The sequence below is a fragment of the Oncorhynchus nerka genome, linkage group LG21, assembly GCF_034236695.1.
Source record: "Oncorhynchus nerka isolate Pitt River linkage group LG21, Oner_Uvic_2.0, whole genome shotgun sequence".
Lineage (NCBI taxonomy): Eukaryota > Metazoa > Chordata > Actinopteri > Salmoniformes > Salmonidae > Oncorhynchus > Oncorhynchus nerka.
This window is the reverse complement of record NC_088416.1, coordinates 26221457-26293545: the sequence shown is the minus strand read 5'-3', so window position 1 is coordinate 26293545 and position 72089 is coordinate 26221457. Positions and strand designations below refer to the sequence as shown.

At 43.6% G+C, this 72089-nt stretch overlaps 1 protein-coding gene across 1 annotated transcript; it reads left to right on the top strand.

The window, feature by feature from the left end:
- Window positions 1–14317: 14317 nt before the first annotated feature.
- Window positions 14318–69577, top strand: LOC115103622 (heparan sulfate glucosamine 3-O-sulfotransferase 4-like). The gene is made up of 2 exons (XM_065006732.1): window positions 14318–15475; window positions 69403–69577. Exons 1-2 carry the CDS (start codon window positions 14856–14858, stop codon window positions 69575–69577), a joined length of 795 nt encoding a protein of 264 aa, XP_064862804.1. The 5' UTR covers window positions 14318–14855.
- The last annotated feature ends 2512 nt before the right edge of the window (window positions 69578–72089 follow it).

Sequence of the window (72089 nt, the reverse complement as noted above, 5' to 3'; positions counted from 1 at the left end):
GCTTCTCCCTTTGTTCCTCAGTCTTCCCGCTCTTTCACTCAAACCCAACCCCCTTTTCTTTGTGTAACCAGCTGTCATATCTGTTCCGTCACCTAGGGCCGTTTTCCTCTATGACATAATTTGTAATCAAGGTATGATTCATTCTGTGTATATGTAATTATGTGTGATTAGTTAGGTATTTAGTAAATAAATAATTTAAGCAATTTTGTATTGCTGATTCAACTTGTTAGCCAGGGTTCGTGAAGAACCAAGAATTCCACAATGTTCAGATGAGACTGAAATAAGGTGACGATTAATATTGACTGCTATTGATGTAAAATATTACTAGGTCGGAAGATAACAGCTCTATAAACACTCTTTCGTGGTGCCCCGACTTTCTAGTTAATTACATTTGCATGATTAGCTCAATCAGGTAATATTAATTACAGAGAAAGGATTTTATAGAATAGCATGTCATATCACTTAATCCGGCAACCAAAGACACGACAGTACTCTATCTCTGTATGCTTAGTGTTTGATGAAAAGCCCCCTGTACATCACATGTCTTATCCATACTAAATACTTAAACAGGGACCACAATGTTCTGTTTCCCTGGAAGTCAAAGAGAATTACGCTCATGGAATTCTGTAGCATATGATACGTAAATGCACTAAATCTGCGCCTGAACGCATCTGCTCTACTGAAGAAATAAAGCGCTCCGTGTCTCGTTGTCATCAGGACCCTGCTGATCCCTTTAAGGTCACAGAGATCATTCGCCTGTAAAAAAAAATGGCTAACACCGACTGCAAATGATCACTGCTAGAGAATGATAAAGCTGATGATCTCTGGTGTCGATTCTCTGGGTGGTTCAGGACGATAAATCTTCCTCACCAAGAACAACTTTTTCACCTTGTAGTTCTAAGATAACATGAGAAATGATAAAAAGACCAGGTGGAACTCACCATTTTATAGGACTCCTAGCCTGGGGTCCTGAAAGGGCCACAGATGCCCAATGAATCATACAGCTCCATACATTCTGCAGCCCACTACTCCCCCTCTAAAATAATGCTGTGGCCTACTGAGGCTGTGTAAATGACGTAGACTGGAGAACCACAGTGGACATGGCTCAGTGCTCCCTATCTGAGGGGAGAAACGAGACTGGCATCGTGTTTCTGATGAATAAGACACATTCAGGGAGGATGGTAGTTGTCAGAGGCCATGCTCTGGAAGTTCAAAGTGAAGCGCTTCATGGAGTTCTGCAAAGGGTCTGTTGGGAATATCGCCCGCAAAAAAAGATATATCTCAGTGCCCTTATACCACACATATTGTGATGCGTCGATATAAAGCATAGCCTCCAGACACTGGTGAATCTTTCAACTTCACACATACAAGCAGTACAAGTTCTGTAACATATGTAAATATGAAATTCTAGACACATGCTGCTCAGTTGCTATTGTTCCTCCTGCTACAAACAGTCTTTGTAATAACATCACATGCATGAGATGTATACTACAGGCATTTGATGGAAGATCATCTTTTTGGTGTATAGCTAATTGTAACAGCCAATCATCCCATGTTGTCATTATACTGGCTCGACAATTTGAGGGTCATATTCCGATTTTCCTGCTGCGTATGGAGAGAGCAAACAAGCTGTGATTTTTTGTTGTTGTTGTGCAGTAGCATGCCAGGTTTTTGATGTGCGTATTTGTTTATGTCTTGGGGAAATATTGTGAGTATGTATATTTTTAATTGGTAGTGGGGGTGGTGGGAGGCAGGCAGCAGGCAGGCAGGGGAAGCTGGTTTTATTCCGCTTTTTCTGCTGTATGCTTGTTGTGCGTGGCTGCTGCTTTTCACTCCAGCTTGCTGTATGTTCACCCTGATATGCACCCTCAGGCAGTGTGCCTTTCATTATTTCTTTTGAAACTTTCATCTGAATTCTCAGAGGGATTAGCTCTCTTGATTCCTGACACAGTCAATGAAAAACAAGCCTCGTACACTGGGAGGCTTACAGCCGGCAAAGCCGTGCTCAACCCTCCCTCCTTGCCTTCCCTGTGCTGTGTGTGTTGGTGCTGGGATGATTCACACAACGAGTTGATGCTCTTCTTCTCCGCTGTTTTGTTTCACGTCAAAACTGGGGTCATCGTCAGATTTCACTGAAATTCGTCAAAGCTTCAGAGCTAGAGGTCAATTCAGTGGAAAATATGAGCCATTTTCCATTTCATATGAAATAAGAATAATTTGTACAAGTCAGGATCTGTTGCATAGCAGGTCCAACCCTCACCCTAGGTTGTTGGTATATGAGTCAACTCTCCAATATGAAAATAATGAGGGGTGTTTGAAAGGATGGAATTGATGACGTTGAAGAAATAGATTTGTGACTAAATTAATGTAAGCCGATTGAATTGATCTTGAGTGAGAATTGAATGCAAGCAATTATCTGGGGATTTGAATGTGAGTTGTCGGCATCGACCCTTACTTATCCCTCGTGATTAGTATTCAATTCGCATGTAGCTCTGAGCAACACTGTGCAATTGGTCTTTTGAGCACTGCCATGTCCCATTCTTCTTTAATGAGGGGTACCCATACAGGCTGCAGAGCACCTTGGAGATCTGCATGTGAGATACAATGTTCACTTCATGTCTGAGAATAATAATTAGCCTGTGTTACCTCCGGTCCTCCCAAACCAAGCATGTTCATTACGAATAGACAGGGCGCTATGATCACCTTCTGCGCCTGCAAGAATAATGTTAAGCCTGTTTATGTGATATTCCTGGGAAAATGTTGCGCAGTCCAGATTCCTACTGCTGTACGGAGAGTCGTGGATTATTAAATAGTGTCTCTGAATCCTTTGGGGTTTTAAATGTCGTGTGTTGTTGACACCCTCCCTCCTCCCAGTTCTCTTTTGTAACTTATCTTTGTCAGCAGTTTTATTACTTTGCAATGCGCTACTAAGCAGGTGGAGTTAATCTATCTCGTTTGCCCTTCAGTTATGGTTTACTGTCCGGGGGACTGGACACAAGTGTCTCCAATAATCCCTTAATTAGGCGATGATGGACTGTTCATTTAATATGCAAAGCTGAAGATCTGCCTCTCCACTGATCGGGGAGTGCCTCTGCAGTGGTACGGCAGGCCAGCGCTAATGACCTCAGCAAGTGGCAGCAATCCATTGCAGCGCTGCAGCGAGGACACATTAATCTTGCAGGTGATCTGGTTGATGAATGACCCCGGCCCAGAAGCCCTGGCAGATCCCACCTTAATTATGCTGAGGGAGCCACATCTGGGAGGCACCGGGTCGCACCGCACCGTGGGGACGTCATGCAGATTCAGGGATGGCTGACTGGCTGGGACTCAGGAGGAGTGGAGCCATCGCAGCACCTTACAGGTTGTTCTCGTCTCACCACAGCATAATGCTGGACGAAGAAGTAGAAGCTCCAAAGCGCCCTGGAAGAGAAGAGTGTTTCCTGATGCCACCACTCCAGGGAGGAGATGATGTGTGGGACATGATCCCCAGGTGGAACTTAGCGGAAAGGGCAAATAGAAAGTCATCAATCCCAGACGTCACAATGATAGGTCATTAGAAGCAAAGTGATTTCATGGGGTCTTCTCTCTGAATGTGAGACTCTTTGAAGGAGCTTTTTTTTCTTGTGATGTGGTTTCGAACGGTGTGGTGAGTTTTCATCTGAAGATTTCCAGATGAACCTTATTTCTCTGAAAATAACTATAACCATTCCAAAAAAAGTCCATGTTAACTGGCCCATTGTCTTTTTCAACATTCTTCTTGATCCTCTCCTGCTGTTTTACCGATGTGCCAGACCCTTAATACTGTAAAGGTCTGCTTGTGTTTAGGGATGGTATTATGCTTCTGTCTCTCAAAGACAGATTGACCATACAGAATGTATTGCAAATTGCCATGAAGTCTGTCAGGCAGAAACAATATGATAAAGTACAACCCATAGCATAGTCCTTAATGAAGCAAGAGCTGGGATAAAAAAGGACCTGCTGATGTTGGCCCTATGGTGATCCAGTGGGAGAGGCCTAATACAGGTAACTGCTAAAATAAAGGAAACACTTGAGGGATACAAAGTATATTAAAAGCAAATGCTTCACACAGGCGTGGTGGTTCCTGAGTTAATTAAGCAATTCAAATCCCATCATGCTTAGGGTCATGTATAAAAATGCTGGACATTATTTTGGCTACCATTGCTATGCCCCCATAGGATGACATGTATAAAATTACCCAGTTGCCCATTAGTTTGGCTACCACGGCTAGAAGAAGTATTAGGCGGAGCGAAACAGGGGAACCCAAGAGTAGAATCAGATGAAACTGGGATGAATGAACCAAAATATTTCTTGTTACACAGGGAGATATGGAGTGCAGATCTGGGGAAGCTCGGATGAGTTGCAGAAAAACCAAATGTGGAGACTGAGGTTGGAGTTAGCTGAGTAGAACAGGGGAAACAGGTCCTGAGGGGAAACCAAGGTAGTGGTGGTGAGTAAAATCTAGAGCAAGGTAGTTGGGTGGTGAGATGTGGAACAGGAGCCAGAGACAGAGTGGTAACTGCAATGAGAGGATAAACGGTGTCAGGCAGAGTAACAGGATCTTGAATAATAATAAATGGCTAGAATCATGAACTGACTGAGCAGAGATTACGATCTGGCATAGTGGAAGTGGCAGGACTGAGTATTTGTAGAGGTCTTGATTATGGAACGAGTTGCAGCTGGTAGGGATCTGCTCTGACTCCAGCACACCTGTCTCCAACCACACAATCACACAGAGATGGAGAGAGAGAGAGTGTACAGGGGGAGTAACAGCAGGTCAGGAAGACACCAGATGAACACCAGAGGGCGTAGCAGGAGCAGATGTGACAAGAAGAGATCTCAATTACTTTGAAAGAGGGTTCTCAAAGTGTGTGTGTGTGTGTGTGTGTGTGTGTGTCTCAGTCACCAGATCTCAACCCAATTTAACACTTATGAGAGATTCTGGACACTTGTAGAATCTATACCAAGGTGCATTGAAGCTAGTTCTGGCTCTATTAAGACACTTTATGTTGGTGTTTCCTTTATTTTGGCAGTTACATGTACATCTCAACTCTGGTGCTTCGTGAGTATCAGACCGCCTCTGTCCTCCCTCTAGGTTTGGTCTCTTGGTCTTCACTGGTTGCCATATCGAACATACAGTATGACCCATTCTGAGGTTATTGGATTATTTCGCCCAACAAACCCCACTGTGGATAATTTGTCCCTTTTCTTGCAGTCCTTGACGGAGACTTTTTTATCAGGGCAAATTTGTGAAACCTCATTATCTTGTGCGTTTGAAATGAGGATCAATAGAGATTTATCCTTTGTTGTATTTATTACAATGGAATAGTGGAAAATACCCATTGTCCATTTTCCAACTGCTTTCCATGTAGGACGTTGCCTTATATTTACCCATTTAATTGTTCTGCTGTCTTCCGTGAGCTTTTCAAGCACAGAGAGGCCACTCTTATCTGGCCACAACCTTGGAGCCAACTGCTGCATTGCAAACATCCAACAAATTGATTTAATTGCATTCACATACAATAAAGTGGGGATTTAAAAGGTCAGCAAGAAATGATGATCCAAAACCCAAAGGAGGTTGTTTTAATGGGCCAGCTGAATTTAATTCACATCCATCACTTTTTATCATCTAATTAGTTCACAGAATGGCAGGCTGGTCAACATTATTGATCACATAAAGGCCTGATATCTATCACTTCACCTTCGCATTGACAGACTCCAGCCATTTTCTAACCATGGGAGTCTTATGTGGCTTCAGCAAAGTGTTCTGAGCATCTCACTGAAGTGACGCTTAGCCAGACAGCATGTCTCTACAGCCCGGTGCGGACATCCTCTTGTGATAGTTTACAATAAATACTGTGTTTACTGACATTAGCTAATTATTTATATCATCGATTGATTTCAATCAAAGAATGACCTTTGGTCTTGGACATGGCTGCTGCCATTGCATTTCTTTTGCATACTGCATCTGTGACTGTGTGACTATGTGGTGCTTTTGTGGTGCAACACATCAGCTCATTATGTCAGTGTGAGGCTAAAACATGCAGGGAGTTAATTAATGTAAACCACCTGTATCGATGGGAAATGATGTAAATTCCAGTAATGACTTCATAATGACTTCAAATAAGGATTTGATGAGTTGAGGTTACGACCCTGTACAGCAAGTATTTTTCTCGAATGAATGCATAGATATCATTTGGTAAGACGGGAACTAAAAATGAACTGTTCATTTTGAAATATGGACTCCATTTTATGTCAAGTTTGAAGAATGCAATCCAAATTGATTTACTGTAAAAAATCTCTCCCTAATCTTAAAACACAGACATTCTGAGACAGACTGTCTTCCTCCAGAAAAAGAAAAAACACCCAGGAGACAATGAGTCCTGGATATGGTGATCCCCTTAGGCCGGCTCCAACTACCTCCACATTCCACAACCCACACTGTAACCAAAGAATTTTGGAACTTTTCATACACATCTCCTGTTGATGCCAATACATGCATTATGCAAAATTGATTATTTCAAGTTAGGTGTTATCAACCAGTTGTTATATATAATGTTGACTTACATTACCAATCAATAATTATTATATCAACAGTTATTAGAACTTCTAGACAACCAAATGTCTCGTATATGTGGACTGCAGGATCCCTGATACAGTACTTTAATGGCAGTGGATATACAGATGACTGACAAAATAAAGGAAACACCATCATAAAGCGTCTCAATAGGGTGTTGGGACACCACAAACCAGAACCCCTCCTGTCTCAGCCTCCAGTATTTATGCTGCAATAGTTTGTGTCGGGGGGCTAGGGTCAGTCTGTTATATCTGGAGTATTCCTCCTGTCTTATCCGGTTTCCTGTGTGAATTTAAGTATTCTCTCTCTCTCTCTCTCTCTCTCTCTCTCTCTCTCTCTCTCTCTCTCTCTCTGAGGACCTGAGCCATAGGACCATGCTTCAGAACTATCTGGCCTGATGACTCCCTGCTGTCCACCTGTTTGTGCTGCTGCACCAGTTTCAACTGTTCTGCTTGTGGCTATGGAACCCTGACCTGTTCACCGGACGTGCTACCTAGTTGCAGACCTGCTGTTCTCAACTCTCTAGAGACAGTAGGTGCGGTAGAGATACTCTGAATGATCAGCTATGAAAAGCCAACTAACATTTACTCCTGAGGTGCTGACCTGTTGTACCCTCTACAACCACTGTGATTATTACAGTTTTTCTCAATTGCTAAAACACTAAAACCCATTGGCTGAACAAATTTCTCAGTTGCCTGGACTCATTTAGCTAATTATGCAGTCTATTGTCAATACCTTAAACCATTTCACATGGTAAAACACAATTTGCAGATCTCACTTAGACTTTTCAGCAAAACTCTAAACGTTTCGAAGAGAGAACAGGTATGTCCACCAATGTACAGTGCACTGTTACTGTATATAAGCAGTATACTGTATACTTCCTACAATGCTTCATATTACAGTAGTCCACTTGTATTTCACAGCATACAGAAATATACTCTATACACATACATACTGCACCTTACATGCCCCCACCTGTATGTTTTACAGTAAAATGTGTGTTCGCATAGTTTTTGTCTTTGTCTTTGAAAACATCCATACGGTTAGCATCTCAACCATCGACAGGGTGCTGCATAGAAACCAGATGAGTATGAAACAGCTGTACCGTGTACCATTCCATAGGAATGAGGACAGAGTTAAGGAGCTACGGTACCCATATGTACAGGTAAAACATATATCTATGTAACTACTTTACAGCAACATTTTATAGTGATACATAGTACAGTAAGCATAAACTGCATACATTTCCATTGCTGTGGAAGGAACATGCAATATATGTACATTTTATGTCACTCTTCCTTACCAAAACAAATTAAACTGTGTGTTCTGGGATATAGCGTATAATGGAGTTGGAATCAAGTGAACCCTCTCACAACATTGTATACGTGGATGAGGCTGGCTTCAACCTGACCAAATGCAAAATGCGGGGTCGGAATATCATCGTTCACAGCTACTGTGGATTTGCCAGGCCAACGGGGAGGAAATATCACCATGTGTGCTGCTATTTCAGAGCATGGTGTCCTAACCCATATCCCCCTTATAGGGCCATACAACACGCAGCATCTACTCAACTTTTTAGAGACTCTCTACAGGGCTCTCATCCCTGATGATGAGAGGGGTCTGTTTAGAGATCATTTGCCAAAGTATGTGGTCATTTGTGATAATGTGAGTTTCCATCGATTAAACATCAGGCAATGGTTTGTGACCCACCTGAGGATGCTCATAGAATTCCTCCCACCTTATTCACCATTCCTTAACCCAATTAAGGAGTTCTTTTCAGCATGGAGGTGGAAGGTGTACGATCGTCAGCCACACACACAGATGACCCTGCTGGCTGCAATGGATGCAGCATGTGAGGACATCACAGTAGACACCTGCAGAGGATGGATAAGGCATTCCAAAAGATTCTTTCCACGTTGCATTGGAAGGGAAAATATTCAGTGTGATGATGTGGATGAGAATATGTGGGCCGACAGAGAGGAACGTCTGAATGTGTAGAGACAGCACAACAGTGCTGCGGGCAACGTTGTGCCTTAGGGGTGGTTTCCTGTGTTTCTTTCTAATTTAGTTTTTTTTCCTTTGTGCCCCTTGGGTTGTCCAGTCTCTTTCAATCAATAACCCACATACAGTAATATGTAAATTGTACTGTTGAAATTGATATATGCCATAGAAGTGCAGCCTTGTGCATTTTCAATACAGTAACTGTCATCCAAACTGTAGCCTAAGTTTACATCAGGTAATACTGTCAAAGTACACAGTTACATTGACAACATGCCTAAACATTTTGAAGACCTTGTTTGTGAACAATGACTCAATGACTTATCATTCTGATGACACTGACATGATCATTGGCATGAATATTAACTTTTGAGAGATGTACTAAGGATTTTTAGTGACTGACTAGCTTTAGAAACATATCTATTGTATATTGCAGTTTGTACAAATTGTTCTGAGAAATGCACTTATTATTTTGCACATATTAGGGATGATGTGAAAAATGCACCAAAGCGACTGAGAAAAACTGTAACAGTGCTGACTGCTCAATAGATTTTGACTGGTTGCAGGTTTATATCAACAAAGAACAAGAATTACAGCATCACTGAGACAAAGGACAAGTTTGTGAGATGCAGGGTACAGTACTGTAAAAATAGGGGTACAAGGAGGAGGAAGAACAAAACACAAAATTGCAAAGAGCAAAGCAGAGTAGTAATTTCTGATCAATTTTGAGCTACTATGATAGAACATGTTTTCGTTCATCAAGGACAATTACGGAAGAATATTAATATTTTTTTAGATAAAAAATGTACTTCTCCCTGAGAATTGTATGTTTTGAATAATGTGTTTTCTATTTTTCGGTGTATTGTTTACTGACTGCTTGAGAGTGTATATCATTTCTATCACTTTGTTTATGATTTGATGATTTCCGCTCTCTCCACTGGCTTCCAGTTGAAGCTCGCATTCGCTACAAGACCATGGTGCTTGCCTACGGAGCTGTGAGGGGAACGGCACCTCAGTACCTCCAGGCTCTGATCAGGCCCTACACCCAAACAAGGGCACTGCGTTCATCCACCTCTGGCCTGCTCGCCTCCCTACCACTGAGGAAGTACAGTTCCCGCTCAGCCCAGTCAAAACTGTTCGCTGCTCTGGCCCCCAATGGTGGAACAAACTCCCTCACGACGCCAGGACAGCGGAGTCAATCACCACCTTCCGGAGACACCTGAAACCCCACCTCTTTAAGGAATACCTAGGATAGGATAAAGTAATCCTTCTCACCCCCCCCCCCCCCTTAAAAGATTTAGATGCACTATTGTAAATCAAATCAAATTAAATCAAATCAAATCAAATTTTATTTGTCACATACACATGGTTAGCAGATGTTAATGCGAGTGTAGCGAAATGCTTGTGCTTCTAGTTCCGACAATGCAGTGATAACCAACAAGTAATCTAACTAACAATTCCAAAACTACTGTCTTGTACACAGTGTAAGGGGATAAGGAATATGTACATAAGGATATATGAATGAGTGATGGTACAGAGCAGCATACAGTAGATGGTATCGAGTACAGTATATACATATGAGATGAGTATGTAGACAAAGTAAACAAAGTGGCATAGTTAAAGTGGCTAGTGACATAAGAATGCAGTCGATGATCTAGAGTACAGTATATACATATGCATATGAGATGAATAATGTAGGTTAAGTAACATTATATAAGGTAGCATTGTTTAAAGTGGCTAGTGATATATTTACATCATTTCCCATCAATTCCCATTATTAAAGTGGCTGGAGTTGGGTCAGTGTCAATGACAGTGTGTTGGCAGCAGCCACTCAATGTTAGTGGTGGCTGTTTAACAGTCTGATGGCCTTGAGATAGAAACTGTTTTTCAGTCTCTCGGTCCCAGCTTTGATGCACCTGTACTGACCTCGCCTTCTGGATGATAGCGGGGTGAACAGACAGTGGTTCGGGTGGTTGATGTCCTTGATGATCTTTATGGCCTTCCTGTAACATCGGGTGGTGTAGGTGTCCTGGAGGGCAGGTAGTTTGCCCCCGGTGATGCGTTGTGCAGACCTCACTACCCTCTGGAGAGCCTTACGGTTGAGGGCGGAGCAGTTGCCGTACCAGGCGGTGATACAGCCCGCCAGGATGCTCTCGATTGTGCATCTGTAGAAGTTTGTGAGTGCTTTTGGTGACAAGCCAAATTTCTTCAGCCTCCTGAGGTTGAAGAGGCGCTGCTGCGCCTTCTTCACGACGCTGTCAGTGTGAGTGGACCAATTCAGTTATCTGTGATGTGTATGCCGAGGAACTTAAAACTTGCTACCCTCTCCACTACTGATCCATCGATGTGGATAGGGGGGTGTTCCCTCTGCTGTTTCCTGAAGTCCACAATCATCTCCTTAGTTTTGTTGACGTTGAGTGTGAGGTTATTTTCCTGACACCACACTCCGAGGGCCCTCACCTCCTCCCTGTAGGCCGTCTTGTCGTTGTTGGTAATCAAGCCTACCACTGTTGTGTCGTCCGCAAACTTGATGATTGAGTTGGAGGCGTGCGTGGCCACGCAGTCGTGGGTGAACAGGGAGTACAGGAGAGGGCTCAGAACGCACCCTTGTGGGGCCCCGTGTTGAGGATCAGCGGGAGGAGATGTTGTTGCCTACCCTCACCACCTGGGGGCGGCCCGTCAGGAAGTCCAGTACCCAGTTGCACAGGGCGGGGTCGAGACCCAGGGTCTCGAGTTTGATGACGAGCTTGGAGGGTACTATGGTATTGAATGCCGAGCTGTAGTCGATGAACAGCATTCTCACATAGGTATTCCTCTTGTCCAGGTGGGTTAGGGCAGTGTGCAGTGTGGTTGAGATTGCATCGTCTGTGGACCTATTTGGGCGGTAAGCAAATTGGAGTGGGTCTAGGGTGTCAGGTAGGGTGGAGGTGATATGGTCCTTGACTAGTCTCTCAAAGCACTTCATGATGACGGAAGTGAGTGCTACGGGGCGGTAGTCGTTTAGCTCAGTTACCTTAGCTTTCTTGGGAACAGGAACAATGGTGGCCCTCTTGAAGCATGTGGGAACAGCAGACTGGTATAGGGATTGATTGAATATGTCCGTAAACACACCAGCCAGCTGGTCTGCGCATGCTCTGAGGGCGCGGCTGGGGATGCCGTCTGGGCCTGCAGCCTTGCGAGGGTTAACACGTTTAAATGTCTTACTCACCTCGGCTGCAGTGAAGGAGAGACCGCATGTTTTCGTTGCAGGCCGTGTCAGTGGCACTGTATTGTGGCTGTTCCACTGGATGTCATAAGGTGAATGCACCAATTTGTAAGTCGCTCTGGATAAGAGCGTCTGCTAAATGACTTAAATGTAAATGTAAATGTAGAGCAGTGTTTGACTTTCAACACAGGTAAAACTGTTTTGAGGTGAATGTTTCATTTTGCAAGAGGAGTCAGAGGTTATGTAAATAGTGCTTAAAGATGAGTTGAATGTTTTCAGGAAATGGAGCAATTTTCAGAAATTGTGTTTTAGCAATTGAGAAAAACTGTATTATCTGACCCTGCTGGTCATCTATGAACATTTGAACATCTTGGTCATGTTCTGTTATAATCTCCACCCGGCACAGCCAGAAGAGGACTGGCCACCCCTCATAGCCTGGTTCCTCTCTAGGTTTCCTCCTAGGTTTTGACCTTTCTAGGGAGTTTTTCCTAGCCACCGTGCTTCTACACCTGCATTGCTTGCTGTTTGGGGTTTATGCTGGATTTCTGTACAGCACTTTGTGACATCAGCTGATGTAAGAAGGGCTTTATAAATGAATTTAATTGATTGAATGATAACAGTTTTAATGCTGCACCTTGGCATAGATTATACACATTTCTGGAACTTTATTGGAGGGACACCATTCTCTCACAATAAATTCCATAATTTGGTGTTTTGTTGAAGACAGTCGAAAACGCTGTCCAAGGTGCTGCTCATACTCATCAAACCATTCAGTGGCCACTCGTACCCTGTGGATGGGGGCATTGTCATCCTACGGGGGCATAGCAATGGTAGCCAAAATAATGGCCAGTCCAGCATTTTTATACATGACCCTAAGCATGATGGGATGTTAATTGCTTAATTAACTCAGGAACCACACCTGTGTGGAAGCACCTGCTTTCAATAGACTTTGTATCCCTCGTTTACTCAAGTGTTTCCATTATTTTTGGCAGTTACCTTTACATAACTTTACTATAACAAAGCATACTGTATGCTGAAGTGGCTGTACAGTATGTACCACAGCTGCTAAGAAAAAAAAGAAAGGGTGTGATTTATCTGCCTTTCTCTGTGTAAGAGATGTCCTATTGGATTGTTCAGCATTTCCTGTCCTGTGGGAGGCCATGGGTCTAACACAAAAGAGCCGTACTTTGATTTTTTTGTTCACTACTCCAGGATTATTGCGTTTTGGCAATAAAATATCTTTAGTCTAACCTTTTTTCCTCCTTGCTCAGTAATTTCAGCCACTGTTTGATTTGCCAAACTGCTGGTTACACGATCTTAGAGATGTGATGGGAAGAGAAATTTGGCCAAATAAGCATACTCTCTCATACTTCCAGATGCTGTAAAATGACCCCTGTCATTCTGCTTTGAGAGCAATGAGCCCTCCATTTATTGTTGTCCAGACATTGCTGTGGCACAGATATTTCTGGTGTGTTTGAGGAGTATGATGAATGAGACTCTCTAATAAAAGGAGACATATCTCAGTGGCTCACAATCTAGAATCTCTTACTTTACCTCCCAAAAGGGCATAAGTCAAATTTGTCAACATTTTTCAATTCAGAGAACAATACTGACTGTCACCTTGTGTAATAAATGTGGTACAGATATGTTCTCCCTACATAAGTATCTTCAATGCAAAATACCTCAGTAAGGCTACACAGCCTAGTGTCGATTCCAGCTCACTTACATTGCACTCTCTTGCACTGTCACGTAACCCTCCTTTGTATCAGGCCAGCATGCATGAGAAGCAACAACCTCATTGATATGAATTGGTGGAGTGAAAGGACGATTTTTATCACACATAATTTCCATCGAAAAAAATATTGATCTATTCTTCAACCACCCCTCCTACCTTCTTGTGTAAAATCTCACAAGATCACGGTTACAATTATTGCAATGTTCCAGAGAACACCAGTAGGGAGCAGCCATGAGCTGCTTGATGAATACTTATTTAGTAGTAGTTGTAGTAGTAGTAGTCGTAGAATAATAATAATAATTATTATTATTATTATTATGACGCATTTTATTCAGTAAATAATTTGAGGCAAGTCAGATGTAGCCTACATTAGTTGGGCAAATTATATTTAAGATTTCTTCTTAAGTGCATACAGGACACTACTTTTCCCTACTCACCCTTACATTCATCCAGCAACATCTTTGCTAATCATAAGGCATAGAAAAAGGAGGAGGAGGAATAGTCATCCCGCCTTCCCAATGCCATCTCAGTGCTATCTGGCTGTCGTATCTGACGTCTCATTGGGTTTCCTACACTCTGGCACCGATTGCGGAAAGTGGGTGTTCACTTACTGAGCTTGTGGTGCTCCTACTAATATAATAGTGCTTCCGTGCGGGAGAGCTCACACAGTTGATGCGCACATCGTATCTACCAATCAACAGAAGGCATTAGGACAGCAAGCAACATTCCTGGCCACTGAGAGAGCGGAGTCAATTAATATTTATGCAAAGGTTGTTCACTTTCTACTTCACAAAGTTAGCAGTGAGAGGTCCAATGTGTGGCAGTTTTTTCACCCTTGTTGGGAAGATCCACCGGATTTGTAATTGGCCGTCAGTGTGTCGGGATGAAGACGTGCTTTGCACACTACTTCAAACACTTTGGCGTTCCCTTTTTTCTTACCAAGACTTCTTCCATCACACTCTGCCCATTTCAAACCAGGCTGCTGGTTTCAAACCAGGCTGCTCATTTGGAAGGACGCCAGACCGCAGGCTTTCTAATCTGCAAATTCAGTCCAATAAACGGTGACATTGGCTGTCAGCGTTGGAATAAGAAATCGATAGGCTACTCAAAAAAGGGACGCGATATTCTTTCGGAATTTTAACGATCTATTTCCTGTATCCTTATAACCATGCAAATTGGGGGTATGCTGGAGTGGTTCAACTACTCACATTTTCAAATGGAGCAATGCTGATAGTGACAGATTATTGTTGTTGAGTGTCCATGCAAGTATTGGGGTGGAAACATGTCTGGCCACTTCTTTGAGAGGATCACTGCTATCAGAGATGGCATTTTGGTCCAGCACTTCGGTTTTTACCTCTAAAGTGCCCAGGAAAATTTTATTCATGTTCACCCTCTCCCTTTCTGTCACCTACTTGTTCTATAGCTTGATGAGCTGTTACAACTCGTTACAGTTCCCCTTGCAAGAGAACTACGTGTACCAAGGGAGGCTGGTGACGGAGGAGACAACTTTCGTAACATTAAGGGAGAAACTTTATTCCACTTCACCCCAGGGCTATTTGGACGAGGAGCTGATAGAGGTTACTGCCGCCGCCGCCGAGCAAACGGTTGCAATTTCCACTGTCAAAGATAATGTGGAGACCGAGCAAAGAACATTGGATTGGGTTAGGAATCAGGCGGCTCCGACTAAAACTGCCGCGGTGTATCAATCTCCCGCTCTGGAGAGGGAGCACCAGGAATTCAGCACCACGGACAACGAACTCAGGGTGAACTGCACCTCGGATTATGGGGTGAAAAAATTACCCCAAGCTATTATAATTGGGGTGAAGAAAGGAGGCACCAGGGCTCTGCTCGAAGCTTTGAGGGTCCATCCCGATATCAGAGCCGTTGGGAATGAGCCGCATTTCTTCGACAGGAACTACGAGAAAGGGCTGGATTGGTACAGGTGCGCGCAACCACTCTCACTTAATAACCCTATCTGGTTCAGAGGTCTCATTACCCCACATAACATAAACCATGTGTTGGTAGATAGTCTAGATTTGTTCATATTTCAAATCCATTAGATTACCACTAATAATACGTCGGCCTATACCACTATCAATGTCATTATTCATTATAATCATAATCATAATAAAAAATAACAACTGCTTAAAAAATAGCCTACCTATTAGACTGGATATCTGCCAAGTAATTCGGCTTAAAAATGTTTCTAGTCTAGTAAAATATCCCCCACTTGTTTTGCATCCAACAATACAAAACAGTTGATCAGTGCTTCTGAAGTACGGTGAACCTAGTTTTACAATAATATACCGTGTTTTATCACAGTATGCATGTATATGAACATAGCATGCAGCAATAGCCAAACTATTCAGTCGAACAGGTGTTCATGCGAGTGCATTCATTGGAACAATACTCAGATCCCACCTACAGTTGTGGTATTACCTTTCTATAGTGTTCAGAACTGCCCCTGTGCAACAGGCCTGGTACTTTAGCAGTGTCCTCTGGGTTTGGGATGTAATGTCGAGTTAGTATTCATACTGTACCACATGTTCTGATAGTGTCACAAATATAGACAATCTTGTCTCATTTAGACAAAATGTATTTCCAAGTGTATTTCCATCTGATAATAGCTCGTTTCCAACTATGGAATATTGAGTTTATTTAGCAAATGCGTTGTAATATCCACAAAAAAAAAATCCACCATTGCAGAAAAAAAGTCCCGTAGCTTGATAACAAAATGAAAACATTCTGCGCTCACCAAGATCCATATCTGATTCAGAATATATTGGAGGAATTGTGAAAAAGTGGTCATTTTAAAGCTATTTAATCTGACACAGAGCTGAAACCAAATGCATGTAGCTAAAGGCCTATTTAAGTCCATCTATCTGAAAGCCATATTACCAGGCTTTTGCTGTATGACTGCATGGGGGGTAGAGAGATCATCATTTTGATCAACTAATCCAGATGTTTTTCTACTGATCCTGAGTGTTGTACCATCCGTGTCTTCTCACATGCAATACATTCAAGGTAAAGATTCCCCCAGTCAGGTTCATCACCCAGTCAGGTTCATCACCCAGTCAGGTTCATCACCCAGTCAGGTTCATCACCCAGTCAGGTTTTTTACATTTGTTTTCCAACACTGCACATCTCACTGCCTCCTTTGTGATTGTTTTCTTCCTGTTTATTAAAAGATAAACAATCATGGCATTAAACCACAGTCTGTTTGAGGGTTCGTCCGTCCCTCCGTTTGACAGTGGCACTCGCTCAATAAAGTGCCAGCATCTAGCAAGATGATGGTCTGACCAACCAGGGGAATGCTGGATTTCAAATGGACTCGGTGAGCAGATAATGAAAATGAAGCCAGCCAATAGTACACAGAGTCCCTGACTCCATGCTTGTGCCCAGAGGGATGAGGTGCTGTGCCTGTGAACCCAGTCTAGTACAGTGGCTCGGGGCTTTGGGTATACAGGGAACCATCTGCCTCAACTCATTGCAGTGTGGATGGGAGCTATGCTCTCCTCTGTCCTCGGCTGTTGGCTGTTCATTTAGCCCGTGTTAATGTGAGACGTTTCATTACGCTTTCGGTGTCAGGCTCGTTAGACGACAAGATGACAGGCTTACATAAATAACACCAAAGTGTGCTTGTGTGTTTTAGTGCCCCTGAGCCAACCAAATCCCTTAAGCGCTCTTAACATTTATTTCCGCGTTTCGTCCTCTGAGTAATGTTAACCTCAGGATGACGTATGCAGAAATGTAAGTATCGGGTAGCGGTGTTTTTTACACCCATGGGGACGATATAGCAATGTGTCTATTCTGTCTGCCAAATTTGAACAGTGTTGTAGTGTGACAAGGGAAAGAAAAGTTACACTCAGAGCTATGTGATCTGCCCACGTCCTGATGCTACAGACAAAGCATGTCATTTTTGTGGATTTTTTCTGTTTAAAAAAATATATACTACATCACGTCTGTGTGCAGGCCTACTGTGTAGGCTGTGTGCCTAATCCTATGACTGAAATCATGATCACAACCATTTAACGTTGGCTTCCGAGGTTGAGTCTGATAATGTCATCACATGCGCTGAATCAATTTGGTTGTGCAGCGGTGGCCAGTTTCATACTTTGTGATGGCTTGGAGAGTTAGCCACTGGCAGAGGATGAATGTGGTACCGTTGTAAAAGATTTAAAAGAATCCCGTACAAATGCACAGCCTGAAGAGGTGTGCACTGAGAGAGCTATTCTGTGCTTGCCACAGTTATACAGTGCTCCAGAATCCCGGTATGCATACAGAATTCATCTGGTAGAAAATATCAAGTGAAAACATATTTTTATACCCCATCCGCTGGGCATATAGTTCACAGGGAGTAAGTTCATCTTCTTGTTCATGAAATATGATGCAGCACCTCGGTGACATCTGTTTTTACCTGGGTTACACATCTGGTTACACAATGTTTAAAAGGCTTGCCGTGGAGGACCTTATGCCTTGTTAAACTCCTTACCGCTTGTGAAGGGAAGCTATAGTCTTTAACCAGCAGGTCATTCTTTCTGTGTGTCGGGTCATAATAGCTATACCATCATTAGAAGAATCCCGCCGTTGCCTGGAAGCCTATCTCGGGTTTAAATAGGTGCTGCAAAACAGCAGACGATTCATTGAGCTGGTATTTAGGAAGAACTCTATTGCTTGTGATGCAATTGATTTCCCCAGGAAGATTATCTGGGTTGTACTATTATGCTGATCATATTGTGTGAGTTGTCAATGAGACGCGTAGCTCTGAAGCGGCTCTGAGGTCTCCGAGCACTTTATCATTGTGTTGGGAGACTGACACTTGGACCTTGTAAGCGATAAAAGCTGAGGCAATGGGACTGTAAATCTTTTCAGCTGTTTTGTACCTTTGCAAGGCTATGGCCCTGTGTTGCACAAGATGACAAACAATAATGTGAAATTACAGGGGTGCTTATTACGTGCAGAATGGTGTTTTGAATGTGCTCTCCTTCCCCAAGCTATTTCACCTCAGGCGGAGGTCTTGGTTGCTGCCTGCTGGCTTTTATATGAGGTGGCCTTTAAAAAAGATGCCAAAGAATCAGCCTTGCCATCACCAAGGACTTTCTCTCTTTGTGTGAGTTGTAATGCATTCTGATCAATAGGGACCTACACAGCTCAGAAGCCCACACAGTGCAGGCTCTACGCTCTGCCAAGGCCTTGCAATGAAGTGCTCTCATTCTTTTATCTACTTCTTCATCGAGGCTCTGTTTCCCACTGAATGGTGGAAAAAGCTTAACGAAACAATTTCCAGTTTGCTGCTTCTTCTTTTTCAGTAAATACGAAATGCTAGTAGTGTAGAGACCATGTCAGAGCACCATGTCTTTGCACTGCTGCAGGCCCGGGGGGACTCTGAGGAGAATAGCATGAATTCCAGCCCCAGCTTTATCCGCACCCTTCAGTGTAGTAAGACAGGACCCTCTGACAGGAAGTGTGTGTCGGAGACAGCGATCTACTGCTGAGAGTAGCATCAGAGAGTCTAAATCCTGTGTTTATCCCTTGTTTACCCCTGCGCTCCCACCTCAGCATGCAGCTCCACGGCTCAGCTCCCTGAGTCTTGCCACCAGACTAGGGGCCCGTGACTCCAGTCAGCGGGGAGATGGGATGGAGGGAGGTGGGCCAGATCCCTGAGCAGCAGGCTGGATGCCATCCCCTCCATCTTCCAGCTGGGCCTGTGTTGCTGCTCCTGCAGCGCCTCCACGTCCTCCGCTCCTCCCCGGCAAGCCGGAATCTGTCTATGCCGGATAAGATGGCGCCAAGGCTCGCAAGGACGCACCTCTGGGTACTTGGATGCCAACGCGGCAGTCGTGGAATTAAACTTTTTAATTAGTAGCATGCCCCAGTGCCTGTCAAGAGAGTGGACCGCTGCAGTCAGGTTGGTCTCAACATCCCCCCTCCCCTTTTCCACTTGATTAAACTCCCAAGCACCACAGAGCGCAGAGATTCCACCAGTGTCCTCAACAGAAACATATTTATTTCCCATTCCAATAACTTTGACTGGATGCAGACATGGCACAGCGCTATGACACAGACGGTACCTTCCCGCCAGAAAGCCTTTGTGTCATCTCTGTCTGGCTGTTAAACATGAGTTTATGAAGGAGAATAATCAGAACCTTCAGATTGCTGCACCACCAATTACTGTCAGTCTGTATAAATATGGATACTGGATCACACTTAAAAAGCCAAATGTAACTCACTCTGTAGCAAGTTCCTACAACTGTGAATGGCAGGTTTGTGTAGCCATTTACTGGTGTATAATCACATGCACGATACAGTTGAAGTCGGGAAGTTTACATACACTCATTAAAAGTACATTTTCAACCACGCCAAAACTATAGTTTGTTAACAAGAAATTTGTGGAAAGTTGGTTAGGACATCTACTTTGTGCATGACACAAGTCATTTTTCTAAAAATGGTTTACAGACAGATTATTTCACTTATAACTAATTCACTGTATCACAATTCCAATGGGCCAGAAGTTTACATACACTAATTTGATTGTGCCTTTAAACATCTTGGAAAATTCCAGAAAATGATGTCATGGCTTTAGAAGCTTCTAATAGGCTTATTGACATAATTTGAGTCAAATGGAGGTGTACCTGTGGATGTATTTCAAGGCCTACCTTCAAACTCAGTGGCTCTTTGCTTGACATCATGGGAAAATCAAAAGAAATCAGCCAAGATCTCAGAAAAAAATTGTAGACTTCCACAAGTCTGGTTCATCCTTGTGGAACAATTTCCAAACGACTGAAGGTACCACATCTGTACAAACAATAGTACGCAAGTATAAACACCATGGGACCACGCAGCCGTCATACCGCTCAGGAAGGAGACGCGTTCTGTCTCCTAGAGATTAACGTACTTTGGTGCAAAAAGTGCTAAATCAATCCCAGAACAATAGCAAAGGACCTTGTGAAGATGCTGGAGGAAACAAGTACAAAAGTATCTATATCCACAGTAAAACAAGTCCTATATCGGCATAACCTGAAAGGCTGCTCAGCAAGGAAGAAGCCACTGCTCCAAAACCACCATGAAAAAGCCAGACTAGAGTTTGTAACTGCACATGGGGACAAAGATTGTACTTTTTGGAGAAATATCCTCTGGTCTGATGAAACAAAAATAGAACTGTTCGGTCATAATGACCATCGTTATGTTTGGAGGAGAATGGGGGATGCTTGTAAGCCGAAGAACACCATCCCAACCATGAAGCACGGGGGTGGCAGAATCATGTTGTGGGGGTGCTTTGCCGCAGGAGGGACTGGTGCACTTCATGAGGAGGAAAATTATGTGGATAAATTGAAGCAACATCTCAAGACATCAGTCAGGAAGTTAAAGCTTGGTCACAAAGGGGTCTTCCAAATAGACAATGACCCAAAGCATACTTCCAAAGTTGTGGCAAAAGGGCTTAAGGACAGCAAAGACCTCAATCCTATTGAAAATGTGTGGGCAGAACTGAAAAGGCCTGTGTGAGCAAGGAGGCCTACAAACCTGACTCAGTTACACAAGCTCTGTCAGGAGGAATGGGCCAAAATTCACCCAGCTTATTGTGGGAAGCTTGTGGAAGGCTACCTGAAATGTTTGACCCAAGTTAAACAATTTAAAGGCAATGCTACCAAGTACTATTTGAATGTATGCAAACTTCTGACCCACTGGGAATGTGATGAAAGAAATAAAAGCTGAAATAAATCATTCTCTCAACTATTATTCTGACATTTCACATTCTTAAAATAAAGTGGTGATCCTAACTGACCTAAGACAGGGCATTTTTACTAGGATTAAATGTCAGGAATTGTGGAAAAACTGAGTTTAAATGTATTTGGCTAAGGTGTATGTAAACCTCCGACTTCAACTGTACCTGAGGTGTGAGCTAGGTAGCTAGCTAGCTAAATGTCTACTAGCTAGATATTTAGGTGTGTATAGCTATCTTATGTGTATGTCTTTACAGCGGAACTGTGGGAACAATTCACAACACTTTATCTCTCCAGTTAAACAATATCAGCAGGTATTATCAAAATAAGTTTAGTCATGAACACCATCCACACAGTATTGCACTGCCTGGGATTTTTTTTCTGCAATGGAATCAGTGTTTTCTGTTGGGAGAATGTGGATTCAATTTGTTTTGTGTTCCTCTAGGGTCAGCCTTGGGGGTTATCTGGGTCTATTTCTATTGTGACACTAGAATTATGAAAGAAGTAACACTGCTGCATCCTTTGTGGCTTAGAGAGAGGACAAATCACTCTGGCAGTGGGTTAGTGCAGACATTTCCATTCTACCCCAGCTTCTTCTTGCTATTCACATGCAATACCTTACCCTCTCTATTTGACATTCATTTCCTATTCCGTGTCATGGACAAAGCTACACCCAAACACCTAAAGTGATCATTCTCCAATTCCAGTAAAGTTGACTTTACTTGAGCTTAGAATTTAATTTGCTGATTCAATTTGCCAACACGATCAATTGGCATTGGGGCATCGTTGCCATCAAGACTCGGCCTCCCTTTAGGTTTGTGTCTGTCAAAATAGAACTGGATGGAGTTCTGCCTTGCATTCTTCTCCATTCCACCGCCAATGGGAAAACAGGGAATTCTTAGACCCCTATTTCAGTTCCATGTCATAGACGGATTGCCTGAAAATGACAGCCCCAGTCTCGCCTGTTAAATGATTTATTTTGGACCAAAAATAAAGTATAAGCACAAGTGATTTTAAGCTTGAAAGGATTCCTATCTCCCAGGGATTATTTACTTGCCGCAGAATTGCAGTGATGTGCTTCTAGTCAGAAGGAACAATGATTCCATTCGGCAAGAATGCTGCTTTACAGCCATCTTTAAATCTCCCTGAATAAGACTTCCTTTTGGGACAAATAAGCATGTCAATCATACTGGTCAAGATTCCAATGTTCCTTTCGCCTCTCCTGGAACACTTGGTGCTGTGCATACATGCCCCTTATCGGTTGTGAGTGATGCAGTCTCATGACACAAACCCAAAAGCAAGCTGATGCATTGGTTCAGTCAGAGCAGGGTTCTCTCTGACAGGGCTGGCCATGGAGCCAAGACGTCACGCAAGGGCTGTTGGGAGCATGTTTCAAATATGTGGCCGTGACCTGACATGTACTCCAGGAGTGTGTTAAGCTGAGGGATGTGGGGAGAGTGGAAATCATAACTTCTCCCTCCATGCTCTACCAGTAGCATTATTCCGCCTGCATGCCCATGACATGTTACACACAGAGCTTATTCATAGGAAATATAGCAGCTTGGCCGTATCAAGATGTAGGAATTACCTTGAGATATAGTCTGGGATGACATGGAAAGCAATTGTCATTTATTTTCAAGGACTTGCCAAAGAACAGAGCAGAATGAAAAGGCAGTTCTAGCTAGAGAAATATGCAGGTGTCCTGTGAGCTCACGTGCACCTCGCGCCACTGACGCCATCCACAGCTCACAACAATCTTGACAGGCTTAATTCAATTATGGCAGTGCGATGTGCTGAGACTCCGGAGGTGTGAGCTAATTCCTCTGTTTACACCCCTGAGTCACTGTCACAAACAAAGACAAACACATTCATTGGCTTCCAGGAGCTTGTTTGCTGCGATTGCCCCATTGCCTTTGAAGTTTCTCATCGCTTTATGTTGTTTATTTATTCATGCTCTTTCTTTGCCTGAAATCACCATGGGGTATTCCGCTAGAATATTTGAGCACAGTGTGAAACAATGAAGGAGCTGAGTATTAGACGTGTAAACTACGCACAACACAGTCCTTACATTGAGATGGTACTCTGATTCAGAGGGGATGGGATCAATGGGGAAGACACATTTCAGTTGAATGCATTCAGTTGTACAACTGACTAGGTATCCCCCTTTCCCTTTCCATGTTGATTGGGACTTTCAAGTAGGAGATCTTCATTGGGAGTTGTGTTTATAGAAACCCTTTTATAAGTATTTAGGTTTTCGAGTTTCAATCATCTGTATCAAGAAGACTTTATTAATCAGACCTCCACCATGAGAATGCTGTCCTCTATTCTCTGTATAGGCTGGTGGAAGTGATTTTAATATAGAGGCTGTGGCATTGTGCCAAGCTCCTTTGAGACTTGGTCTAAGCCGATGAAATGCAAAAGGCTGCTTTTAGGGATTATGCTAATTACTAATTGGTGTATAAGAAGGTGATTGTTTTTCCTTGGATAATTTGGATTATTGGGATTAGAGATTTAGTTGCAAGTTAACGCGCTCTTCCTGTTTTAATGGGGCAATTAGCTCCTCCCAACCATGTGAAGCCAACTCTTAGCTAATGTGGCTGAGAGTTTTTCTTTATGCCTGTAACATGCTCAGCCACACACGTGTGCAGGGCAACACACGAGGAAATGTGTTGCAGTGAAATCACATTTAAAGATGCTTGTGTGTTTAAAAGAAAAGTGACATATACCATAATCCTCTATGTATGGGGGCACAAAGGGGTACACAGTCAGACATCACAGGTACAATCACGTTTCTCCATGGTCTTGTTTTTCTGTTGAATGTCAGGATTTAGCTTTGTATTTAGCTTTGTATCGTTCCAAAAAAAGATGCCAAACTGTAGTTACAGTATATATATATATTTATATATTTTTTTCCCCACCTTTATTTAACCAGGTAGGCATGAGGAGGTAGGCGAATAATTACAATTTTGCAGATTAACACTGGAGTGATAAATTATCAGATGGTCATGTACAGGTAGATATATTGGTGTGCAAAAGAGCAGAAAAGTAAATAAATAAAAACAGTATGGGGATGAGGTAGGTAAAATTGGGTGGGCTTATTTACCGATAGACTATGTACAGCTGCAGCGATCGGTTAGCTATTCACAAGATATGTTTCAGAGCAGGAAGAAAAGATAGGAGTGAAAACATGCCAACCCATACCCAGGGCTATAGCAGGATTAGACTCTCTTTTTGTCTGAGGTTTATCTTTGGATATGTGAGCTACACTTGGTTTATTCATCCTGTTCATTTTCAGTATGCCTGGGATGACTCTACTCACGGTCTCCTTCCACTCCCATCGACCTCCAGTTTGTTTCACATCTGCATGACTCGAGGAGGGAGAATGTTAAGTATGAATTGATTTTTAAATAAGCATACGTTTACCTTCAGACACCTGCGAACATATTGGGCTCGTCCTGTATTGCAAAACAGGCTATTGTAATTGATCTTTGTGATGAACATTGAGGACAGACCACCCTGTCTTTGCAGTCAAGGTGACTTTGGCATCACAATCCTATACCGAGTCCCTTGTTTTTTTTCATGATGGGACAACTTACCATGAAAGCGCATCTGGGCAGAGGTGAGAAGGTAACAGTGCTGTAACTAATGGGTTTATTTAATTTAATTTACTGGTTGTGGCCCCCAGGTCATTGGAGGCATGCTGGCCACAGTGAGATTTGAGGTTGCAGTGGGAAAGAAAGAAAGATTAACCCTCTTTTCAAAAGGGCAAATTTCACTCATGTCATGCTGGATTTTCTTGCCGAGATAGCAGGCCAGTATAAATCTGCAGAACTAAATGAATACAGGTTTGCGGTGAAATGGGCCTCTCAAGCTTATTTCGTACAAGCCACCTAATCAACGTCACGCTGGGGCCATGCTCGCTGGGCTGGGGAATCGGTCATAAATGAAAGCTTTGTCAACATGTCCTCAGATGGATGCAAGGGAGCATTTGCAATAACAATTGCTTCTTGATTCGAAACGTTGACGTGCCAACGGAAGGTTAATTGGGCATATCTAACCCGACTGAAGTTTATTTGGGGGGATAGTTGTGAGGGCTAGTATTTTCCTAATGATTAAAGGTATATAATTATGTAGAACAGCATGGTAGGGTTGTTGCTGTCATCAATAACCCCCGGCTTTTAGCTAAATATTATCTTTGATGCCATTGTTGTAGTCACATGTCTCTCCGTATCTGTTTCTGGCCACATTGTCTCCAATTAACAGTCTCACAATTTTCTGATGGAATCAGTGGAATATAAATGAAGCAATCCCAGCAGCCTCTGGCTCTGCGTCGTCTCAGCCTCACGCTGAATCACTCGCTGTTAGATCTGTGCTGTAATAAACCCACTTTTTACAGGGCTAAACACGTACTCACTGCACCTTGGGTAAACTCAACAAACGCTTCAGGGTTTCAAAATTAATGTTGCATAATAATTAGTTAACCAACAGTGCGATGCAAGAGGAAGGAATTTACACCTTGTGTTTAATAACAGATAGTTAAATTTGTCTTGCTACTAATGTTGCATGTGTTTCTTCATGCTATTTAATAGTTGGGACTCACTTAGCTGGCTCCTTCCCTCCACACAGATGGATCTGCACAAACACACCCATTTGATGTTTTTCCTTTCAGTAGATTTTTGGGTTGTGGTGGCAAGACAGTGTAAAACACTGAAAACTGCCTACAAACCACTGACGGTTGCTCATGGCGGAATCCGATCAAAACAAAGACGCCGTGTTTGGTTAGTTCACTCAGCCAGCCATTGGCTGCTTGATGGGTCGATCTGCATTCTAGAGGATGTTATTGAAGTACATTTTTTTTTAGAACTGAGGCATTTTCTCTTATAGGCTACTCCAGGTGTAATATGATCACTCTCCTTCTCGCCTGTCTGATGGGCTAACCCAATTCTAAAGCTGTGAGAGGGGTGTGTGTTGTTGTGTGTTCGAGACGAGTGAATGTCCAAAGTCAAACCAAAAAGGCGATAGACATTCCACGGTACCACCCATAGATGAAGAGACTAACACTCTTAAAAGCCTAGTGCAGTCAAAAGTGTGATTTTACAGTGTTTTATATACACTGCTCAAAAAAATAAAGGGAACACTTAAACAACACAATGTAAGTCCAAGTCAATCACACTTCTGTGAAATCAAACTGTCCACTTAGGAAGCAACACTGATTGACAATAAATTTCACATGCAAATGGAATAGACAACAGGTGGAAATTATATGCAATTAGCAAGACACCCCCAATAAAGGAATGGTTCTGCAGGTGGTAACCACAGGCCACTTCTCAGTTCCTATGCTTCCTGGCTGATGTTTTGGTCACTTTTGAATGCTGGCGGTGCTTTCACTCTAGTGGTAGCATGAGACGGAGTCTACAACCCACACAAGTGGCTCAGGTAGTACAGCTCATCCAGGATGGAACATCAATGCGAGCTGTGGCAAGAAGGTTTGCTGTGTCTGTCAGGGTAGTGTCCAGAGCATGGAGGCGCTACCAGGAGACAGGCCAGTACATCAGGAGACGTGGAGGAGGCCGTAGAAGGGCAACAACCCAGCAGCAGGACCGCTACCTCCGCCTTTGTGCAAGGAGGTGCAGGAGTAGTACTGCCAGAGCCCTGAGAAATGACCTCCAGCAGGCCATAAATGTGTCTGCTCAAACGGTCAGAAACAGACTCCATGAGGGTGGTATGAGGGCCCGACATCCACAGGTGGGGGTTGTGCTTACAGCCCAACACCGTGCAGGACGTTTGGCATTTGCCAGAGATCACCAAGATTGGCAAATTCGCCACTGGCGCCCTGTGCTCTTCACAGATGAAAGCAGGTTCACACTGAGCACATGTGACAGAAGTGACAGAGTCTGGAGACGCCGTGGAGAACGTTCTGCTGCCTGCAACATCCTCCAGCATGACTGGTTTGGCGGTGGGTCAGTCATGGTGTGGGGTGGCATTTCTTTGGGGGGCCGCAACAGCCCTCCATGTGCTCGTCAGAGGTAGCTTGACTGCCATTAGGTACCGAGATGAGATCCTCCGGCCCCTTGTGAGACCATATGCTGGTGCGGTTGGCCCTGGGTTCCTCCTAATGCAAGACGATGCTAGACCTCATGTGGCTGGAGTGTCTCAGAAGTTCCTGCAAGAGGAAGGCATTGATGCTATGGACTGGCCCGCCCGTTCCCCATACCTGAATCCAATTGAGCACATCTGGGACATCATGTCTCGCTCCATCCACCAACAGACTGTCCAGCAATTGGCGGATGCTTTAGTCCAGGTCTGGGGGGAGATCCCTCAGGAGACCATCCACCACCTCATCAGGAGCATGCCCAGGCGTTGTAGGGAGGTCATACAGGCACGTGGAGGCCACACACACTACTGAGCCTCATTTTGACTTGTTTTAAGGACATTACATCAAAGTTGGATCAGCCTGTAGTGTGGTTTTCCACTTTAATTTTGACTGTCACTCCAAATCCAGACCTCCATGGGTTGATAAATTTGATTTCCATTGATAATTTTTGTGTGATTTTGTTGTCAGCACATTCAACTATGTAACAAAAAAGTATTTAATAAGAATATTTCATTCATTCAGATCTAGGATGTGTTATTTTAGTGTTCCCTTTATTTTTTTGAGCAGTGTATATTACCACACTATGAGTGACTTAAAAAAAAAGATTTGTCTTAAAATTATAACTGATTATTTTCCCTTTCATGCGATATAGACAGTGGTTTGCATCATCTCTTGTTTTGTAGCTTTTTTTGTGCACTTTCCTATAAATATTGTGAAGCACAAGCATTTCGCTACACTCGCATTAACATCTGCTAACCATGTGTATGTGACAAATAAAATTTGATTTGATTTGATTTGAAGCGGAAAATTTTTCCATACAGTATGGCATTTGGTTCAACTTGAATCATAACTCTATTTGTTCCCCAATTGTCTTCATTCTACTACATTTTAGTTATCCGTATTCAAGTGTTTCATCATCAGTGCATGATGGGAATTTTTTAGTTTGTAGTTTTAACGTAACTGCTCCGTTGGACTACAGCTCTCACCGGGAGCCTTCACACTCAGATTAGCCGCACCGTGTTTCTAACTTGTTCTGACAGGTGATTTGCCCATAGTCTTTTGATGAGTTGTTCACATTCTGATATAGCAAAGTTTCTGTGCATAAAAATTCCACCGTAAATGCGATTCACAATTGAATCATAGATGTCTTTGCTTGACTGAGTGCACCAGTTTATTTGTAAATGTCTCAACTTTTTGGTATAATCGCCTTAGGTATGGTTGAAATACTGGATGCTGCTTCTTGCTCCCAAACCAGTTCACTCAGGCCACCGCCAGACTGCATCTGAAGTGTAGGTTATTGTAGTGTAAGTCAAAATGATCTGTCCCCCGTATCCTCACGAGTTTGCACAGGAAAAGAGAAGGTAGGTAATGTAACGTTTTATATTGCGACAGCGTCTTTAGAAAGGCAAAGTTCAAAAACTAGCCCTAGTAATACAGGAGTATGGTAATGAATATCAGTGAAAAACAGTATAGTGTTCAGACAAACCTTGACATTGAAAGGGCATGCCCCCCCCCAACTCAAATAAATGGTACCCCACAGAGCCAGACATGGCCCTGGCATTCCCCGATTTTAGTTCCTTTTGTTTCACGAGTCAAGGGCCTTTTTTTATCAGACTTGTCCATTATCTGAGTCTGAAAGACACAGCAAAGTCCACCACATGGTCTGTCAATTTGTGAACCTCACCAGAGCAGTCCTGGTGTGATAATGAATGTAATTTCTTTCCTCCTATGGCACAGACCCAATTATTTAAAATGCAGTCAGGCCTGTGGACCTGTGCATGTGGGGAAGTGTAAGATACACCAAATAGTCATCTTCACCCACTCCTAGATGAAAATAATTGTCAATGATAATGTATTTCTTTATTATAAGGAAAGTAAATGTTTTAATACAGAAACATGTTGTCAGGACCCGGTTACGAACCCGGGTCTCCGGAGTGAGAAACAGTCACTTAACCAACTGAGCCACGAATAGTCGGCAGAACCCAGAAGATGAGGCAGACACAGCAGTACTTGAGACGGTGTATTTAATGTAGTAAAAAAGTGAAGTCCTTCAGGAACACATGTAACTCCACAACCTCAAAAGGAATTCCACAAGAACAAAGGTAATCCTCCAAGACAAAAAAAAGGTAAATCCACAAGGTGGTAGGTATAGCACAAAAAGCCTCAAAAGATACTCAAAAATAAATAAACAAGAACAAAAAACAGAATTCCACAAGAGCGTCCACCGGGATCAACAAGAGTTAACAGAATACTAGGGCTGGGTGCTAACATACAAACACAGAGCAAAGGACTGAGGAAAACAAAGGGTTAAAATACAATCAGGGGAAACGAGGCACAGGTGCAAATAATAATGGGGATCAAGGGAAAACAAAAGGTCAAAAGGCACAATGGGGGCATCTAGTGACCAAAAACCGGAACAACCCTGGCCAAATCCTGACAGAATCCCCCCCCTAGGAACGGCTCCTGACGTTCCTACCAGCTCTCTCAGGGTGGAGAGCCCTGAACTGACGAATGAGGTCAGGGTCCAGTATGTCTTTGGCAGGAACCCAGGAGCGCTCCTCGGGACCGTAGCCTTCCCAGTCCACCAGATACTGCCAGGACCGCTGCACCCGGCGGGAATCCAGTATCCGATGGACGGTATAAGCCGGCTGGCCTCCAATGACACGAGGCGGAGGGGGAGGTCTGTCTGCCGGGACAAGGGGAGAAAAAACAACAGGTTTTAATAAGGAAATGTGAAATGTGGGATTAATCTTAAGGGATCTGGGTAAGTGTAGGCGATAAGAAACTGGGTTAACTCTCCTGGCAACCTTAAAGGGACCGATGTATTTTTGGGACAGCTTGCGAGACTCCACCCGTAGTGGTAAGTCTCTTGTGGAGAGCCAGACTCTCTGGCCGGGACGGCGACGTCTGTTGGCTTGTTGTTGGTACCTCTGTGAGGAACGCATAAGATTAAGACGGGTCTTCCTCCACATAAGCCGACAGCGTCTGACGAACTTCAAGGCTGAAGGCACTCTGACTTCTGCCTCCTGGTCCGGGAACAATGGAGGGGCATAGCCAAACTGACACTCGTGCGGGGACATACCAGTGGAGGAGGAGCGCAAGGTGTTGTGCGCGTATTCGGCCCAAACAATGAAGGACGACCATGTGGACGGGTTGTTACGAGTCATACATCGGAGGGTGGCTTCCAGCTCTTGATTCATCCTCTGTTTGGCCGTTGGACTCCGGATGGTACCCTGAAGATAGACTGGCAGAAGCACCCATGAGTTGGCAGAAGGCCTTCCAAAACCTTGAGGCGAACTGGGGACCTCTGTCAGAAACCATATCTTGAGGAATGCCGAAGACTCGAACACATGATTAATTACCAACTCAGCCGTCTCCTTGGCAGAAGGTAACTTAGTCAGAGGGACGAACCTGGCCGCCTTTGAAAACCTGTCGATTATGACTAGGATAGTAGTATTGCCATGGGATGGAGGAAGGCCAGTAATAAAGTCCAACGAGATATGGGACCAGGGTCTGTGGGGAATAGGTAAAGGGTGAAGGAGTCCTTGAGGGCGGAGGTGAGAAGATTTGCCCTGGCAGCACACGGGGCAGGCATTGACGAAAGAGGCAACGTCTTCTCTTATGGTAGGCCACCAGAACTTACGCTGGATGAACTCCAAGGTGCGACCTACGCCCGGGTGACAGGTGAGGCGAGAGGAGTGCCCCACAGAAGGACCTGAGTCCTCACTGCCTTGGGGACAAACAACCGATTGGCAGGACCCCCTTTCGGGTCCGGTTCGATAGCTTGAGCTCGTCTCACGGTATCCTCAACTTGCCACGAAATCGGAGCCACGATCTTAGCAGCAGGAAGGACAGGCATGTCAGTGTCATCTCGAATGGCAGGAGCGTAGACTCGGGACAGGGCATCCGGTTTGAGATTCTTCGACCCGGGCCGATAGGTGAGGATAAACTGGAATCGATTGAAGAAAAGAGACCATCTAGCTTGTCTAGAGTTCAACCGCTTCGCCTGCTGGATATACTCCAGATTTTTGTGGTCCGTAAGCACTTGAAACGGGTGAGAAGCCCCCTCGAGCCAGTGTCTCCATTCCTTCAATGCCATCTTAACCGCTAGGAGTTCACGATCCCCCACATCGTAGTTCCTCTCAGCCGGGGTAAGCCGGTGTGAGAAGAAAGCGCACGGATGAAGCTTCTTGTCTTCACCCCTCTGAGACAGGACAGCTCCAACACCAACCTCTGAGGCGTCTACCTCCACCACAAACGGTTCATCCGTAGTCGGTAGTATCAGGATGGGAGCAGAGAGGACGCGCTGCTTGAGTCCTTGGAAGGCCGTCTCAGCTTCTCTTCCCCACAAAAACCTTGCATTGCCACCCTTGGTTAAAGCTGAGAGAGGGGCTGCCACCAAGCTGAAGTTCTTGATGAACTTGCGGTAAAAGTTTGTGAAGCCCAGGAAACGCTGAACTTCCTTAACGGATTTGGGGTGGGCCAATCCGCTACCGCCCCTACCTTCCTGGGGTCCATTTGGACTCGACCGGGTTCCACTACAAATCCCAGGAATTGTACTCGGGATGAATGGAATTCACATTTTTCCGGCTTAACGTACAGATGGCTGTCTAGGAGGCGTTTGAGTACTTGTCTGACATGCTTTGTGTGTTCTTGAAGAGAGCTCGAAAAGATGAGGATGTCATCCAAGTAAACAAACACAAATATGTTAAGCATATCCCTAAGCACATCGTTTATGAGCGCTTGGAACACCGCTGGGGCGTTGGTCAGGCCGAAGGGCATCACCAAGTATTCATAGTGACCAGTAGGCGTGTTGAACGCGGTCTTCCACTCGTCACCAGGTCTGATCCGCACAAGATGGTATGCGTTCCGCAGGTCAAGCTTAGTGAAAACAACTGCTTCCTGGAGCAGCTCGAAGGCTGTGGCCATAAGGGGTAGCGGGTAACGGTTACGGACGGTTATGGCATTGAGTCCCCAGTAGTCGATGCAAGGACGTAATCCACCGTCTTTCTTGGCCACAAAGAAAAACCCTGCTCCCGCCGGGAGGTGGATGGACGCATGAGGCCTGCTTCCAGAGCGTCCTTGATGTAGGTATCCATAGCAGCTCGTTCGGGTGGAGATAGGGAAAAGATCCAACCCCTGGGGGCAAGTTCCCGGAAACAGTTCGATGGGGCAATCATAAGGTCTATGGGGTGGTAGCATGGTGGCCCTCTGTTTGCTAAATACCAGTTTGAGGTCATGGTAACACTCGGGAACTCGGGTCAGGTCGATGGATTCTAAAGACTCGGGAGTAGAACTCGGGAATTCGGGAAAATACATGTAGCTTGGCACGAGGGACCCCACTGCTTGATAGTGCCCACAGACCAGTCGATGTGAGGGTTATGGCTGTGAAGCCAGGGGTATCCAAGGACGAGAGGGAACTCGAACAGGAGATCAAATGAAAGTTCATCAATTCCTTGTGTTGTGAAACTGAAAGTCGCAAGGAGGTAGTGACATGAGTGACAAGTCCAGATCCCAAAGGGCTTCCATCCAATGTAGTAACCCTCATGGGGTCACTTAGAGGTTCAAAGGGAACGCCATTCTCCTTCGCCCAGACACCATCCATGAAGTTACCTGCGGCTCCAGAGTCTACCAAGGCTTGAAGGTGAAGCTTGTGGTTGTCCCAGGAAAGGGTGACTGGAATGAGCAGACGGGAGTTGGACGGATGGGAGGAGGTTATGTTTCCCGTTACAGTTCCCCCGGTCTGTACGGGACAGAGCGTTTCCCTGGAGCCCGGGACACGTGGAACGGAAATGGCCCGGTTTGCCGCAATATAGACAGTGTCGCTCCCTCATCCGGCGGTCTCTCTCAGCCTGGGAGATGCGTCCAATCTGCATGGGTTCCGGTGGAGCCAGCGAGGATAAAGGTGGGGACTCGGAGCTGGGACTGATAGGGGCTAGAGGTCTACGGTTGAGTTCTCTCTCTCAGACGCTGGTCAATGCGTGAGGCCAACTTGATCAGGGACTCGAGATTGTCCGGTGGTTCCCGAGTGGCCAGTTCATCTTGGATAGTGTCGGAAAGGCCTTTCAGAAAGCACACAGTGAGCGCCTCGTTGTTCCAACCACTCGCTGCTGCCACCGTGCGGAACTGGATGGCATAGTCCGTCACGCTGCGCCGACCTTGGTGGAGAGTCAGGAGCTGTTTGGCTGAGTCTTGACCACTGCTTGGGCCTTGAAACACTCGTTTGAATTCCTCAGCAAAGGCAGAGTAGCTGGCACAGCAGGAACTATGGGCATCCCACACAGCAGTAGCCCAGGCCAGGGCTTTTTCCGACAGCAGGGTGATGATATATGCGATCTTAGACCGGTCGGTGGGGAACGACGAGGGTTGCAGCTCGAAGGAGAGAGAACATTGGGTGAGAAACCCTTTACAAGCACTTGGATCACCTGAGAACCGTTGGGGAGGTGGAAGACGAGGTTCAGCCAGAGGGTTAACTGCCATGGGTACGTGAATCTGAGGTACTGGGACGGGAACTGTTGCCGAGGTAAGTCGATCAGATATCTGCTTTATGGAAGTCAGCATCTCCGACAGAAGATGAGAATGTCTAGCCATTAAGGCCTCTTGCTGAACCAGGGGGGCTTCGTGGCGTTGGACAGTCTCCTGGTGGTGGGACAGCATGGCAACAAGGTCCTGGGAACTGGCTGCCTCTGGGTTCATTTTTTGGCTCTGTGTTTCTGTCAGGACCCGGTTTCGAACCCGGGTCTCCGGAGTGAGAAACAGTCACTTAACCAACTGAGCCACGAATAGTCGGCAGACACAGCAGTACTTGAGACGGTGTATTTAATGTAGTAAAAAAGTGAAGTCCTTCAGGAACACATGTAACTCCACAACCTCAAAAGGAATTCCACAAGAACAAAGGTAATCCTCCAAGACAAAAAAAAGGTAAATCCACAAGGTGGTAGGTATAGCACAAAAAGCCTCAAAAGATACTAAAAAATAAATAAACAAGAACAAAAAACAGAATTCCACAAGAGCGTCCACCGGGATCAACAAGAGTTAACCGAATACTAGGGCTGGGTGCTAACATACAAACACAGAGCAAAGGACTGAGGAAAACAAAGGGTTTAAATACAATCAGGGGAAACGAGGCACAGGTGCAAATAATAATGGGGATCAAGGGAAAACAAAAGGTCAAAAGGCACAATGGGGGCATCTAGTGACCAAAAACCGGAACAACCCTGGCCAAATCCTGACACATGTTCCAATAGGGCTTCAATAGGGACAGGAATATTTCCTAATAATGTCACGTGGCTAGGAAAACTCCTGGCCCCAGCATCAACCATGCATTTCTTAACATTCTACAATGCTGCCCGCTGTGCTGGTTCATCTATTTGGCTTGCACCTGACCAGAACTGACAACCCACTGGATTGACTGACTGTCACCAAGGCACCCCCTATAAAACCGTATCAGCCCAACCTGAGGTTGTGATCCCAGCCTCGTGTTGTGTCTGGCTAGGGCATGTTTGTTTTGGAGAGAGCACTCTGCCTTCCTTGGCTGTCCTCTTTATTGCAGCGGCCCCTAATAGCTTGATTTAATGCACTCTCAGAGGTCAGATATTGCGCTGGCAGCCACAGACCACTTCCTTCCTCACTGCCCCATTAATAGCAGCAAACAAATCAGAGATGCACTGTAAATTCTCTCCCTGGCATATTGGAGCTGTTTGGATGGGAGACGTGGACAGATTTATTATGGGGAAGAAGGATATCTCTAGAAAAGACTAGCCAGGTTTTTTCCCCCTCTCTCTCCAAAACATGGGCTGTGTGAACACTAATTAAATGTATTATTCCCAGTAGGATAGCTTAGCTAGTGTTCCGTCACACATCCTCTGATCCTTATGGTATGTCTGTGCAAGATGCGTACTGTATGTAGAGTCATGTGCAGGGTCACACATCAACTTCTTCAGTGACCTCATAAAGACTTGTAGTAAAGCCTGTTTATCCTGACCGGCTTTTCACAGGACTACTTCCCCCAAAGAAGAAGCTCGCTCTCAAGTGGTTTAGTTCGTCAGTGAGGTTCGATAATTGTGCCTTGTAAAAAGACCAAATGTGTACAGTGACAGTCAGAAGCATATCAGTCTGGAATCTTTGACATTGTGCATCTTGGCTTTGTAAAGTCATGTGTTGTGTTTTCATGGACTATCACCTAAATATTCACTACCGGTCAAAAGTTTTAGAACACCTACTCATTCAAGGGTTTTTCTTTATTTATACTATTTTCTACATTGTGGAATAACAGTGAAGACATCAAAACTATGAAATAACTATGGAATCATGTAAACTGCCCCTTTTTCAGGACCATGTCTTCCAAAGATAATTCGTAAAAACTTCACAGATCTTCATTGTAAAGGGTTTAAACCCTGTTTCCCATGCTTGTTCAATGAACCATAAACAATTAATGAACATGCACCTGTGGAACGGTCTTTAAGTAGGCAATTGTCACAGTTATGAAAACTTAGGACACTAAAGAGGCCTTTCTACTGACTCTGAAAAACACAAAAAGAAAGATGCCCGGGGTCCCTGCCCATCTGCGTGAACCTGCCTCAGGCATGCTGCAAGGAAGCATGAGGACTGCAGATGTGGCCAGGACAATAAATTGCAATGTCCGTACTGTGAGAAGCCTAAGACAGCGCTACAGGGAGACAGGACAGACAGGATCGTCCTCGCAGTGACAGACCATGTGTAACAACACCTGCACAGGATCGGTACATCCGAACATCACACCTGTGGGACAGGTACAGGATGGCAACAACAACTGCCCGAGTTACACCAGGAAAGCACAATCCCTCCATCAGTGCTCAGACTGTCCGCAATAGGCTGAGAGAGGCTGGACTGAGGGCTTATAGGCCTGTTGTAAGGCAGGTCCTCACCAGACATCACCGGTAACAACGTCGCCTATGGGCACAAACCCACAGTCGCTGGACCAGACAGGACTGGAAAAAAGTGCTCTTCACTGACGAATCGCAGTTTTGTCTCACCGGGGGTGATGGTCAGATTTGCGTTTATCGTCGAAGGAATGAGTATTACACCGAGGCCTGTATTCTGGAGCGGGATCAATTTGGAGGTGGAGGGTCCGTCGTGGTCTGGGGCGGTGTGTCACAGCATCATTGGACTGAGCTTGTTGTCATTGCAGGCAATCTCAATGCTGTACATTACTGGGAAGACACCCTCCTCCCTCATGAGGTACCCTTCCTGCAGGCTCATCCTGACATGACCCTCCAGCATGACAATGCCACCAGCCATACTGCTTGTTCTGGGCGGGATTTCCTGCAAGACAGGAATGTCAATGTTCTGCCATGGCCAGCGAAGAGCCCAATCCCATTGAGCACGTCTGGGACCTGTTGGATTGGAGGGTGAGGGCTAGGGCCATTCCCCCCGGAAATGGCTGGGAACTTGCAGGTGCCTTGGTGGAAGAGTGGGGTAACATCTAACAGCCTGAACTGACAAATCTGGTGCAGTCCATGAGGAGGAGATGCACTGCAGTACTTAATGCAGCTGGTGGCCACACCAGATTCTGACTGTTGTTTTTGATTTTGATCCCCCTTTGTTCAGGGACACATTATTCCATTTCTGCTAGTCACATGTCTGTGGAACTTGTTCAGTTTATGTCTCAGTTGTTGTTGAATCTGGTTATGTTCATACAAATATTTGCACGTCAAGTTTGCTGAAAATAAACACAGTTGACAGTGTGAGAACGTTTCTTTTTTTGCTGAGTTTAGTAGCCCAAAAATTATTAAACAAATCAAAATATATTTGAGATTTGAGATAATTCAAATAGCCACCCTTTGCCTTGATGACACCTTTGCACACTATTGGCATTCTCTTAACCAGCATTATGAGGTAGTCACCTGGAATGCATTTAAATTAACAGGTGTGCCTTCTTAAAGTTAAGTTGTGCGTTTGAACCAGTCAGTTGTTGTGACAAGGTAGGGGTGGTATACAGACGATAGCCCTATTTGGTAAAAGACCAAGTCCATATTAGGCAAGATTAGCTCAAATAAGCAAAGAGAAACGACAGTCCATCTTTACTTTAAGACATGAAGGTCAGTCAAGAACTTTGAACGTTTCTTTAAGTGCAGTCACAAAAACCATCAACCGCTATGGTGAAACTGGCCCTCATGAGGACCGCCACAGGAATGGAAGACCCACAGTTACCCCTGCAGCAGAGGATAAGTTCATTAGAGTTGCCAGCCCAAATAAATGCTTCACAGAGTTCAATTATCAGACACATCTCAACATCAACTGTTCAGAGGAGTCTGTGTGAATCAGGCCTTCATGGTCAAATTGCTGCAAAGACACCACTACTAAAGGACACCAATAAGAAGAAGAGACTTGCTTGGGCCATTAAACATGAGCAATGGACATTATACCAGTGGAAAGCCCAAATTAGACATTTTTGGTTCCAACCACTGTGTCTTTGTGAGATGTGGTGTGGATGAATGGATGATCTCCGCATGTCTATTTCGCACCGTAAAGCATGGAGGAGGAGGTGTGATGGTGTGGGGGTGTTTTGCTGGTGACATTTAGTGATTTATTTAGAATTTAAGGCACACTTAACCAGCATGGCTACCACAACATTCTGCAGCAATACGCTATCCCATCTGGTTTGCCCTTAGTGGGACTATCATTTGTTTTTCAACAGGACAATAACCCAACACACCTCCAGGCTGTGTAAGAGCTATTTTCCGTAGAAGGAGAGTGATCGAGATCTGCATCAGATGACATGGCCTCCACAATACTCTGACCTCAACCAAATTGAGATGGTTTGGAATGAGTCGGACCGTAGAGGGAATGAAAAGCAGCCAACAAGTGCTCAGCATATGTGGGAACTCCTTCAAAACTGTTGTAAAAGCATTCCAGGTGAAGCTGGTTGAGAGAATGCTAGGAGTGTGCAAAGCTGTCATCAAGGTAAAGGGTGGCTACTTTGAAGAATCTAAAATATATTTGGATTTGTTTAAGACTTTTTTTTGTTACTACATGATTCCATGTGTTATTTCATTGTTTTGATGTCATCACTATTATTCTACAATGTAGAAAATAGTAAAAATAAAGAAAAACCCTCGAATGCGTAGGTGTTCTGAAACTTTATACTGGTAGTGTATACCCGATATGAAGCCGTAAATTGGAAATAACCTATTCTCAGACAGCCCTTTCCTTCCAATCACATCTCGGCTTTGCAGCGGTATGATGAAATATTTCCTTTCATCAAATGATGCGTATTTGGTCAGACAGGACAATTATTATTCTTGTCAGCATGTGTTTATCTTGATGTAGCCCTCAATAATCAACTAGATCCAACAAGCACATTTCATTCAGGTGCCACTGGAGTCAAAGCCCTTGCATTTCTAAGGAGCACTGCACAACATCATTTTCAACAATAGTAGTAAAATGAGTTCCTTACACAATGTTAAACATTTTACTTATATTTCACGCTGTAAATATAGCACACGGGTGTATACAAAAAAGGACATTCTCGTTATGCAATAGCAAACCATTTTAAACAGGAAATTAGAGGAGCTACCTTAAATAATCTAACTGGAAATCAAGGAAATCAAGTCTGTAAGTGCTTGATTATGTACAGTGGGGCAAAAAGTATTTAGTCAGCCACCAATTGTGCAAGATCTCCCACTTAAAAAGATGAGAGAGGCCTGTAATTTTCATCATAGGTACACTTCAACTATGACAGACAAAATGAGAAAAAAATCCAGAAAATCACATTTATTTATTTGCAAATTATGGTGGAAAATAAGTATTTGGTCAATAAAAAAAGTTTATCTCAATACTTTGTTATATACCCTTTGTTGGCAATGACAGAGGTCAAACGTTTTCTGTAAGTCTTCACAAGGTTTTCACACACTGTTGCTGGTATTTTGGCCCATTCCTCCATGCAGATCTCCTCTAGAGCAGTGATGTTTTGGGGCTGTTGCTGGGCAACACGGACTTTCAACTCCCTCCAAAGATTTTCTATGGGGTTGAGATCTGGAGACTGGCTAGGCCACTCCAGGACCTTGAAATGCTTCTTACGAAGCCACTCCTTCGTTGCCCGGGCGGTGTGTTTGGGATCATTGTCATGCTGAAAGACCCAGCCACGTTTCATCTTCAATACCCTCGCTGATGGAAGGAGGTTTTCACTCAAAATCTCACGATACATGGCCCCATTCATTCTTTCCTTTACACGGATCAGTCCTGGTCCCTTTGCAGAAAAACAGCCCCAAAGCATGATGTTTCCACCCCCATGCTTCACAGTAGGTATGGCGTTCTTTAGATGCAACTCAGCATTCTTTGTCCTCCAAACACGACGAGTTGAGTTTTTACCAAAAAGTTATATTTTGGTTTCATCTGACCATATGACATTCTCCCAATCTTCTTCTTGATCATCCAAATGCTCTCTAGCAAACTTCAGATGGGCCTGGACATGTACTGGCTTAAGCAGGGGGACACGTCTGGCACTGCGGGATTTGAGACCCTGGCGGCGTAGTGTGTTACTGATGGTAGGATTTGTTACTTTGGTCCCAGCTCTCTGCAGGTCATTCACTAGGTCCCCCCGCGTGGTTCTGTGATTTTTGCTCACCGTTCTTGTGATCACTTTGACCCCACTGGGTGAGATCTTGCGTGGAGCCCCAGATCGAGGGAGATTATCAGTGGTCTTGTATGTCTTCCATTGCCTAATAATTGCTCCCACAGTTGATTTCTTCAAACCAAGCTGCTTACCTATTGCAGATTCAGTCTTCCCAGCCTGGTGCAGGTCTACAATTTTGTTTCTGGTGTCCTTTGACAGCTCTTTGGTCTTGGCCATAGTGGAGTTTGGAGTGTGACTGTTTGAGGTTGTGGACAGGTGTCTTTTATACTAATAACAAGTTCAAACAGGTGCCATTAATACAGGTAACGAGTGGAGGACAGAGGAGCCTCTTAAAGAAGAAGTTACAGGTCTGTGAGAGCCAGAAATCTTACTTGAAAATTACAGGCCTCTCTCATCTTTTTAAGTGGGAGAACTTGCACAATTGGTGGCTGACTAAATACTTTTTTTGCCCCCACTGTATATCAGAGCCTTCATTGTTCAATATTTTTATTGGCATGAATACATTTGAGAATCATCGACTATGTTTCCTAGGATAAATGGAACAAAGTTAAACATGTGGTTTCCATATATTTGATGTGTTTAATACCGTTCCATTTATTCCATTCCAGTCATTTTTTTTTATTTATTCATTATTTTACCAGGTAAGTTGACTGAGAACACGTTCTCATTTGCAGCAACAACCTGGGGATAGTTACAGGGGAGAGGAGGGGATGAATGAGCCAATTGTAAACTGGGGATTATTAGGTGACCGTGATGGTTTGAGGGCCAGATTGGGAATTTAGCCAGGACACCGGGGTTAACACCCCTACGATAAGTGCCATGGGATCTCTAATGACCTCAGAGAGTCAGGACACCCGTTTAACGTCCCATCTGAAAGACGGCACCCTACACAGGGCAGTGTCCCCAATCACTGCCCTTGGGTATTGGGATATTTTTTTAGACCAGAGGAAAGAGTGCCTCCTACTGGCCCTCCAACACCACTTCCAGCAGCATCTGGTCTCCCATCCAGCAACTGACCAGTACCAACCCTGTTTAGCTTCAGAAGCAAGCCAGCAGTGGTATGCAGGGTGGTATGCTGCTGGCATACAATGAGCCCGTCCCCCTATAGCTCCTCCATCCAGCTTGCTCTGATCCCAGGGTGCATTTACTGTAAAGGCATGACTGTATTTGAAGCGTTTCTCAGAAGCCTTTCATAACCAACCTTCCCTGTAGATGTGACACGAGCACAGCTGCTTTGAAAAAATTACCCAGAACCCCTTTTTTTTTTATAAAGTTATTGGGAATTGGCCACTACACTTGTCAACAATCACTTAGAGAGACATGGAAAAGCTACATAACTGTCAACCCTTCTGTAGCTTATCTTTAAAGGCCTTCATTATGGGTTAGAGCCATATACTTAGAGTTTTATCAAATGTATGAAACCAACTGGCCGGTGATCGTAAATGAATCATGCTGTGGTGTATAAACCTGGGACGGTAGTGATTTTTAGGCAGAAAGAGCTCCAGTAATGCTGAATCTCTGAGGCAGATGTCTGTATTTAGACAGGACAGGTAGCATATTTGAGCAACAGATACTCTAGGGAGTAAAAAACCTTTCAGCAAGCTCTCTGTTTGAGCTTGTGATTTACAGTGTTTCTGACAATTACAAAACTTGCCTTGGAAATGCACAGTCCTCCTCTTATACTCTTCTCCATATTGTTCCTACACCAATCTCCCACTGCATTCTCACCTTCACTTTCCTTATGAAGCATAAACTGCCTTGGGGCTACTCTCATGGAACAATGGTTCACACTGTCCATAACACAGAAAAGCATTCACCTTACTCACAGGAGACCATGACTATTTCAACAGTGTGGACCTCTTGTCGCAGAAGAGCAGGAGCGAGGGAGGACGGTAGTATTGTATGCGATTGAAAAGTAGAGATTTTGCCCATCCCTGTATCACTTGATTATGTTGTGGAGAAAGAAAACTTCACAAGGAGTGGAATATCAATTTTCTCTCCTGTTCTAAAAATGGCAGTAATCAAAGACTTGGTATTAATTACACACATAAACAAAGCAGCCTTTTAATGGTGATCAACATCAAAGGTAGTGGCGGACTCAACAAAAAAAATAGTCCTTGGAGAATTGTGTGTGCGTGTGCGTGTGTGTGTGTGTGCGTGTGTGTGTGTGTGTGCATGCGTGCGTGTGTGTGTGTGCGTGCTTGCGTGCATTATGTTTTGTGTCAGCCTGTCAGTCTGTCTGTGTGTTTTTGTTTGTGCTGAATGAGAATATTTTCAATTTGGAAAGTCTATGATGATTCATACTTTACTCAAGGAAAAAGGCAACATGTTGGTCTGCCCCACTAAATAACCAACATCATTATGAATTCTATTTCTCTCCCCTCGCTATTAAAAATGAACAGGCCCGCTATGGCTGCAAAACTTGGCAGCAGGGACTTGGTCTTGATTTGCGGGGGAACCAATAAAACGGCTTGGCGGGGGCGGCCATTCTCAGATGTTAAGACATATGAATTATGCAGAAACCAGCTGTTCCAATATTTATCACTATATGTGAATATTCTTTAATGCATATGGGGGAAGCCAAAGTCATTATATCTGTTACATATTTAGGCATACATTTGGTTGATGGATGCTAAAGGATGAAATATGAGGGTATTAAGAATTGCACTTCATGCAAATCCTTAAATACGGTTTGCAGTGTTCGGTATTGTGCTAGCATAACAATATCCCAATAAAATGTCCTCAGCTGCTCAATGGTAAGTGATCTCATTATTTAGAATTGGGCTTTATAGTCAACAGCAAGGAATTTTGAGGCAACCAGGAGAGTGAAAGGATCTCATGTTTCCTTTCTTTTTTGTAACACCCTATCTAAATTATGCACCATAGCATTGTTTATGCGTCAAACCAGGCCTCGTTCCAGAATCCTCACAAAGAAGCTCAGTATTAATTGGCAACAACAGAATGGAGACACAGCAAACAGACACCTTTCTCACTCGGTCCACGATGCAAATCATATTCAGTATGGGGAAAAGCAGAGCCAACAGTCTTTTAAGTTTCATCCCCTCAGTTCTAATGCCAAATTCAGTTGAGTTGTGCAGTGTTTAACCTCTCCACCTCCGGATCCCCAAGTCTCCGAAAGGAATATCCTGACCAAAATGAATGCAGGGGTAGACGGCGATTGGAGAGGTGAATGAGGGATTGTGAATGACGCTGAGATAATTGGGGTCTGCTGCAGCTCTCTATCCCCCTCTCAGATCCAGGGGCAGCCAATGGAAGGGGAGACAGGGGGGAGAAGAGGTCAAAAAGACTTACTCAGCAGTGGAACATGTTTGAGGTGGGCATGCACACACCCTCTACTTCCTTGTACTCTCATAGTGGCCCCTTTAGTACACAGGGAGTGAGTTAGGTAGATAGATTGCGTGCATCTCATCTATATTGAGAGTTACTCCTCAGCGGTGCTATCAGCGGCCCCGGTGAAGAGTGCTGACCACGCTTGAGGGGGAATTGGGGGAGTGGCTAAGTGGTGCACCTTGGCGAGGGCTGGGTGTACCCACGAGACACTCACAACACTGACACATGCTTTCACTTTTGCTAATAAATCATTGAAGGTCTGATGTGCACCGATGGGGATGCAGTGTCAGTTTTGATACTTGATTAGCATTTCTGTCACTTCGCTTTATGCTTAACATAACTCCAGCTGTGCAACCAATTCCCACTGCCCATCGGCATGACAATGGCGAGCCATTCCTCAATGTGACAGGCCGTCATGACAACATGTCCACTAAAGGGGAATTGCACTGAACGTCCAGAACACACCTGCAAAAAAAAATGTTTTTCTTAGAGACGTTACACATCTCAAGTGTCACAGTATAAGACTGTGTTGGTATCTGTGTGTAGAACACTGCCAACGGATTGGGGAGTCATGATAACTGCACAACATGTATACAGATTTATGGTTTACTAGGTCCTTTACTGTAGTTTAGTTCTATACTGTGAATGCTCACTCACACTCCTATTGGACGGAGAAGCTGATGCCGCGTCACACACAACTCACCAGCACTAAAATCTCTGACTACCGGTGGAAAACATGGATATAAACTTTATATGAGTGTGGCTTATTAATTTATCAGTCCCAGTTGTAAAGCCTACTCCACTGGAAACTTCTCCGCTCAGGGATGGATCTGCAGAGCACAGGCCAAGTAGCATGTCATCCTTGTTTGATTGCTACCGTTTTAATGGTGATCATGACTCTGCTCATTAAAAAATGTAATTGTCTAATATTATCTCATTAGATTGATTTAGATTCAGTGTGGAAGATCAGGCGTTGACTCTGACCTTGGGCACCCACCTTGCTCTGGTCTGTGGCAGTTGCTTAGTCTAGGTCTTAACACAAACTCTTAGTATGGTAATGAGCGATGTTAATATTCCCTGCCTGACTTCCTGGTTCACCATTGGTATGTTGAAATCTGTCAGTCGGCTGCATCATTTCTGATAGCACCCAGTCAGTCTGCTCTGACCGTTCCCTGTCAACTAGTTGCGTTGCTGGCTAGAAATAGAGGATTATACTTAAATGTATTACTGTGGACTTTTACAGGACAATGTTACATTTAAATTAATCAAGCTCTTTTGATTTTATGGTTCACTGCTGTATTGGTGATATAATTCAACTTGAAACAATAAAACGATTGCTGTGCCTTATTGTTTAACAATAAATGGCATTTCTCTTGGAATTGTTAAAAACACTTCTACTACACAGTAAATAAAAATGAAACAATAACTGAAGCGTCATTTTCCATCTCTGCACAGACGAGTAGCGTCAAAAAAATAGAAATACTCTGAAAAATAGTTGTTACATAAACAGCCTAATGTAATTGTGACTTTTTAAATGGTTTTGTTTGTTGTATTACTGCGTGTCTTTAACAATGTATAACAAGGCCAAGATGTTCTCTGTGGGTTTGGTGGGTACTCTCTGATTCTCTTCCAGAGCATGACCATAGTATCTATCCACTGTGGGGCCTGACCCTTGCTTGAAGGCGCATGGCCTACATTGTACTGAATATAGTAAGTCCTCTTTGTCTTCTCCTCAGAGGGCCTCTGATTCAAGAACATAAAGGAATAAAGAAACACATGGTTTAGAGAAAGAAAATACACTCTAGGGTATTTTGCTATTCTTGGGATGGTTTTGCCTGTCCATTATGATTCAATTTTACCATGTCTTTATGCTGTGGAAATGTAAATAGCTAGCTACAAAGTATTACGCGTTATGCTATTAACATTCAGCTCTGTGCATATCTTGGGAAAAGCAGTGTTCCGCTTTCAGATAAGATATTGGAGATAGCTTGACAGTACGATACTTAGCTTTCAGAAGTCATTTCGCCCTTCAAATGACAACAGACCTGAAGTCATTACATTCTTCCTGTATCCTCTATCCACTATGAAGGTCTGGACTGGAGAGCAGATCATGGTTAGCATCAGCAACAGAACGATGATGAAAGCCTTTCTAAAACTTGTGTGACCTGACTAACCTGCACAATGACTTTGACTAATTAGATGTCATGGAGCGTGGTGCGCTGGTTCAGAATGCTAAGCCTGCAAATTAATATTCCATCATGTTGTGCTTAACAAGATAATTAAATGCTAATATACGCTAACAAGCAACTCTGTTTGTATAATTGGTGCTGGTGGCATTGTGCTGTATGTGGAAATGATTTGGATGGAGGGTGAAGATTTTAGGATTTAAAACATGAAATAATTCTAAGGAAAGTCAAGTTTAATACATATCAAAGCATTTGTTGTACAAGAAACCTGTTCAGATTATGGTCTGTCTTTAGACTAATGGATAAACAATAGATATAGATTCAACCTATTGTTTTGCTTGATAAGTAAGGGGGTGTTTTTGTTTTCTACTTCCAGACAAGATGAGCGTAAGTACAGTAAATTATTGAATCTAATTCTAGTTTTGTTTGACGTGGATTGCAGTATATTATTATGCATCGTTTCTGTCGCTGTATATTGTCCCATCACATCTTGGCTGTCACTCTGGGTGTATCCCTGCCTCTCACTCCATCATATTTGTTGCTGTACATATTTGAGTTTCACAGTAGCACCAGTAATAGCCTTTTAGTGCTGGCAGCTGTACATCTGCAGTGCTATTACACGTCCTGACAGCTTTAGTGGCACAGCTGCATTAACCCAACACTAAGGGAAAGAACTGAGAGTCTACCATGCCAGTCCCTCCTGATCTCACCCGATGCCATTTATCCGAGTTGAGCTCACACCTGCCGAAACGCCACACATTAATCTGTCAGAAGTGAGTTCCGTCATAAGTCTTGTCTGCAAATGCGTGACAATGGAATAGTTTTTTTCCGCCACACGGTAGGTTAAGTTAGGAACGTACATGTTGTTTTCAACTGGTCCAACTGACTAAGGAAATGTTTTCTGGTTGGCATGTTTCTAGGTTGTTGAATTTGAATTTGTTCATTGCATGGGAGCTATGATTTTTCCTCCCTGAATGGTTTCATTGGAGTCATTAATGTTTGGATGAAAACCAAATTGTTCCTTTAGAATCATTAGTCAAGGTTAAAGACAAATATTTTGTGTTTGTCTTGGATGTTGGCCCATGTTTTCAATATTAATTGGCACACAAAATTGACAGTTTTACTGGCACAGCAGACTTGGTTCTGGCCAAAGACTGTTATTCGGGAGTCAAATCAGAATCAATTTAGACATCTATGCACCGAAAGTAATGGTGGGTCTAGAATGTTACTAGTGATTTAAAATACGCATATTCTCTGCCCTTTAATGCACCATACCAATATTACTACAATTGGCAATGTACTGATTGTTTGCTTTAGACTAGAGTACACTAAATACACATGGTGATTAAAGTACACTGTAAGAGCGCATTCCCACAGAGACATGCTGATGCAGTCAGTGACACCCGGTCAAGCACTCATAGCCTGTTCTATTTAACCTTAGACGCCTTGCCAAGAGATGAAGTTTAGCTCCAAATTAACAGGTTTGCTGGCAAGTCCGAACTGAACTTTTCTAAATTGAAAAAGTCCTTATTCTTCATTGTTGATCTCAGCTGTAGCCGTATCTTACTATGCTCTATATACAGTTGAAGTCGAAACAATAGTACGCAAGTATAAACACCATGTGACCACGCAGCCGTCATACCGCTCAGGAAGGTCTCCTAGAGATGAACATACATTGGTGCGAAAAGTGCAAATCAATCCCAGAACAACAGCAAAGGACCTTGTGAAGAAGCTGGAGGAAACAGGTACAAAAGTATCTATATCTATAAAACGAGCCTAATATCGATATAACCTGAAATGCCGCTCAGCAAGGAAGAAGCCACTGCTCCAAAACCGCCATAAAAAAGCCAGACTATGGTTTGCAACTGCACATGGGGACAAAGATTGTAGTTTTTGGAGAAATATCCTCTGGTCTGATGAAACAAAAATAGAACTGTTCGGCCATAATGACCATTGTTATGTTTGGAGGAGAAAGGGGGAGGCTTGCAAGCCGAAGAACACCATCCCAAACGTGAAGCACAGGGGTGGCAGGATCATGTTGTGGGGGTGCTTTGCTGCAGGAGGGACTGGTGCACTTCACAAAATAGATGGCATCATGAGGTAGGAAAATTATGTGGATAAATTGAAGCAACATCTCAAGACATCAGTCAGGAAGTTAAAGCTTGGTCGCAAATGGGTCTTCCAAATGGACAATGACCCCAAGCATACTTCCAAAGTTGTGGCAAAATGGCTTAAGGACAACAAAGTCAAGGTATTGGAGTGGCCATCACAAAACCTCAATCCTATAGACAATTTGTGGGCAGAACTGAAAAAGCTTGTGCGAGCAAGGAGGCCTACAAACCTGACTCAGTTACACCAGCAGTGTCAGGAGGAATGGGCCAAAATTCACCCAGCTTATGTGGGAAGCTTGTTGAAGGCTATCAGAAACGTTTGACCCAAGTTAAACAATTTAAAGGCAATGCTACCAAAAACTAATTGAGTGTATGTAAACGTCTGACCCACTGGGAATGTGATGAAAGAAATAAAAGCTGAAATAAATAATTCTCTACTATTATTCTGATATTTCATTCTTAAAATAAAGTAGTGATCCTAACTGACCTACGAAAGGGAATTTTTACCAGGATTAAATGCCAGGAATTGTGAAATACTGAGTTTAAATATATTTGGCTAAGGTGTATGTATACTTCAGACTTCAACTGTAGTTTAATATAACAAGATTGTTTTCTGTTAATGGGTTTCACACCTGTCATTAAAACAGAGGGTCAACTATTAGAAATGAGTGTTATTCAAATCCTCTTTAATTGAATAGTTGAATGGCCAATTAAAATCCCTGTTGTAGGGTGAGATAAGGGAAATTAGCCTTCCTTTATGCACCTGCTCTGAATATGCCTCTCCTTTTCCCTTTCCATTCCTTTCTATGTCGTAATAGAACGATTCCTTTTCCTGGTCTGTCACGCTGGTTTAATAAAAGATAGCCTGGAATTAGATGAAGACAATACCCAGTGTTTGCACCCCCCCACCTCCACCCCCCGCTGAGGTAATGGCCTGGGGAGCCTGATTAAATACCACAAGAACCTCTAGCCAACCAGCTCGCTCCGCTCCATCCCATAAACTGCTATATGTGGGTGAAGCATCACCATTCCGTAGTGTTCACACCCGCCCCTAGAAAAGAATGAAATTAGCCACACATCCCACATATTCCAGGAAAGGCTCCTCCTGCACGCTTTATCTTTAGATCCCCAAGTCTCTTTTCTTTCTATCCTTCTGTTTTTTTCCTTCCTTTTTTTCTATCGCAAGCAATCAAGTCATCGAATGTATTTTGTCTTTTGTCTTAACGCTGCAATTTGGTGTATTTATAGAAGTGCAGTTAACAGTAGCACAGAGTTGGAGGGGGGGGGGGGAACAACTCTGAAATGCATCAGCTTCTGCAGCTAGTATCAGCTCTGTGAATCCAGTCCCCTTGTGGGATCCATGGAAAGACGGGGGAAATTTGCGCATCTGAAAATAATTTTGCTTGCTGTGAAACTAAACAGATTTTCAACTCCCACTAGTCCCGACTGAGGTCTCACTCAAGTTACAGGAATCGTGATGACAGTAATGTGTCTTTATTCATTTGATGTGTGCCAACCTAAGACATCTCAGTGACTAACGATTAAGCACATATCCATTTAGCCATGAAGAAAGGCAAAGTAAACTGATGTTAATGGCATGGTTACCCTGATTGATTGATTCATTGGCCACTACTTGCCATTGGATTTATTGGGTAACCTCCCTTTTTACACTGTCAATGAGAAGGCAGCAGTAATTCAGGATGATTTAAAGAGAACAATGCTTACAGCACACACATGTAGCAGATGATGCAATTACTTTTGATAAGATCTCAGCTAGATTTCACACTGGGAGAGCTGTTTAGCCAACTTCCAATTATTGCCAATGGATGATATTCAAATGATAAGATCAAAGTGGGCCATAATCTGTCGCACTGCTGAGCATAAAATGGCAGCCTCAAAGTGAGAGGAGTTCAAACACACAATGTCAAACGTTCCCTCACTTTCATATACAACCGCATACATCTACCCTACAGTCAGTTGAGCTTAATTTTATGGAATGCAATCCTGGTGAATATTGTGTCATATGCATATGTCTAAAAGCAGGGATTAGCCTTGGACTAGTCAGTAAAAAAATAGCATTTCAGAGATCACTGTTTGATGTGTGTCCCAGTACTCTGGTACTGATGTACCATTCCAACGTGTGCCCGTGCTGTGGAAACTGCCAGAAAGCTCCGGTTGATTCTCTCTCATTTCAGTGCACTCAGCACGTTGGGCCCATAATGCCTTGAGTGCTTGCCTGAGCCACATGACATCACTCTGTGTAGCCACTCTCTCCGATTCTAGTTTGTCCTCCATTATCCAGGGTAACAAGAGCAGAGATAGGGTGGGTGGGTGGTGGTGGTGGTGGGGGGGGGGGGGGGGGGGTTGGGTTCCCGACAGAGTCCCAGAGCAGCCTCTCATGCAGAAGGCAAAAAGCTCGCCCGGGGCATGATACACCAGAGAGCTGTCTGGCTGCACGCTAATCTCGCCAGCCACCAACCAGCTCTGACCCGTGTTTCCAGTGTCAATAGCAGACTTCAGGACAAGCCCACCCCTCCATCACTGTCAGAGCCAGGCCTAATGAGTGCCAGAGGGCACAGGGTCAATGACTAAGCTGATTTGCCTACTGATACGCCGTCACCAGGAGACACATCAGTAAGGAGCAGGAAAAGGAGACTTCTCTGCTGTGTCTAGGCTTGGTTTCTCGCGTTACAATGGGTCATGTGGTTTCCCATTACCTGGGCTGGCGGTGGATGTCTACACTGATCATCCAACTCCCCCTCACAATATACGCATGACCTACTGCAGAAAATCTCAGGGACACTTGGAACAGACTGTGAGAATCCAATGCTAGTGCTAAGAACACAATATATATAAACGAGGATGAGCACAAAGGGGGATTAACTCAAAGAATAACCCCTATAACATCCATTGCAGAGTTTGTAATAAATGTCAGATATTTCCTTCTCAACCTCAAAAGAGCCACATTTTGTCTTCCAGGCTGCATGATACATTCATGACTTTTATTTCTACCTGATCTGTTGTTATTCTTAATGCTGCAATAAGTGATGTGAGACTGAAACTTCTCCTCTGTGATTTTAAGAATGCCATTCAAATATGTCCGCGATTATATCCTCTGAGCTAATTTACATGTGATTATGCAGCTGTTTCTGTGGAAGAAAAAAAAGACCGGATGGCTGTAATTGTCTAACTTTTAGCATGTAATTATACAGCAATTTGCCCACTGTAGTCTTAGGTGCCATGGTAAATGCCGTGTGGCAGAATTAATTGCAGAAAATGGGTGCATGTTGTCTCAATTTACACTTTCCTTTTTGTTCACTTTTCATTGTCCCTCATATTCAGTTTTCAATAACGACCACCTGGCCCTATTTTCTCTGTGGAAAAGTTCCTTTGTGTGGTAGAGACACAGGCTGTATGAACTCTGTTTAATTTCTTGAAGTATACGCAAGTATCAGGCTCATACACTGTGTCTAAACCCACATCTAACATAGCAGGGGACAAAAAGTGATGAACAATTATCCTCATACCTTCTCCTCCTTGTGTTGCATGGATAGCTCCTTATCAGCCGGTCACTTTGCCAGCTTATCTCCCTTTTAACTTCACTGAAAGCGCCATCGAGCTGCTGATTACTTTAATCTATTGGAAATGAGGCCTATATTTAACAGTGGAGCTCAGAGCATATGACATTTCAGGCTACCAAGGCTTATCCTCTGTCAGTCAGCGATTGGATCCATCTGCTGGCCATGCCTCTCTGTCTGGGGGAGGTAGGCTTGGTAATTCTAGATACACACTTGATGCCTTTATTTTGGCATGGCCTTTCCTCGTCTGACTCTTGATAGGGAGTATTGGCAGTTCTGAGGAAGACTGGCAGCAGGCGTAATCAATCGGGCCATCCTGTGTCAGGGGGAGACAGCTGAGCCTAGAGGCTGGCTATCCATCAGGGAGAGCAGGCAGAGCCGGCCTCCACGAGTACCTGGATCTCCACCGGACTTGTAAAAGTTCAACAGCCGTGTGCATAAATAAAAAGGTTGTTTTAATTAGGTAGTGCACTGTTGAAGTTTATTCAATCCTCTGTGCCTCCTAAGTGCCATTAAGATGTGGTTAAATAATGCATCAGGTAGAATGGTGAAAGGTAGATTTTTCACCTTCTCCAGTCCGTGGATTTGAAAAACATTGTTACTCTCTGAGACGTCAGGAGAGTGATTTGGCCTCTTAGCCGCCCCCACTAGAGGCTTGAGTTGTGCGCGTGGGAGTTGATGCTCCGAGGACAGGTACAGCAGTTCTCTTAGCTGCTGGAGACGAAGGACTCAAGAATGGTGTAGAACTGACCACTGACCTTCAGTTCTACACAATTCTGTGGATATTCAAACTGAACTTTATAGTGTGAGGGTGAAAGAGTTCAGTTGGAGGTTCTCTCTATGTCTTACTTGGTCTGAGTAAGACACCGATATACAGCGGGCAATGTTTGGTGAGATTGATTTCTGCTTCCACTTTTGTATTCTATCTATTTGTTAAGTACTTGCCTGCAGTGGGCATGGTATTTGTTTGACTCACACCGTGGGAAGGTGGACACTCTCCACTAGTAGAGCCATAGGGGCTCGGGCACAGTGTCTGCTGCCCCACAGAGTGTGCCCCTGCCTGGCCTGACTCTGACTGTTGTATGGCTGGAGGGGGCAGAGCGCCAGGCTCAGGCAGCTTACTGAGATGACATTTGTAGTAAGTGATCCGGCACCACAGTAGAGGGACATTAGCAGAGTATCAGTCAGCGTCAGCCTTCCCTCTAACCCTTGCATCCTGCCCCCTGCTATGACCATGATACAGGCAGGTACACTGACATCAGTGAATCATAGGACATGACCCCAGTGCTCCCAAGTGCATAGGTCAGATCAACCCACCCTTTTGTACTGCGTGGGAAGTCATGTGGAAAATTGTTTATCATTAAAAAAGGACACATTTTCATGATGAAGATCGAAAAGCAACGATTCCATCCGCCATAAACATTAAACAACAACAGACCCTGCCAAATAACCATTATCATCATCGCCCCCACCAAACAACACTCATTAAGAACAGAGCTTTCAGTGACACTAACCCTGTGACTAATGCGCTCCTACTGTGTGAGAGCCATAATGGTGAATTAATGCTCTGGTTGCACAAACTGTGCATTGTGAAAGCCAGCCGCTGTGAGTTCAGTAATCAGTGTTTGCATTTTTGTGTGCGAGGCTTAAACATTGATGCAATGTTTACTCAGGACCCACTGCGCTCATCCCTGACAGCTGATGAGCTTTATTAATACAGGGACATGTAATTACAGGGTAAAATTAGACTGGATAAAGTCATTTGAATGGATGCAGTACATTCTTTGACAAAAGAGAGATACCAGTACCACTGTCTCCCCCACTGTTCTTCAAAGCATGGAACGGATGCTATTAGCATCTATGAAGTATGATTTTCTCGAGTCATAGCAAGATGTTTAATGCCCTTAAAATAATGTGTATTTTTTTCCCCTGCTGCATAATAGGGATGCAACTGCAAGTGCTTTCATGTTCTTTCCCCGCATGGCCAAATGTGTCAGCATCACTTCTGATATGCTTTATTTAGATCAGTCATTTCAATTATGTCATGCAATACATCCTGGGGAGAAAGTCAGGATAGAACTTATGACGGAAGCAAAAGCGTTATCTCTCTACGTGTGTAAATAAATACCGCCCTCCTCCATTCATGCAGGCTAATAAAAGCTGTGTTGAGTATAATCCTGCCAAAAGGTCCAGCGATACTAATTACTTGCTGTTTACTGGGCTCTATACAGTCCACCTTTCTCGGGACAATCGATGACTACACACAAAGGCCGGAGGAATCAAATCACCGCTGATAACCATTCGAATGAAATTGGATGTTGAAAGTTCATTAGTGATTCCTAGGGCATACTCTGGTCTGCAATATTGGAGAGACAACCCTCCCCTCCTATCCTTTGGTCTTTTGTTCTCGCCCTGTGTGGAAAGCATACAAGTCGGGACTTCTAAGACAATTAATTAAACTCGCAGACGATAGGCAACCTCATGCACTGCCTGCCTCACAGCAATCTGCAGGAAGATTAGCTGAATTTGATTCTCAATGTTTTTCCTGCTGTTTGGTTATTTGCACACGCTGTCTCCAGTGTCTGTCATCTGGCATGACTGCACTGATGTTGCCGTCCCATCGCTGCGTGTGTTGTTCAGCAGCGTCTTCATGGGTTGGTCTAGAACAGCCTCCTCTCTGTTGCCAAGGCGCAGTCTTAAGTCCCTCGCCCACCATGGCACAAGCAGCACTTTGGGTTGAAATCGCTGCCAGAGATGTTTAAAGAGAGCAGATTTTTTTTTGTCAACAATGTGGCACCATGATGTGTTTTGATCTAATTATTATACATTTCTGTGAAGTGTGTTGCGTAATCTGGTAATTGCTAGGTTCGATCCATTCTTTGGCGACTCTGTTATCAGAGGAAAAAGAACATGATGTGTTACTCTCAGACGATCACAATAGCTTTGGGATTATGAAAGATGCCATCTGGCCAAAATGTCAGACTTGTATCATCAATTAAGCATCAGTAGAGTTTGGACTCAGACAGTGTCTGGCAAGTGTGAAAGTGTTTTAGTACGTTTAGTACGTTTAAGCTGGGAGAAACAAAGTTTGCTCTACTGTGAAGTCTTGCATTCCTCTAAAAGTACTTCTGCAACCTGCACAAAGTGAGGTCACTGCAAGGTTTACAGATAATCTTTTCCAACCTTTACCAAAGCAGAGATTGTGCGGTTGGTTGGTTGCACTGATGCTTTTTATGATCAGATATATGTGCTGCTTATAGTTCACAGTTCTGCTGTATAGTACACTGCACTGTATAGTACTGTACATCCCTGGCATATCCAAATAATTACCTTATATTTACTGTGGAGGGCTATTTGCATGTGCTGAATATTTATAATGAATGGTAATGTATTCAAATCCTGTGATTTTAGTTTTTTACTAATTCAAGTAATTATATGCACAAGCTACTTATTAAACCATGTCAACTGCAAGGCATGACAGAAACACAATTAAGAGACAATCTGTGTACTTTTGAATCGGTTCTCTTACAGTGCCTATTTTCACTAGAAATGGGTGGAGAAATTAGACTGCACTCTAACTACACCAGCACAGAACACAAACCGTAATGCTCTCAATTACACTGCATCATTTTGAGCAATGAACATGTGTTATGACTTGTGCATTATACACTACTTCATTCTGCCTCCCCTTCATCTCACTATTGCATTTGAAACAAGTAGCTGTGCGAGGTAGATCAGTGTAATCCACACAATACTCTGGCTTCCATGATTTTAAGACAGTTAATTTCTCCATTGGACCCTCAGATTAGATGAGTTGTATTGGATAGAGTGGCCCCTAACCTATGGCTTTTGCCTTCATCACAAAATGTATTAACTCACGTGGCCTATCTAATTAAGCATGCAACAGACCATGAGCATCGAGCCAACAAGAGTGAAGCGAGAACAATAGATTGGGAAATATCAGCTAGGGATACACTGTGGATGTTTATTGTAGAAAAGCCCTCTACAGCTCTCACTGGTCTTTCGAGCCGGATAGGAACGATTGTCCTGGAAAATTAATTTAGTCTTTCTGTTTAGATGTTGACTCATTTGTATTTTCACATGGGAAGGCCTATTGTACTGAAGTCCACCTTTACCAAGATGGAAAGGAGCATTGTGGGTATCTGTATGCTCTAACCCAGGCTCCCTACACCTCAAATATTCAAGAGGTGTCCGGAGGCCATTCTTAGCAGGTTTAGTCCAAGTGCATCACCTGTCAAACGGCATCGATTCAGCCTCTGACTCAGCTGAAATAAAAACAGAGACACATGTGTACCTAAGCACTGCTACTTTCCACGTACACGTTCTCACTACTCCAGGAAGGGAGCGTTACGTGATGTGGCCAAGCCATTTGCTCTGCCTATAAAATGCTTGGCTGGTTTTCTCTTTCTCTCCCCTTTTACTTCGGTGAACGTATTGGAAACCACCGTCCGTGTAAACTGTTAAATGCAAGGAGTGTGGAGCATGTCAGAGAGAAGATAGGGCAACCTTTATTTATCACAGGAAAGGCCTTCTCACCTCTGAATACTCACTTTGAAACCATTGTGTGTATTGATTTTAGCAGTCATCGAAGGTCTCGTGCAGTATCTCCTTTTTTTTATACAACTTTTTAAAACCAATACTCAATTCATCATCAATATTGCAGGTAGTGGTTAGAGCGTGTTGGGCCAGTAACTGAAAGGTCACTGGTTTGAATCCCTGAGCCGACAAGAGAAATCTGTCAACGTGCCCTTGAGCAAGGCACTTAACCCTAATTGCTCTAGGGTTGCCGTTGATAATGGCTGACCCTGGCTGTGACCCCACTCTTCGTGGGAGTGGGATATGTGGAGAAAAAAAACACATTTCCAATTCACACATGAAGATTGTGGAGAAATGTAAGCAACTCACCTAATAATGGGGCAGCAGGGTAGCCTAGTGGTTAGAGTGTTGGACTAGTTATCGAAAGGTTGCAAGTTCAAATCCCCGAAATCCCCGAGCTGACAACTGCCCCTGAACAGGCAGTTAACCCACTGTTCCTAGGCCGCCATTGAAAATAAGAATTTGTTCTTAACTGACTTGCCTAGTTAAATAAAGGTAAAATAAAATAAAAAACAGTTGAAGTTGGAAGTTGACATACACTTAGGCTGGAGTCATTAAAAACTCATTTTTCAACCACTCCATAAATTTCTTGTTAACAAACTATAGTTTTGGCAAGTCGATTAGGACATCTACTTTGTGCATGACACAAGTCATTTTTCCAACAATAGTTTACAGACAGATTATTTAACTTATAATTCACTGTATCACAATTCCAGTCGGTCAGAAGTTTACATACACTAAGTTGACTGTGCCTTTAAATAGCTTGGAAAATTCCAGAAAATTATGGCTTTAGAAGCTTCTGATAGGCTAATTGACATCATTTGAGTCAATTGGAGGTGTACCTGTGGATGTATTTCAAGGCCTACCTTCAAACGCAGTGCCTCTTTGCTTGACATCATGGGAAAATCAAAAGAAATCAGCCAAGACCTCAGAGAAAAAATTGTAGACCTCCACAAGTCTGGTTCATCCTTGGGAGCAATTTCAAATGCCTGAAGGTACCACGTTCATCTGTACAAACAGTAGTATGCAAGTATAAACACCATGTGACCACGCAGCCGTCATACCACTCAGGAAGGTCTCCTAGAGATGAACGTACTTTGGTGCGAAAAGTGCAAATCAATCCCAGAAAAACAGCAAAGGACCTTGTGAAGAAGCTGGAGGAAACAGGTACAAAAGTATCTATATCCACAGTAAAACGAGTCCTATATCGACATAACCTGAAAAGGCTGCTCAGCAGGGAAGAAGCCACTGCTCAAAAAACGTCATAAAAAATCCAGAATACAGTTTGCAACTGCACATGGAAACAGATTGTACTTTTTGGAGAAATATCCTCTGGTCTGATGAAACAAAAATAGAACTGTTCGGCCATAATGACCATTGTTATGTTAGGAGGAGAAAGGGGGAGGCCTGCAAGCCGAAGAACACCATCCCAACCGTGAAGCACAGGGATGGCAGGAACATGTTGTGGGGGTGCTTTGCTGCAGGAGGGACTGGTGCACTTCACAAAATAGATGGCATCATGAAGTAGGAAAATGATGTGGATAAATTGAAGCAACATCTCAAGACATCAGTCAGGAAGTTAAAGCTTGGTCACAAAGGGGTCTTCCAAATGGACAATGACCCCAAGCATACTATGGCAAAATGACTTAAGGACAACAAAGTCAAGGTATTGGAGTGGCCATCACAAAACCATACCTCAATCCTATAGACAATTTGTGAGCAGAACTGAAAAAGCGTGTGTGAGCAAGGAGGCCTAAAAACCTGACTCCGTTACACCAGCTCTGTCAGGAGGAATGGGCCAAAATTCACCCAACTTATTGTGGGAAGCTTGTGGAAGGTTAACCGAAACGTTTGACCCAAATTAAACAATTTAAAGGCAATGCTACCAAATACTAATTGAGCGTATGTAAACTTCTGACCCACTGGGAATGTGATGAAAGAAATAAAAGACTAAATAAATTATTCTCTACTATTATTCTGATATTTCACATTCTTAAAATAAAGTGGTGATCCTAACTGACCTAAGACAGGGAATTTTTACTTGAATTAAATGTCAGGAATTGTGAAACTGAATTTTAATATATTTGGCTAAGGTGTATGTAAACTTCCGACCTCAACTGTATTTACAAATTGAGAATCTCTTTTATATATATTTTTTTTTTACATTCGTAGTACTAAAATGTATGTATGTTAATGGAAATATGTCTGAAGTGCAGGTTTGAAGGCCATCATATGGGCTGTTATTGACATATAAACACTCAATGTTCGTATCCCTTCTCAGCTTCTCTCACCACAGGTTTCTTTTAACTGTGCTATGTGTCACAGATGTCCAACTTGCCCCCCAAAGGGGATTTTGGTGGTTCTAGTTCTACGTATCTTTTTCAGTGAGAAGGATTATTTACTGTGTGCCGGGGGAAACCTTACTTCACTCTTGTAAATGTACATCTTTCAAGTTTCTTCTCTGCAGTCGGTGCTCTAAATCAAATGAGCACAGACCTCTTTTTTCCTCCCCCATCTCCTGAGAGATATTTTGTTTCAGGGTTCAGAAAATAAAACAGTTTAGTCAGGGTTTGAGGGCATTGTTTACTGCATTAGCAACACTCCTTGGAAAGAATTCTGACATCTTATGATTTGAAACAGAAGGTGGTTTTGTTTTGTTGCCTCTTGTCTCTTGTACATTTACTGCCATGTCACCCTGCTGTGTCTCTCTGTGTACAAAGTGTTTGCTAGGGGAGTTATCTTCGATAGAGATCTGTGAAGACCACTGATAACCTTTTAACATGCTTGTCCATGTCTGGTTGGGTGCTTGATGAAAAGAGAAGCGTATCTCAAACAGTGGATAGGTGAAAGTGCTGCCTATGCCCTTCCAGTGACATTATCTCAAGTGCGACACTACTGGGGAGCGAGTGGACTGGAGTGCAGGGAACGTCTCAGAAAAAAAACTAAAGATGACATTGATCAAGGAGACAAATAGGATGCCTCCACAGAGCCATTCATCATTAGCTTTCGCTAATACTAGAACCCCTGTACGTTTCAAAAACATGTTAGTCAGATACAGTAGAAATAAAACGCATGAACTAAGGAAGTGCACACTACAGATTGCAGCTGAAAATAGTGGAATACAACAACCCTCTTTCATGAGATAAGAAGCTAGCGATGAAACTGTGGACTTTAAAGCTGCATCGATCAGGTCAGGATGGATGGAATACTGGTCGTCTGGAAAGGGATAAAGAGAGTTTGTGACCTTGTTAATAATTCCTTCCCAAACCACTGGAGACCCTCCACCATTACCAACACAAACACCCTAAAGAAACAACTGCCATGGCCTTACTTGTTGCCATGCCATTAGGTATATACTGGTGCAGGCATTAGCTTTGAGCAAACCTTAGCTTATTGCCTTTTCACCCGGTGAATATTGCTTACATGGCGGAAACACAGTATTTCCATAAAAAAATGCCCAGGCTTATTCATCGGAGTGTTTCAGGCTATTATGAGAAGTGCCCTCTGTGAAGATGTTTCCTCTCCTTTACCAAATGAAACAGCACAAGGAATAAGTAAAAACCATATGTCTGGTATACCCTCGGCCTGCAGTGAAATCACTGGTAGTTTCACTTCTAAGGAAAAGACAAGTGGATGAACATCCCTCTTGCTTCTGGGGTGGGGGTGTTTGCTTTAGGACATACTGAAGCCCCAGCTAAAATGTTTTTCTCAGTTCCATCCACTGTTTATCCATCAGGCTTTTCCCTCCCACTCGGATTAGTTAGAAATCCATGCGCCAGTTTAGAGGGGTTAGCCTACTTGACGGCAATTGCCATCAATGAATCTGGGGGGTATATCCGTACTGTTTGGCTTTGCAGTTCTTTCAGGTAATTAAGAGGGGAAGCCAACCACCTCCCCAATGTCTAACGGATTTCACTATCAGCTTTGCAAAGAGCTAAAATTAAATCAGTAGGCTACCGGCGGTTAAGTCTAGTCTATCTCCTTCTTCAGACACTGTCCTGCATTGCATTTCTAGACAGGGGGTGCTGTCCCGTGTCGGGGACGCGATCATTAGAAGGTCAGCGGCACACAAAAGAGGACAGCTTTGCACAGCCACCTCTCAACAGGACTCATCTAATCTCGTTTACAGCACAGTGGGTTCTCCGCTCTGCTCACAGGGCGTTATGCTAGCTAAGGAATGTGACGTGGCTAATACTGACAACTACTGGAAACTAAATACATAAATAAATAAATAAATAAAACACCTCCAGACGAACGACAGAGTGGCCTGCCTGTGTTTTGAGATGCAAATGTGTCATTAAGGATGAGCTTGTCACCTTGCGCTCCTTGTACCGTTGTCACATGGCCGACTGCTGCTGTCTGAACATTCAGTTTAATGATACCACCGGTAATGAGGCAGCTTTTGATGAGAAGCTATTGCGCCGATGTTGATGTCCACTGGATGTAAACGGGGTCACATCTACCTTGAGTAATGTAATCAATGCTGTGCTTCTATACCACTTAGCCTGCTTTGAGGGCTCGGAAAGTTGTCATGAAAGAGATACTCTATGTCGCTACCTGTGCTGTTGTGCTGCAATGGAACGGTTCATTAAAATGGGGTTGAGCTTTGTGCTGCATGCTATGTTGGCTATGTCATGTCACTGACCCACAACTGATTCCAATGATTCAACGTTATTATGTTTCACACTATCGCTAACACCTCGACTTACTGTCTTGCACAAGTTATAACAGGATCATACATGTAATTCCTTTACATTATCGGTAAACTAATATAGTTGACCTTTTTAATAAGATTTTTCCAATTGTCTTAAATTAGTTTCCCAAGCTCCATAGTACCATTGGTGCGTTGTTGGCTGCTGGACATGAATACAGAGCCCATTGTGATCACTATATGTGTGTACAGTAATGTGTGTGCCTCACAGGCAGCTCTTAACTGATGGCTGTGATTGACATGACGGCTGCCACAGGGCTCTGGATCTCAATTATGACTCACGCCCCATCCCTCTGTGAAGCACACACACCCACAGACTCTCCTCTCTGAAGCACACACACAAACCCCCGACACACACACACTCACACCCTATGTGAAGAAAACGCATCCACAGTGTCTCTCCCCTGTGAAGCACAACATATCCACAGCCTTCTGTCATACACTGTGTCTGACTGCACATCAAATAGCAGGGTAGTCTCCAAAATGTTGCTAATTCTAACTCACTAAAACGCTAGCAATATATTCTTCATCCACAGCTTTGGGGAGCATATTTAGTGACCGAGTATTTAATTACAGCAGTTGTACACTGCAAGGCAGTTAGTTATTCGCAGTGCTGCTTGTCAGTTTTAGCTCAATGTCCAGGCTATGAAGAGACACTTTGTATGGTGCTTTTTGTTCGGGGCACTAAGGGCAAGCATTCTGGGAATGCTTGTTCTTTTAGCCATCAATTTTTCATACTTACGTCATATTTTAGCTTTTAACTGGAGAGAGAGGAAGTTGCCTACTGATTTGCTAGATTTATACAACGCAAAATGTGTCAAATGTATGACCTACTTTATATTTCTGGAATAAGATGGGTGGGAAAAATGTATTGAAATAATTTGACCACCCTCATCTCTTCCTTTTCGAGTGGTTAATTTTTCCCTCTTCCTCTCTCTCTCCCACTACATTACCTTCTTGCGTTCTTCTCTTTTTCTTCTTCTAACTTTGTATGTACACCTTGCTTTTTCACTCCCCCTCTTGTTCAGCTTTTAAACATTGATAATACCTGCAGAGAACATGGAGGCCCGTGTAGGGAGAGTGTTGGTGACCTCAGGTGACGCGGAACACCTGCCTCTCTGAGGAGATGTGAGGGACAGCTATGCTTCTCTCCTTTGCACTCCGAAAGGACTCGTACAGACCCTCTTTTTCTGACTGATGATAGAGTTCTCTTTCCTGGTTGCCAGTCCCAGATGTGCCTTTGATCGCTGTGTCTATTTTTAGAGCCTTTCATTGTCGCCAAGGAGTGAAATTTATAGAACAAATACATCGTTAGAACAAATACAGCATTGTGCAGCATTCAAAATACGTCGAACAATTCAGTCTCATTTTTCGTACCCGAAGACACATCTCAGATGTTTGACAGCAGGCGCTAAATTAGCGACACATGTGTTTTCATGACTGGATCTTCCTTGTGATTGGTTGTGGCTCTAGCTGTTTGAATTTGAACACCAGGCACTGCATCCATAGTGATGAAGAGGATGGGCATACTCAACTCGCACCTCATTTAGAATTCCTATTTTAGCACCACATGTTTAAGCATCATAGATTTTTTTCCCTAGCACCCAGTTTTGCACTGATTTCTGTGTTTATGGAACTGACACGGAGCAGCATGTCCCTGTATATTATCGGCTGTGGTGTGCAATGTCATGCCTCTCTTTGCTTGCCCTAGTAAATGGAGCTTTCTATTTCCAAGGAGACGTTTAGTCATAGCTCATTTGGTTTGAGGATACTCATCACGCTCAATTAGTTAAGTGTATGCTTTTGCTGTCACCCCTTTTAATAATAATTATTGTCTGTTTTTATGGTCAAATCAAATCATGACTGCTCGCTGTAGAGAGCTAGCCTCGTTGTAGAACTAGCCTCTCTGTGGAGCTAGCCTCTCTGTGGAGCTAGCCTCGTTGTAGAACTAGCCTCTCTGTGGAGCTAGCCTCTCTGTGGAGCTAGCCCCTCTGTGGAGCTAGCCTCTTTGTGGAGCTAGCCCCTCTGTGGAGCTAGCCCCTCTGTGGAGCTAGCCTCTCTGTGGAGCTAGCCTCTACACTAATGTTTAGACAAAATATTACGCCTGTATAGAGAGAGGTCTCTAGTGAATTAACTGGTGTAGTTGCACAATGTCAACGAGTACAGATTTAGCCACACATCACCTGCTGGTCTGCATTGATCTATGGAACTGGGATTTACTGTAGATGCTAAGAGCACTGTTGGACCATAATGCTTTGTAAAAGCAGAAATATACAGACAAATAGTGGATGAAAGTGGTCGTGCTTGGTGATTATTGTCCTAAATTCCCTGAAATGGGTGGATTTTGGAGGATTTAATATAGAGCTGTTGTGCGCAGCCATTTCCAGATGTTGCAGCTGTAATGATTGATGCTTACTGCCTCCTAGTCAGTGGGTGGTTTTAACTTTTTATTTCACTTTATCTATGGAAATGTTCTTTCCTAGGGAGTTGAATTGGAAACTCGTCAATGTCCATGACGGTATATCACCGCCAAACTGCTTTGGTAATGCACTTAAAAGGGATGTCTGTCTTACCTGGGACTTCTGACGACATGTCTTGAGATAAAACAATTTCCCAAGCTGACAATCTGGCAATGACTGAGAAACGTCCTATTCTAATTGTTAGTGCCATGTAAATGTTTTTGTCTTTATCCTTTCATCTTTACACCCCGCTTAATGGCAGAACCTACAGTGACTTTAAGGGTCAAATAAAATAATGGCCACATGAAAATCACATTGAATATAATAATGGCGTATCCTGTACATACACAAAACATATAAATATATACACATACTGAGATGCTTCACATACACTATATACACACATATATGAACTCAGCAAAAAAAAGAAAGGCCCCTTTTTCAGGACCCTGTCTTTCAAAGATCATTTGTAAAAATCCAAATAACTTCACAGATCTTCATTGTAAAGGGTTTAAACACTGTTTCCCATGCTTGTTCAATGAAACATAAAAAATTAATGAACATGCACCTGTGGAACGGTCGTTAAGACACTAACAGCTTACAGACGGAAGGCAATTAAGGTCACAGTTATGAAAACTTAGGACACTAAAGAGGCCTTTTTACTCACTCTGAAAAACACAAAAAGAAAGATGCCCAGCGTCCCTGCTCATCTTCGTGAATGTGCCTTAGGCATGCTGCAAGGAGGCATGAAGACTGCAGATGTGGCCAGGGCAATAAATTGCAATATCCGTACTGTGAGATGCCTAAGACAGCTCTACATGGAGACGGGACAGACAGCTGATCGTCCTCGCAGTGGCAGACCACTTGTAACAACACCTACACAGGATCGGTACATTACACCAGGAATGCACAATCCTTCCATCGGTGCTCAGACTGTCCACAATAGGCTGAGAGAGGCTGGACTGAGGGCTTGTAGGCCTGTTGTAAAGGCAGGTCCTCACCAGACATCACCGGCAACAACGTCGCCTATGGTCACAACCCCACCGTCGCTGGCCCAGACAGGACTGGAAAAAAGTGCTCTTCACTGACGAGTCACGGTTTTGCCTTACAAGGGGTGATGGTCGGATTCGCGTTTATCGTCGAAGGAATGAGCGTTACATCGAGGCCTGTACTCTGGAGCAGGATCAATTTGGAGGTTGAGGGTCCGTCATGGTCTGGGGCGGTGTGTCACAGCATCATCGGACTGAGCTTGTCATTGCAGGCAATTTTAATGCTGTGCGTTACAGGGAAGACATCCTCCTCCTTCATGTGGTACCCTTCCTGCAGGCTCATCCTGATATGACCTTCCAGCATGACAATGCCACCAGCCATACTGCTCGATTCAGAAATCCCGGATCTCAATCCCATTGAGCACGTCTGGGACCTGTTGGATCGGAGAGTGAGGGCTATGGTCATTCCCCCAGAAATGTCCGGGAACTTGCAGGTGCCTTGGTGGAAGAGTGGGGTAATATGTCACAGCAAGAACTGGCAAATCTGGTGCAGTCCATGAGGAGGAGATGCACTGCAGTACTTAATGCAGCTAGTGGCCACACCAGATACTGACTGTTACTTTTGATTTTGATCCCCCCTTTGTTCAGGGACACATTATTTCATTTCTGTTAGTCACACGTCTGTGGAACTTGTTCAGTTTATGTCTCAGTTGTTGAATCTTGTTATATTCATACAAATATTTACACATGTTAAGTTTGCTGAACATAGACGCAGTTGACAGTGAGAGGACATTTCTTTTTTTGCTGAGTTTAGTATGAACATCAGTACTCATATCTTAGACAGTCAGTGAGTATGGTTACATGCACACAATAACACGATTATTGTGAATAGTCAGATACATTTTATAGTTTGATTTAAACGTTTACATGCTTTGCAAGAAGGACAATTTCCCTAATAATCCTGTTGACATGGGCACATCTGAAATCAGGCTTCCCTAATGGACTTTGAGAAAGGCAGAAAAACAATCAAAATAAACATTCTACCACAGCGACTATGTTATTTTTTGGGAAGCCTAGTTTGGACATATAACGTTTGTATGTGAAAACTATTTCTAAGATGAATACTTTCAGTTTTTCCAAACTCACTTGACATAAGAGGGAGGTTGCTGGTGGCACATGCGCAGGACAAACACACTGCTGGAACTCTGAACTGTTATACATGTACTAATAATATGAAAGATTGCTCAGAAAACCAGGCGTTTTAATCTGTGTTTCGATGATGACCGTATGCTGTTAAGCTAAGCAGAGCAAGGTGTTTACATGACTAATGCTGTGTTGGGCCTACTGCCCTAATCAGTTTAATAGTGAATGATTAGTGTGCATGTAAACATACTAGTTTATTATGTATACTTATGATGTGTACTGTAATGAGGGTAACTCGTCAGCTGAATGACACGTGTCCGTTGCTTTAAACCTCCCAAACAGGCAAGTGGAAAAGGATTCCAGCCATTTCAGTTGGATTTAGGAGAAAATATGAGCTATAACAAATCTTGCTCTATGCCCTGCCTAGTCCTTGACATAGAATCTGATAAGATGTACCACATGCAATCCTTTATATTCTATTGGCTGTACAGTAAAATCATTAACTACTGGAGGTGAAATTGATGAACACTAATCTAATCCCCATTGGTGCCGGAAGAAATGGCAGCAGTTTTACGGGCGCCTAACCAATTGTGCTATTATGTGTTTTTTTCTCACGTTATTTGTAACTTATTTTGTACATAATGTTTCTGTCACCATATTTTACGGCAAAAAAAAGAGCTTCTGGATATCGGGACAGCGATCACTCACCTTGGATTAGACAGGATGTACTTCGAACACCCGACAAAGCCAACATCTTCGTCATTGGCAAGAGAAAGAGATGCAGGGACAGACGACACACAGCGTTGTGCCTCGTAAGGGTCTGCAGACGGCGAGTGGGAAAGCTGCCGTTACCGTCAGTATTACTTGCCAACTGACAATCATTGGACAATAAATTAGACGAGGTACTATCGCGAATATCCTACCAACCGGACATCAGAAACTGGATATTCAGCTTGTGGGATATACGCTGCACCAGCTAGATAGAATAGCACACTGGTAAGACGAGGAAGGGCGGTCTGTGCATATTTGTAAACAACAGCTGGTGCACGAAATCTAAGGAAGTCTCTAAATGTTGCTTGCCTGGAGTAGAGTATCTTATTATTAGCATCTATACTTTTCGTGGCTGTTTATTTACCACCACAGAGAGATGCTGGCACTAAGACCGCTTTCAGTCAGCTGTATAAGGAAATAAGTAAACAGAAAACCACTCACCCAGAGGCGGCGCTCCTAGTGGCCGGGGACTTTAATGCAGGGAAACTTAAATCAGTTTTATCTAATTTCTCTCACCATGTTAAATGTGCAACCAGAGGGAAAAAAATATAGATCACCTGTACTCCACACACAGAGACGCATACAAGCTCTCCCTCGCCCTCCATTTGGGCAAATCTGACCACAACTCTATCCTCCTGATTCCTGCTTACAAGCAAAAATTAAAGCAGGAACCACCAGTGACTCGGTCTATAAAACAAAGTGGTCAGATGAAGCAGATGCTAGACTACAGGACTGTTTTGCTAGCACAGACTGGAACACGTTGTGGGATTCTTCTGATGGCATTGAGGAGTACACATCAGTCGCTGGCTTTATCAATAAGTGCATCGAGGATGTCGTCCCCACAGTGACTGTACGTACAGTGGCTTGCAAAGGTTTTCACCCCTCTTGGCATTTTTCCTATTTTGTTGCCTTACAACCTGAAATTAAAATTGATTTTGGGGGGGTATGTATCATTTGATTTACATAACATGCCTACCACTTTGAAGATGCAGAATATTTTTACTGTGAAACAAACAAGAAATAAGACAAAAAACTTTAAAACTTGAACGTGCATAACTTTTCACCCCCCCAATGTCAATACTTTGGGGTATGTCTCTATAAGCTAGCCACTGGGATTTTTGCCCATCCTTCAAGTCAAAACTGCTCCAGCTCCTTCAAGTTGGATGGGTTCCGCTGGTGTTCAGCAATCTTTAAGTCATACCACAGATTCTCAATTGGATTGAAGTTTGGGCTTTGCCATTCCAAGATATTTAAATGTTTCCCCTTAAACCACTCGAGTGTTGCTTTAGCAGTATGCTTAGGGCCATTGTCCTGCTGGAAAGTGAACCTCCGCCCCAGTCTCAAGTCTCTGGAAGACTGAAACAGGTTTCCCTCAAGAATTACCCTGTATTTAGCGCCATCCGTCATTCCTTCAATTCTGACCAGTTTCCCAGTCCCTGCTGATGAACAACACCCCGACAGCATGATGCTGCCACCATCATGCTTCACTGTGGGTACGGTGTTCTCGGAGTGATGAGAGATGTTGGGTTTGCACCAGACATTTTTTTTTGTCTCATCTGACCAGAGTACCTTCTTCCATATTTTTTGGGAGTCTTCCACATGCCTTTTGGCGACACAAAACATGTTTGCTTATTTTTTTTCTAGCCACTCTTCCGTAAAGCCCAGCTCTGTGGAGTGTATGGCTTAAACTGGGCCTATGGACAGATACTCCAATCTCTGCTGTGGAGCTTTGCAGCTCCTTCAGGGTTATCGTTGGTCTCTTTGTTGCCTCTCTGATTAATACCCTCCTTGCCTGGTCCATGAGTTTTGGTGGGCGGCCCCCTCTTGACAGGTTTGTTGTGGTGTCATATTCTTTCCATTTTTTTTTTTACAATTTATTTAGTTGTGCTTCATGGGATGTTCAAAGTTTCTGATATTTTATAACCTAACCCAACCCTGATCTGTACTTCTCCACAACTTTGTCCTTGAGCAGTTTGGAGAGCTCCTTGGTCTTCATGGTGCCGCTTGCTTGGTGGTGCCCCTTGCTTAGTGGTGTTGCATAGTCTGGGGCCTTTCAGAACAGGTGTATATATACTGAGATCATGTGACAGATCATGTGACACTTAGATTGCACACAGGTGGACTTTCTTTAACTAGTACTGTCATGTCTTTGGCTATGCCGGATTAAGTGATATGACATGCTATTCTATATAATCCTTTCTCTGTAATTAAAATTACCTGATTGAGCTAATGATTTAAATGTAATTAACTAGAAAGTCGGGGCACCACAAATAATATTTATAGAGCTGTTATCTTCCGTATAAACTCTTAAAGACCGGGTAATATTTTACATCAATAGCATTCAATATTAATCATCACCTTATTTCAGTCTCATCTGAAAGTTGTAAATTCTTTACGAACCCTGGCTAACGAGTTGAATCAGCAATACAAAATTGGGTTGAATCATTTATTTACTAAATACTTAACTAGTCACACAGAATGACATATACACAGAATGAATCATACCTTGATTACAAATTATGTCATAAAGGAAAACGTCCCTAGCGGACGGAACAGCTATGACAACTGGTTACACAAAGAAAGTGGGTTGGGTTTGAGTGAAAGAGCGGGAAGACTGAGGAATAAAGGGAGAAGCTGTGCTATCGTAAATACAATATCCTATGCATTCTAAATGACCGCCCATTTGGAAAAGGAAAATGCAATAAATATTTACTCTGAGCTGTCCTTCAATAGGTTGGTGGTAGATGGAACTTAGTCCTTTGAAGAGTGTATCTGGTGGTGAACGGGATACGTTGTAGTGTTGTCGTTGTGTGGAAGATGGGATACTCTGTCTGTCCTTTCCTTGCCCACGTTTACAGCTGCTGTTGCTAACTCAACAGCTAGGATGTCTCACTTCTTTAGTGAATAAGAGTTCAAAGTTCATACCATTCACAACCAAAGCTCACGCTGAGGTTGGCTTAGTTCTGTAGTTTCACATGTTAATCCTTTTTAACGTATGGACCGTCGTCCTCACGTCCTCGGAACAGATGGTTATATTGTTGTCAAGGCTTTATATATGAAGGTAGAGGAGGGCATATTTCATAGTTTATAACCAATGTCTTTTCAAGTGGGCAGGCCACTGAGTCGGGCCTAAATCACTCATGAAAACGCAATTCTCACATTTTAGAAGCTAAAATCACATTTCATCCCCTCACAAATATTTTCATATTCAAACATTTAAATTGCACAATAATTCCATGTGAATCTGATTTGTAGACTTTCCACAATACCGTTTATGTCATCCTGTCATTGATGAGAATGTCTCAGATGACAACCGAACTGACATCATATTCATTAAGTACCAACGCATAGCATATGTTCAACTGGTCGGATTACCAAAATATGGTTCATTTCCCCCCACCTTCTGATGTTCCCTGAATCTCTATGTTAACCAAGGGATTTTCAATAGTCACATCAGTAGGGTAGATAGAGGAAAAAGGGGGAGAGGTATTTATGACTGTCATAAACCTATCCCCTGGACAGCGTCATGACAGTACCCTCAAAGTTCATCACTAAGCTAAGGATCCTGGGACTAAACACCTCCCACTGCAACTGGATCCTGGACTTCCTGACGGGCCGCCCCCAGGTGGTGAGGGTTGGTCGCAACACATCCGGCATGCTGATCCTCGACAAAGTCTATTCCCCCTCAGGAAACTAAAAAGATTTGGCTTGGGTCCTCAGATCCTCAAAAGGTTCTACAGCTGCACCATCGAGAGCATCCTGCACTGGTTGCATCACTGCCTGGTATGGCAACTGCTCGGCCTCCGACCGCAAGGCACTACAGAGGGTAATGCGTACAGCCCAGTACATCACTGGGGCTAAGCTGCCTGCCATCCAGGACCTCTACACCAGGCGGTGTCAGAGGAAGGCCCTAAAAATTATCAAAGACCCCAGCCACCCCAGTCATAGACTGTTGTCTCTACTACCGCATGGCAAGCGGTACCAAAGTGCCAAGTCTAGGACAAAAAGGCTTCTCAACAGCTTTTACCCCCAAGCCATAAGACTCCTGAACAGGTAATCAAATGGCTACCCGGACTATTCGCATTGTGTACCCCTCCCCCCAAGCCCTCTTTTACGCTGCTGCTACTCTCTGTTTATCAAATATGCATAGTCACGTTACCTACATGTACATACTACCTCAATTGGCCCGAATAACTGGTGCCTGTATTTAGCCTCGCTACTGTATATAGCCTCGTCACTGTTATAGCCTTTCTACGATTATAGCCTCGCTACTGTATATAACCTTGCTACTGTTATAGCCATGAACTGTTATAGCCTCGCTACTGTTTATTTTTCACTGTCTTTTTACTGTTGTTTTTATTTCTTATCTATTGTTCAACTAATACCTATTTTTATACTTAAAATTGCACTGGTGGTTATGGGTTGTAAGTAAGCATTTCACTGTAAGGTCTACACCTTTTGTATTCGGCGCACATGACAAATCAACTTGGAATGTTTCAAATCAAATCAGACTGTATATGATTTTTTTTATTAACGGCTGAAACAGTTTTCTTTGTACATACTCAGAATGCATGCTGAAGAATAGCTACTGTATTCCAGGAGATATGAATCCCTTGTTTTGACCAGTTTAAATCTTCTTGAGAGTTAAGAGTCTCTTCATTTTGAGTTGTGGTCCTCGGTGACTCAAAGCATATGACATGTCTGCTGTGGAGACAGTTTTATTTAAATAACTCGAGTGCATGAATTAAAAGGGATCCGATGTGTTCAGCGAGCTAACTTTTAATTAGCGTCAGCTGTACAAGTTGAGCCAAACAAACCCCTGCTATACTGAGCTTAATTAGACGCTGACTTGTTTTTATTTATTTACAAAGCCTCGCATAGACACTCAACTTCCCTACTGACGACTCATTGTGACCAACGGGAACTCACTCACTCAGTGCTTTGCCTGCTGGAGGGGCCTGGGGGTCGGCATTCTCATCCTCATATCAGCCATGCGTGGAAACAGCAGAACTCATGCCTGAAAGAGCTTTTTCCATTCCTCTAAGCGTTTTGCCTTTTGACACATTAGTCATTTGGTTTGTGGGGTCCAGATTAAGTCAGCACACTATCATCCAAATGAGGCAGGAGAGATAAGTAATCTAATTTACATTTGTTGTTCTGCTTTAAGCATAAACAGCCAGATGCTCTATTTGTGAGACTGTCACAATTAGCAAATACACATTTTCACATTAAACCTGATAAAAATTCATAGTAGGACATTGGGTATTCAATCAAAAGTGAGGTGAGGAGCCTCCCGGGTGGCGCAGTGGTTAAGGGTGCTGTACTGCAGCGCCAGCTGTTCCACCAGAGACTCCGGGTTCGCGCCCAGGCTCTGTCGTAACCGGCCGCGACGCACAATTGGCCTAGCGTCGTCTGGGTTAGGAAGGGTTTGGCCGGTAGGGATATCCTTGTCTCATCGCGCACCAGCGACTCCTGTGGCAGGCCGGGTGCAGTGCACGCTAACCAAGGTTGCTAGGTGCACGGTGTTTCCTCTGACACATTGGTGCGGCTGGCTTCCGGGTTGGATGTGCACTGTGTTAAGAAGCAGTGTGGCTTGGTTGGGTTGTGTATCGGAGGACGCATGACTTTCAACCTTCGTCTCTCCTGAGCCCGTACGGGAGTTGTAGCGATGAGACAAGATAGTAGCTACTTTTGGATACCATGAAATTGGGGAGGAAAAAAAGTAAGGTTAGAGAGGCACTTAGTGGTAACCCGATACAGTGTCTTTTCCTAAGGCATTCTATTCAAATTGTAGAAATAACCTGTTCATTCTAGTACTCTATCTGTAATCAATAGGGTTGATGGCAAAGAAAGCACACTTACATAACCCACAAACCCGTCTATGGTCATTGTTATCCACGTTGCTTCAAACTGAAACTAAAATAATTTTACGTCATCCAGAAACAATGCTTCCTATTCAGCCCTTTAAGAGCCAGTCCATGTGACCTGTTGATAAAAGCTCAAGATGTGACCAGTACAGTCTGATTATATGTTAGTGAAATTGATTGAAATACTGTACTTCAAACACTGCTAAAAAAAATTTTATTCTAATTATTATGAGCTTGAGTAGCGTTGGTGCAATGCCAGAAATGGTATATAATTTGCACAGCTCTCAGATCCCTCCATTTAGAATGTTCAGGACTATGCGTCATTGCAGATATGTCTGTTAG

Bases quoted from the DNA above. Each gene is read 5' to 3' on its own strand.
- LOC115103622 (XM_065006732.1), top strand. From the start codon at position 14,856: ATGGCATTTTGGTCCAGCACTTCGGTTTTTACCTCTAAAGTGCCCAGG. The intron at 15,476-69,402 runs GTGCGCGCAACC...TCCCCTGGACAG, and splicing joins AAAGGGCTGGATTGGTACAG to CGTCATGACAGTACCCTCAA.